This window comes from Hevea brasiliensis, chromosome 1 (genome assembly GCF_030052815.1).
Source record: "Hevea brasiliensis isolate MT/VB/25A 57/8 chromosome 1, ASM3005281v1, whole genome shotgun sequence".
Lineage (NCBI taxonomy): Eukaryota > Viridiplantae > Streptophyta > Magnoliopsida > Malpighiales > Euphorbiaceae > Hevea > Hevea brasiliensis.
In genome coordinates this window covers 81,780,215-81,852,303 of record NC_079493.1, presented here as the reverse complement: position 1 = coordinate 81,852,303, position 72,089 = coordinate 81,780,215, and the positions used below count along the sequence as shown (strand labels likewise).

The window sequence follows — 72,089 nt, the reverse complement described above, 5'->3', positions numbered from 1 at the left end:
AGTAGAGAGAAACTGCTGACTCAATGGAAGGAAGTACTGCAAGTTCTATCGTGAACTTCTTTATCCAAACAGCTTCTTTTGCAGCATCTGATGCAGCAATATACTCAAACTCTGTAGTGGAATCAACAGTCGTACTCTATTTGGAACTCTTCCAACTGACTGTACCTCTATTACAAATGAACACAAACCCAGACGTAGAGTTTTTATCATCGATATCTGATTGAAAATTAGAATTAGTATAACCATCCAATTGCAAGTCACCACCTCCATAAATCAAGAATAAATCCTTAGTTCTTCTCAAGTACTTAAGGATATTCTTGACAGCTATCCAGTGTTCTAAACCTGGATTGGATTGAAACCTGCTAGTCAAACTAACAGCATGTGCGATATCGAGCCTGGTACACATCATTGCATACATCAAACTTCCAATAGCAGAAACATTTGGAATCCTGGCCATTTTATCTCTTTCTTTAGGTTTCTTTGGAGACATCTCTTTAGAAAGGTGGATACCATGTCTCACTGGTAATAATCCTCTATTAGAATCAAGCATGTTAAACCTTTTTAACACCTTTTCTAAGTATAGAGTTTGGGATAAACCAATTTTTCTTTTCGCTCTATCTCTATAGATGTAAATTCTAAGAATATAGGTTGTCTCCCCTAAGTCTTTCATGGAGAATGTATTTGACAACCATACCTTTACAGCTGTCAACATACCTATGTCATTACCTATCAACAGAATATCATCCACATATAAGACAAGGAAAGTGATAGCACTATCACTAACCTTCTTATATACACATGGTTCATCCATATTTGTGATAAAACCAAATGACTTAATGGCTTCATCAAAACAGATGTTTCAACTCCTCGAAGCTTGTTTTAACCCATAAATGGATCGCTTTAGCTTGCATACCTTAGAACCATCTTGGGATTCAAAACCCCTAGGTTGTTCCATGAAAATGTTTTCTTCAATGTATCCATTGAGAAAAGCTATTTTGACATCCATTTGCCAAATCTCATAATCATAGTATGCAGCTATTGCTAATAGAATCCTAATTGATTTAAGCATGGTAACAGGCGAGAAAGTCTCCTCATAGTCGATTCCTTACCTTTGGTGAAACCCTTTCGCTACTAGCCTGGCTTTGTAGGTCTCTACCTTTCCATCAAAACCAATTTTCTTCTTGAAAACCCATTTATTTCCTATAGGTATAATACCTTCAGGTGGATCAATAAGATCTTAAACTTGATTCTTATACATGGAATCAGTTTCGAATTTCAAAGCTTCAATCCATTTTGAAGAGTTTATATCTGATATAGCTTCTTCATAGGTAAATGGATCATCTCCATGATCTACTTCTTCATTATTAAACAACTCTTGTTCATCTTCATGAAGAAAACCATATTTCACTGGTGGGTGAGATATCCTGGTTGATTTACGAGGAATTACTGTAGATGTTTCATCAATAGGTGTAGGTTGACTAGATGAATCTATATCCATTTGATCTGTTAGTAGGTTAGAATTCTCCAATTCTAACTCTATTTGCCTTCCTTTGCCTACTTCTTGAATAAACTGTTGTTCAAGAAATATGGCATCTCTACTTACCATAACCTTTTGTGATGTAGGCAAATAAAAATAATATCCAAAACTTTCTTTTGGATATCCAACAAATCGACCATTTTCTGATCTGGTTTCCAATTTATCAGTGTTCAGCTTTTTAACATAAGTTGGATAACCCCAAATCTTAACATGCTTAAGACTTGGTTTTCTTCCATGCCATATCTCATAAGGTGTGGAAGAAACTATTTTTGATGGAATCCTATTCAGAATATGCAAAGCTGATTGTAATGCAAATCACCAAAAGGAGATTGGCATATTAGTATAGCTCATCATACTACGTATCATATCTAATAGGGTACAATTTCTCCTTTCACATATACCATTCAACTGTAGTGTTCCTAAAGGAGTCAGGTGGGAAACAATGCCATGCTCTTTCAAGTATTCATCAAATTCAGTACTTAAGTATTCACCTCCATGATCTGATCGAAGAGTTTTAATAGCTTTTCCTGTTTGATTTTCTGCTTCAGATTTAAATTCTTTGAACTTTTCAAAGGATTCATGTTTGTATTTCATCAAATATAAATACCCAATCCTTGATTTATTATCAGTAAAGGTAATAAAGTAATGAAAACTGCCTCTAGCCATTTCCTTAAATGGACCATATACATCACTATGTATTAGCTCTAAAATATTTCTAGCTCTTAGTCCTTGTCCAACAAAGGGTGATCTAATCATTTTACCCTAACGATAGGATTCACAAGTTGGAGTAGGTTCAGAACCCAATGAGGATAAAATCCCCATTTTCTCCAGTTTTGCAATCCTATCTTCTGTAACATGACCTAATCTTAAGTGCCGAAGATATTTTGATCTTGAGTTGATTTTCATCATAGCATTGCATTCTTTTAGATTGCTTACATTCAATTTGTGTTTATCATTATTATCTAAATAATAAAGACCATCATGCATATAACCCGAGCCAACATATTTATTTCCAAAATAAATATTACAAGCATAATTTGTGAACTAAAATTCATAACCATTTTTAGTCAAACTAGATATAGAAATGATGTTCTTAAAAGCATCAGGCACATACAAAATATTATTCAAACACAAAACATGTCCACACATGTAAAAAGATTTAGATCCTATGGCTAAAGCTTCAATAATTGAGCCATCGCCAATCCGGAGTCTAACATCTCGAATATGTAAGCTGCTACTGTTTGTTAGTTCCTGCATATCATAAGAAATGTGAGAACTGACACTAGTATCTAAAACCCAAGCTATAGATGAACTATGAGCATCATCAGCATCTAAATAACAAGATATAGACATACTTTCTAAAAGTGTATCCTTCTTGTTCTTCAAAGATGTAAGATACTCTGGGCAGTTCCTTTTCCAGTGCCCATCCTTCTGGCAGTGGAAACACTTTCCTTTGCCTCCATTAGCTTTGGTCTTCCCTTTCTGTTTGGCTATCTTCTTGGAAGGTCCTGGAACTTGAGGTTTCTTTTTCTTATTGCCCTTCTTCTTATTGGACTTTCCAGCAAAAGAAGATGCAATCAAAGCTACCTCTTTTGCTTTATTGCCCGGCATATTCTTTTGGGCAATAACAAGCATGTTAAGTAAACTAGCCAAGGTGTATTCTTGCTTAGTAAATTGGAAATTTGTCACAAAATTCCCAAATTACTTAGGTAGGGACTGAAGGAATAAATCCGTCTGCAGTTGGAAATCCATGTTAAAGTCAAGATGTTCCAGCTGCTCTATAAGCTGAATGATCTTGTGGACATGATCCCCAATATTCTGTCCCTCAGACATCCTCATTCGAAATAGCTGCCTAGATATCTCATGCCTAGCATTCCTACTATGCTCACCATACAACTCTTGTAGGTGAAGGAGGATCTCATTAGCACTTTGCATATTTTCATGCTGCTTCTGTAACTTATTACTCATAGAAGCAAGCATGTAACATTTGCCTCTCATATCATGCTCCTTCCACTTGTCCAAAGTGTCATGTTCCTCTTGAGTGGCCTTTGGAGGTAAGGGACTAGGAACATTTGAGTATAGAACATATCCAATGCATTCTAGGTTCAAGATAAGTTTTAAATTTCTTAGCCAATCAGAAAGATTAGGTCCTGTCAACCTATTGTGATAAAGTATGCTCGCAAGGATATTGGATGGTGGTGGTTGTTGTGTGCTCATTATTATCAGAAGAATAACTGCAGAAAATAACTAGATTAATTAGTAAATGTATCAAGTAATTGACCAAAATGATTATGGTCTTTTAATCAAATTGGTCCTCCCACTAATTTGGCAAATACTACACTTCCAAAGTAGGAAACGAAAATTCTAGTTGGATGGATTTCTAGTGGGTGATTGAATTCTTATAGTCTTATTGATCATCCTCAGGCACATCCATTATTGGAATTACAATAAACTATAAGTGAGCAACTCCTTGCCCATCACATCTCATGTGAGGTTCAATCCTTTATCTAGCCCCTAATGCTCAAAATCTCAGGCACATCCATTATTGATTTATCTTGCATTAGTTAAGTTGATCCCATTGAGCCAGTAAATATGCAAAAAATTTTAATATCCTCAGGCACATCCATTATTGGCCATCAACTTATTTATATATTTACAACATCTCATGCTTAACAATTATTTTTAAGAAAATCTCTTAAATTAAATGCATCACATGCAAGTATTTAAAATTTCTTAAAATAATTGCCTCAACAGAGGGCCCATGATATAATTACTTTAATTATTCCATTTTCAATTTAATCATTTGTTTGGAAGATTCAGTAGTCGGCTTAATTACTATTATGGTCTCACTTTGCACTTTATCCAATTAGCATGCATATATCATATACTTGCATACATTCTCATACATCTCATGCATACATGGATAAACAATTAATATGTTATGATCATGGACTTTCTAAGGGATTCAATTCTAAGCCACCAAGAATTGAATTAGGGCAATCCTAGGTGCATTTCATTCATTCATTTTACAAGAATTGCTGAAGGAGTACATAATCAACACTTGATCTTGAATTCCTCTCACTGGTCCCACCAATGCTCTTGACCTCCTTGATCTTTTTACAATCCATTTACATTGTAATCCTTGGCATACCAAGGCAAATTTACAAGAATATAGACTTTAAAGTCCTCAAATAAATGAAATTACAATCAAAATTATTACAACACTTATAATACATGCCACCAAAAATAAAATTAATTATTTTATAACCCAAAGAAAAATAAAAGAAATAAATCCAATCACATTAGTCTTTTGTTGTTCATGATCATCCATCATGCATATTACCATTTAATAATTAAATAAAACATACATACTAAAATTAAATTGAATATCTCATATTCAACTAAAAAATTCAGATTTGAATCTCATTCAAATGAATTTAAAAATTCAAATTTGAATCTCATTCAAACAAATTTAAAAATTCAGATTTGTATCTCATTCAAACAAATTTAAAAATTCAGATTTGAATCTCATTCAAACAATTGAATCAAAATTTAATTGTGTGATTAAAATTCTTAATTAAACAATTTAATTAAGCATGGGCCTAATTATGGGCCTTAAAAACCAAGCCCATACATCAAACCTAAAACCATGAGCATGGTTGGTGTACACAACCATGCAAGCCGCCACACATGAGGACCTCAACATGCATGCAGCCACCATTGGTTAATCCAAACAGCTTTAGATCAATTCAATCACAAAATTAAATCTCAATAATCAATCTAAATGGCAAATATAGTGGCTCTGATACCAATTGATGGAGCCGAAGCATGTTGATGAGTTGATCAGAGCATTGAATTTTAAAAATTTTCTTCTAGGGTTACATGCATCCTATCATATCTCTTATGTGCCTAATTAATTTCAATGCTCAATTGCATATTAAAACACTTTTAATATGTATTAGGATCTATGTTTTCCATTCAAGATTGTGAATTAACAAATTAATTCATTTAAACCCTAGTTTACAAGAGAAGTTAGAGCACTAACCTCTTTGATGCATAATGAATGTAATTGGCACCTTTAGGAAGCACCTAGGACCCCAAGTGTTATCCCTCTAGCTTGTCCACACCAAGATCACCAATGGGCAGCCCCCAATTTGCTTCTCAAGCCTTTGCCAACCAATTATAAATTTGATTTTTGCCTTCAGAGAGATAGTATGTATGTATAGGATACTAGAAACAATTTCTAGCAATTTTAATTCAAAGGATTTTGGGCAATTCTCTTTGAATTGATGAGACAAGATGAAGAGGAGAGGGAGAGAGGTGTGCTGCCACCTTGAGGAAGAGAATAAAAGTGTTATGTTTCTTCTTTTCTTTTGCCTTTTATATAATTAGGTCATTAAGTCACTTAAACCCTATGCCACATGTCACCACCTCATTGCATCTTATTTTTAATTGACTCAATCACATTAAGTCAAGTGTCAAAGCTAGACTTAATCTTGACTTTGATCATCTTACATGATAGGAAGATAAATGGGAAGCTTATATGATGCCATGTGTCACCATCTCATGGTGCCACATGTCACTATGTGAAATGACTAAATTACCCTTATGTTATAATTTTGAGTTCTCAACCCAAAATCATTATTTCTCCTCTACACATCAATTTATATAAAATATTAATGAATTAATCTCTATAAATTAATTTCTCACAATTAAATTCATATTTAAACACTTTAAATATAAATTTAACTTATGCTATACATCTAATAACCCAGATTTGGTTTCAAGTCATGCTAGGGACTTTGCAATCTTATTGCAAACCAAACCTATTTAATTAATCAATTAAACTCTTTAATTAATCAATTAAATCACATTTTACTTGGTGATTATCTTGTGTATGTGTGTGACTCACTAGGCTCATCACTAATTGGCAATGAGATATGATATTAACTTTTAATATCATCAGAACTCTTTCTTACCATAAATGATTTCTCTTAATCATTTCAGGCATCTCATAGACCATGATTGATACCTAGCATAGTGTGCCATGGCCACCCAATCAGTAACAAGGAATACCTTAAATGAACCTTTAATCATATGTTACCATGCACTAGAATTTCTCTATTACAAAATCCCAATTCGAGTTGGAGTCATGGTTTATGTCAAACCCCATTTGCTATAAATATTATGTTCTCTTTTAATTCCAGTTCTTGATTAATTAGATTTTCTTTTCAAAAACTCTTTTTTGACTAAATTTGTCTATCCTAGCCAGGAACTTGAAACATCAAGAATAATTAAATGAACATAGGATTTTATCCCTATTTACTTAGGGTAACAGATTCCATCTTGATCAACACCTATCTCCATATATAACTAGTAGGAGCCAACACATGCCCATATACCCATACACAGTACAAGTATGAAAGCAGTATCAAACTCAAACCACTTATATATATGATAATTGTGTTATCTCAGGTCTAAAGATTATATGCACTGATATGATATATGACAATACATTGAGAAGAGTAAACTCCGTGTGCTTGTCATATGCGTTACTAGTTCAGCCTACTTATCATGTGTAAGTGCTTATCATGTTTGTTATATGGCATGAGACTAACCATTTTATCTTATTTATATCTCTTATAAATATCTTGGGAACAAACGTGAATACAATCTTTCTGGATAAGTCATGTCCTGTGTGAAGTATCCTCGATTGTGAACCTATTTATGACACTTTGGGGTGGAAATACTCACTCATATTCTTAACAACTTAAGAATAGAATTTCTAACAAAATATCAAAGGACCTTTTCTATTACATATAAATATATTATGTAAATAGAAAAGTGAAATTACCTTTTATTAATAAAATATATACAAGATACATACTAAATTATATGCTCTAGGGCATACTACTAATAGTAATATGACCTTTTAGAAATGAAATGAAGTTTTATTTATTCAAAATTGATGGTTTATTTTATTTTATTTTATTATTACATTATTTTTCGATCTCTTATAACTGTATCCAATCTGATCTCACAACTCACACTCATCGACCGATCTCTCCTGATCGCTCTGTAAATATTCAATCTCCCTACCACATTTTCGGAATTCGCCTTTAATGAGTCATCAAAACAGTCCAATCCCATTAATCGATGCGTCTCTTGGGGCTTCGTGAGCATTTAATGCTCGAGAAGGTATAAATAGGGAAGAGTATTGGCCATTTGCCTACTTACGCCATTTTAGGATCCTCTAAGCAACTATGACATTCTTTCCTACCTTCTGAAGTTTTTCGACACCGTTTTACACTCTGGAAAGAGCTTTAATCTTTTTTTGATCAATTTCATCTTTATCTTCGAAAATGAGTGGTACCGAAGGTCAGAGAGGTACCAGTCCTCCTTCTGTTCACATTTCGTAGACATATGATGAAGGTGAAGTGGCTAGACCGAGTGAGCTACTAGTCCATGGTCGAACGACCAAGTCAAAACAAGCATCATCTTCATGGAAAGAGAACTTACCCATGGACGAGTTGCCATCAGTCCTCAAGGAGATCGATTTTCAATCCATTAGCCAAGAGTACAACCTTCTGACTGACTCCTTTGAACTTATCAGATGTCACAGCAATCTTTGAGCCAATCATTTCTTTGAAGAAACCGACCTGATCATGGTGTATGAAGAATAATTAAAAGCCGGGCTTTGGTTTCCCCTTAACAAATTCTATAGAGCTATTCTGAAGTTCCATCATGTCTGTGTAGCTCAGGTACATTCGAACTCCTGGCAGACTCTGGTTGTCACACCCTACTCTGTAAGATGTAACATGATCCCGTAGTACACCTAATGAATTACCGTACTTCGCCTACCAATAACCCATTAGATATACTACAAGGGATTTTAAAACAATTTTCATGAAATTTAAATCATCGATTAAAATCTGGTGCTATAAAAAATTTTCAAAATTTCGGCAGAGTGCCGGCTGTATTTTGAGAAAATAGTTCTTCAAAACCTGCAAAGAAACACACTCCCAATATGTTTTCTCAAATACAACTCCAATAACTTCATTTCAACTCACAATTCAAATCTCAATAATCAAATCAATTCATTTTCAAACTAATCTCATCATAAAGAAACATTTCATTGATTATAAGGCTCAAAATTAATATTACAAAACTATTCAAGTAAATGAAATCTCAAATTTACATTTACAATAATTTAAATTTAATTACATACCAAAATATTTTACAAGAGTTTTTATATAACTGCTCAAATAATTTACATACATATTATTACATGCATACATCAAAACCTGTGTACATGGGTAAACCTGGAGCTGATATGAATGTCTCTTAAAAGAAGCTTACTCAATTGCTCTATGCTCTTTTCACCTGCGACAGCATACAAAGCTATCGCTGAGTGGTGAACTCAGTGGTGCACAACTATAATTTAAAACATAATACAATATACTTTAACAAAATTACAGCAAATAATTTGAAAATCTGGATACTCATCAAATTCCAAAACTCAAAATATTCATTGCTAATAATATAAATCATTTGTATAAAATGACATTGATCACAAAATTCAATTTATCAAATCATAACTAACCATTTAAGGTAATTCCAAAAAAATCAATTATACATAAATCATAATTGAAATCATAATTCTTTATCTCAAAAACCATTCTTGATCTCAAAAGCCATTCTTTATCTCAAAAACCATTCTGTATCTCAAAAACCATTCTTTATCTCAAAAGCCATTCTTTATCTCACTAACTATGCAAGACTAATCCGAAAGGGCCATCTTCGGGGTAATTCTAACTCCCTATGATCAGGGAGGTTGAATCGGATTCTAACTCCCTATGGTCGGGGAGGTCGAATCATCGTGCACAGTACACATCAAAATAATGAATCTTCCGAAAGGTCCATAACATAAAACTTAGATCTAACCTCTAATAAGAGGAGAATCTAAGCCTGTGCACGTACCATGGTAATCAAAACACAACTAACTCCATTGTCTTCTAAACAAATGAGAGAGACGAGTAATAACCTAGTCAAGCATCTATAGTGAGATATAAAACAATATCACAATCCTTTTAGTGAGCATAAATCACAATACAATTCGATTCAAAGTCAATTCCAATATCCAATAATTTTTATGCTTATCACAATTCAAATCATAAATCTGCATTTTTCCATGCAAATTGCCCATCACAATTCAAAATATGTTCTATCACAATTTTCCAAAACATAATTTATTCAATTCACAACAATGCTTAATACTTGTGGAAATACCATTTCATAAAGCTAAATTCATACATATTATAACAATTTCAATAATTATTGAATTAAATCCAATGCTTGTTAAACATAATACATAAGAAAAATATGTTATTTAATCATATGAAATATTCATAACAAAATCAGTTAAAAACTAGTTGTGCACAAATCTTTGATAACTATCTCTTGGCCCTGACTCAGTGTTTCCTTCCCTTTCCCTGAGTCTTTGCTAACTGAGAAACACAATTTGAAGTGTTTCAGTACTCATTTAAACCGTTTCTAATAATAAGGCTTAATACTTAATTTATTGAATTCTATTATTTCCTTTAGTCAACCTAAAAGGTTGACTCTCGATGCACTCTAGGTGAATTAGGTTTTAATGTTACCAAAATGTCACATTTTATGGCCATTTAGTGTTGGTACATGTTACCCAATTCATTTTCATGTATAGTGCATTTTATTGCAATTTGTCGGATTCCTGTATACTAATTTGACCTAGCCGGACGACCTAGTTTCCTCGATTTTCGGGTTTCGGTCCAAACTACAAACTTGTAGGTCTATGTCTTATTGCACACGGGGCAAAATTTCAGCTCATTCTGAGTTTTTTAGACCAAGTAATGGTCAATCTACCAATACTGGACAGAATGTATCAAAATGGTAGCTTTAGGTCATTTTTAGGTCACTTTTGGTTCGGCCAGTTTTTGGACCCGAATTTGTACAAGCTATTTGACTTGCTTATGGTCATTTCTGGGTGTTGATGTCTTCATAAGAGTTGTAGATATATGTCTTAACTATTCATGGTAAAAATTTTAGGTTAATTGGACCTGTTTTGAGTAAGTTATGGCCAAAATACTAACTGCTGCCCAAATGATCAATTTTCAGGCTTTCAATTCACTAATCCGGATTTGGTCATTTTTCAAGTCATCTTCCAAGCAGAATTTTGGTAAGTTTCCTTCATGAAAGTTGGCACATTTTGTGCCTAGTTTTACCTCCAATTGGTCTCATACCAATTGGAGTCACAAACTTAAGGTTTCTAGCCAAAACATACACTGCCCTATACACACTCTTCATCACATACCAAAGGACACATTCAACACTTACCAAGTTATTTCCTTCATGCCATTTCTATTTTGTACCATAACATAAACAAATTTAGCAACTCATTTTTGGTCATTTTGGCAGCTTATAACCACACTCAATATGCACATTATATAGTCCAGAATTTTCCAAGTCTAATTACAAACAATTTAATCACATGACAAGCTCATTTACATGTTCAAACTCAAACCTTTATACACATATACAAGCTGCCATAACAAATACCATAATTCAACAATATAATTCCATAAACCAAACCATGAAATAACATATTTTGGTTCACACTTCAAGTTTGCCGAATTGTACATCCCTTTCAATTAACTTCCAAGCTTCCAAAATCAAGTATACTATCACATACATCTAGTATACATCATCAAATTTATTCCCACACACATAAATACTTACATCAGCACTTTAATCTACCATTTACATGCAAGGATAAACTGCTCTCATTAAAGTTCCATGGTTGCCAAAAATTTACCTCTCCCTTAACTCATCAAACTTCAAAAATCCTTCCACAATTTAACTACCCATAACATCCCTTCAAGGTTTAATAAAACAATAATAAAAAATACATACTTACCACTTTTAAAACTCTTCAAAACCTCACTAAAACTTGATTTTCTTGCTGCCTATCTACTGCCCAAGTTGTGTAGAACAACTTTAGTGAAGGAAAGTGTAAGGAAATTGGCTTGGAGATGAAGGATTGAAGCTTGCATGAAGCTTGTGAAGTGCGGCCATGGAGGTTTCCTTTCAAGAGCATTTCGGCTGGCTTTGGAAAGGTTGAAGAAGGTGAGTAATCTGTCCAAAATATGCTGATTACATGTCCACTTAAGTGGAGTTAGTGGACCACTAACTTAGATTAAGTATTTAATATTCTAAAGTTTTCATATTCCCACATTTAACTCCTATCTTTTGCCATTTAAATTAGGTACCACCAATTTAATTTTTCATGACATTCTCCAAATGTAACATCATTTATTTTTAACGGACATTTAGGTCAAAAGACAACTCGGGGTGTCAAATGACCACAATACCCTTGTTCGGGTTGCATTCTCGATTTTTCGGTAACACCGAGTTTTGTCATTTTCTTGATTTCTCGTTTTTCTTTGTACTAATTAATTAATTTTTTTTTTTGATATTTCTAATGACATTTATACTTCAATAGATGTTCATTTAAGTCTTAAAAATATTTTCCAGGGTTCCCCGCGGTCCAGGGCTAGTCAACGGTCCACGCTGCAACTTCCCGGTGCAGTCACCCATCGCTAGGGTTCTCGGCTCGTTTAACTTGGTTACATTTCATTGCTATTATTTTTCCTTTATTTTTCTTATTTTTTTTCTTGTATTTCATTATTTTATGTCTCCTCACCCATATCTAAGTGTAGTTCTAGGCATCCTAGCTGTCTGGACAGACACTGTCACCGAAACAGTAGAACGCACTACCGAACATAGGGGTGTTACATTGGTGGCCTTTAGAGGTTTATGCCGAGCTTAAAAGCTCGAGCCCACAGTGAAGGTTTTTTCCAAGTTGCATAGGCTCGCTCGTCACTCGGCGAAAAGACGATGAGTTTTGGTTTTTCCAAGCCAAGCCAAACTGCGGGCTCTTCACCAATCTCCCTTCCTCGTTAAAGAACTGGAAAAATTATTTTTTCATACTTAGGAGCAAGGACCCAAATGGCTTTGAGGGTATTCCATGTAGTTGGTAGTATTTGGTTCTTTCAGTTCCAAAAAAGATCGCCCTAAATAAGGACGAGGATGCTGTCACACCCTACCTCTCAGTAAGATGTAACATGATCCCGTAGTACATCTAATGAATTACCGTACTTCGCCTACCGATAACCCATTAAATATACTACAAGGGATTTTAAAATAATTTTTTTTTACTTTTCGAAGGTGGCGAGCACTTTTGGTTGGAATTAAAAAGTTTTATTTAAAGTTTAAAGACTAGTTAAAATTTTTGTTCATTTTTATTTTTATGCAAATTTTGGAAAATTTTCGGCAGAGTGCCGTCGATATTTGGGAAAAACAGTTCTTCAAACACCTGTAAAAACACTTCCAATAATTTATTTCATCAAAATCAACCACTACCACAACACAAATCAACATCATTTCTCCCAACTCCATAATTTAAAACAATTTTCAATTCAATTGTCTTCAAAAATAATATTAAATGACTTCATTCATATTCCACTAAAGAAAAATTAATTTACATTCATTACAAAACTCAAAGATAAGTTTGATTATTACAATAATTTGCATTTCATTACATACCAAAATAATGTTACAAGAGTTTTTGTACAATTGCTTAAATAATTTACAAACATATATTTACATGCATAATCGAAATCTAATATACAAGGACATATCTATAATATACCCGAGGCTAGTCACAAGCAGCCTTCAAGGTACAGCTGCAGGAATCTCACTCAACTGCTCTATCTCTACTCTCACCTGCGACAGCATACAAAGCTATCGCTGATTGGTGAACTCAGTGGTGCACAACTATAATTTAAAATGTAATACAATATACATTGATAATAATTATATAAAAAATTTTGGAATCTCGAAATTTAACCAATACTATTTCCAAATGTCAAAATTTTCATTGCCAATAATAATGGTTACTTGTTAAAATAACCTTGATCAAAATTTCAATTTGTCAAATCACAATTTAACATTAAAAATAAATCCTGCAATTATGGAAATAAATAATTATTTTAATAAAATCATTTGTGCACAATCTCATTTAAAATTACAATTTCTTATCAATCAAAACCTATTCTTTATCTCACTAACTATGCAAGACTAATCCAAAAAGGCCATCTTCGGGGTGATTCTAACTCCCTATGGTCGGGAAGGTTGAATCGGGATTCTAACTCCCTATGGTTGGGGAGGTCGAATCATCGTGCACAGTATACAACATAATAATGAAACTTTTGACGGGACAATAATAATTACTTAGATCTAACCTCTAATAAGAGGAGGATCTAAGCCTGTGCACATACCATGGTATTCAAAACAAAACAAAGCTAACTCCATTGTCTCTTCAACAAATGAGAGAGACAGGTAATAATCTAGTCAAACATCTATAGTGAGATATAAAACTATATCATACATTTCTTTGTCCTTTTTGTGAGCATAAATCACAACACAATATTAATTCAAGATCAATTCTAATATTTCATAATTTTTTTATGCTCATCACAATCCAAAACAAAATTTTGTATTTTATTCATGCAAATTGCCATCACAATTCAAAATATAATTTATCCAGTCCAAAACAATATCCAATAATTGTTGAAATAATATTTCACAAAATTAAACTCATGCTTGCTATACCAATTTTAATAATCATTGAAATGAATCCCATAATTGATAAACATAGTGCATAAGGAAGAATAAAATCATTTAATTACGTAAAATATTCAAAACAAATTCAATAAAAAACTAGTTGTGCACAAACCTCTTTTGTCAACTCAATTTACTCAAACTTTCGTTTCTCTTTCGAAGATCCATTTCCAACTGAAACACATAAATTTAAAGTGCTTCAGTATCCATTTCTAGTACTTAAATTTCAATAATTTCTCTGCAGACTTATCCTACCTATTACGGTTTATAAATTTCGGATCTTTCATATTTTTGTGTATGGTGACACTATTCATTGCACTATTCAAGTCAAAATGTTGACTTTTCTATACTTAATAAGTTTATTAGTTCCAATTGCACCTATATTTCATATTTTGGGTGTCAATTTTGTTGGCATTAATTGCCAATTTAATTCCTAAGTCTCCTAAGAGAAATTATAATTTTTCAGTTTTGGTCCCTTGTTTTTTACTGTTTCATTGGTCTGGTTACTATGAGAATTTGTAACACCCCTATTTGCATAGCCTAGTATATTTCACTATTCCGGTGACCGGAGTCGGTCCGGACAATTAAAGGGATTAGAACCATACTTAAGACAACTAAATAAGCCCTGAATACAAATAATTAGTAATTGTCAATTAGTTAAGTATAAATAAGAAAAAGAGAACATAAGAAGTTAAATGAGCCGAGAGTCACAGCAATGGGTGACTTTCTCGGGAAGGATTGCGAAGTCGATTTAAACTCAGATTTCGAATCAGAAATGTGACGCCATGTCCTTAGGACTATTACGAACACAGTGGAAAAGAGAAAATCACGAAAAAGAATTGTTAAGCCAGTCAAATAATTAGGTCAGGGAGCCGGAAGAAATATTGAATTATTTGCAAATCGGGTTGAACCGGTGAGGGGCAATTTGGTCAATTGACCCCGAGAGCTGACTCCTGACCTAACTGTCAAATAAAATTAGAGAAAAGAAAATTTCGGGATCAAAAATTAAATTAAATAACTAAGGAAAAATAAATTAAAAAAATAAAAGAAAAAAAAGTTAATTACATCACTTTTATGACATCAAAATGATGTCAAAATTAATTTTTAATTTCCCATAATTTTTGACCCTTTCAAATACATAAAGTAAGACCTAAAATACATTAAATTAAAACCAAAAAAAATTTCATTTTCTACTCTAACCAGTTCGGCAACCTCACCTTGTTCCCACCTCCATTTTCAAAACTTCCATGAAAGCATGGGCAAAGCTTGAGTTCATCCACCTAAACCCTAAATTCCCCAAAAATTCTCCACAACAACTTGTTATCCTCACTTGAGGAGACATTAGAAGAAGGAAATAAAGAGGAAAAAGAAAAGAAGTGTAGAATTGAAAGTCAAGTGGAGGTATATAATTTAACTTGAAAATTTTAGCTTAATTATCGTGTTTATGGCTTAATGAACCAAGAAAGTTACTTAAAATGAAAAGAAAACAATTGATGAGGGACTATATATGAATTCAGCCAACAGTAGGTTAGGGATGAAATGGGTGTTTTTGATGCAAATTATGAATTAGTTAAGTATGAATGAGAGTATAAATATCAAATATGCATTTAGAATACAACAAATGAATTAAACATGGAAGTTAGGGTTTTGGACCTAGGGTTTAGGAGGCAAAAATGTGAGAATAGGACAAATGGTGTGTTTTGTAACACCCTCCCCGTAGCAACTCCGTACAGTCTATTATTCCGGTGACCGGTGTCGGTCCGGACAGCTAGAACGTCCGGAAAAATATTTAAACTAAAGCGAGAAATCATAAATAACTCAAATATTGACAAGAAAAATTTAGTAAAAATTTTAGAAATAAAATACAACTAAGTCACACGAGCCTGGCACTAAGCGATGGTAACCCAGAGGAAGTTGCTCGCAACGAGGAGCCCTAGACAGGGAAAAATTCATAAAATAATTTTTGGGACTCCAGAGAAGGGTCATTGAGGTTCCTATGGCATTAGAATGCCAAGAAAATATTTAGAAAAATTTTTCAATCCAGACAGATAATTTTGACCCGTTAAGCCAAACGGAGGGCATTTTTGTCATTTCGCCTTCAGAGGTGATTTTTGGCCGACTTGTCCAGTTAAGTAAATAATTAATATGATATAAAATATGAATAAACATTACTAAAAATGAAATTGGAAATGAGTAGTGGATAAAAGAAAAGGAAAATGAAATAAAAAGCAATTTATGACATCTTGATGATGTCATTTAAAAGCCATAACCAATCATAATTAAGTAACCATTTGACTAATTAATAAAAGAGATAAATAAAGACCAAGGAGGACCAAAAACAAGCAGCCATCTTCTTCTTCAAAACGTGATCCTCTCCTCCATAACCCTCCATGGAAGTTTTCTTTAATTACTTTAATTTTCCCATGAATTTGCACTATAAAACCCTAAGTCCCTTCACTAAAAGCTTGTCTCTACCTCTTGGGAAGTGTTTGGCAGCCTAGAAAGTGAAGGAAAGTGAAGTTTTAGCTTGGAGAAATCTGCCCTACAAGAGGTTAAAGTGAGGTTAGTGCCTATTATGCATACATCTTTCTCTTTCCATGATTAGAGACCTAAAATAAGCAAGAATTTGTGAATTAAATGAATGGAATTTATGTGTATGTATACAATGAATTTTGGTAGCCCTAGGAAGGAACAAGATTAAGTGTTTTTGATGGACTTAGAGTGGACTAAAGATGATGTTTAAGGTATATATATATATGTATGATGAATTGGTGTGCTAACTAAGGTAATTGGTGTAATCCTTGAAAATGAGCTAGGGTTTGGGAGTGAAACTTGGATTTAGCTTGAGAAATTGTTAGAGAACATTTTAATGGTCAATTAGTGACCATTTTAGGTATGTTGACCATAATTAGGAGTGAATTATTGCATGGCAAAGTGGAATGGGCAGGCTGCCCCATGAGTACAGCAGGGTGACTGAAATTTCAGTCCACTTGGACTGCCATATCTTTGGCTGTGTTGGTCCAATTGGTGTTTGGCCAATTGGACATGAAACTAGGCTTATAATGGCACATTTTTGCTGAAGAAACCATGCCCAAAAGACCAAAGCAAGAGGACTAAAATTTGGCCCCAATCCGGATACCCTGCAACCAGCACCTGCAGAAATGACCAAATGAACAGTAACTGTTCATTTGGCCATAACTCACTGTAGAATGGTCAAATTGACCTGAAATTTTTACAGCAAAAAGATAGGATATAGACAAACAACTTTCATGAAGAACATTACCCCAAATTATGCCATTAACCCATTCAAATTATTAGGCAAAGTTAAGTTATCAAACCTGCAACTCTGCAGATTTTCACTTGAGCAGTAATGTTTGGATGGCTATAACTCTCTCTAGAAAACTCGGATTTAGGCGATTCTTAAACCGATGGAAACCTAAGGTATGGTAGAACATTTCATAAGAAGATAGTTAGATCAAATTATGAACTTAACTTAATCAAATTACTGACCAAAGTTGGACCAAAAATCTGCCAGACCCAAAATCTCAGCATGAACAGTGCACGTGAACAGTAAACTTATTTTGGCCATAACTTGAGCTACAAAACTCCAAATGGAGTGATTCAAAAAAAGAAATTCAACTAGACAAAATAAGGAACATTTTCTATGAAGGAAGTTTTGTCAAATTCCAACAGTAAATCGACCAATGAAACAGTGCAACTTCGGAGCACCAAAACCGAAAATTGGCAATTTTGCCAAAATGACCTAAGCTTTGAGAAAGTGACCAAAACCAACAAGTTTTAAATGAAAAATGTAGTATGTTGGAAGTGCCAAAGTCAATGTACATATTTTCTATGCAAAAGTCAACATTTTAGTTGACTAATGAAGTGAATAGTGACATGAAAACTTGAAATAAGCTTAGAAATGGATTTGGTAATTGATTCCAACAAGTTTTAAATGCAAAATGTGGTACATCAGGAGTGTTAAAACCAATGTACCTATTGTCTATACAAAAGTCAACATTTTTGTTGACCAATGGGGTGAATAGTGACACCAAAACTTGAAATTCAAAATTTGAAATTAGAAATGCATCTAGGGGACTTTAAATTGCAATTGGCAATTAATACTAGTAAATGTAAAACTCAAAATGTGGGATCTTGGTGTAATTAGAATTAATATATCCATTAAGTATAAAAAGGTCAACATTTTGGTTGACTAGTATGGTGAATAGTAATCAAAATGATTAGTGAATTAAGATGAAGACCTAGAACCAATTCTAAGCTTAAATGCTTAGAATTGTATGACAAATATGGACTATGCATCCTAGTCAAAATTGTTAAAAAGAAATTTAGGCCATAAATTTAAAATCCATGAAATATTCATGGATTACTTGAAACATGAAAAATAAGTCACCTAATTGATGTGAATAGATAGTTAGGGCATATATGCCCATCACAAATGGAATTCATAAAATATTAGTAACTCAACTTGAAATATAAAATTTGTAATTACATAAGTAGACTATTGAATGTATAAATGAGAAAGGAAAAATGTTTTGAATACAATGGTACATGTGAACCATTGTTAGAATTGGGATCAATATGAATAACATAATGAATGGATAAATAAACCATATTAATGTATGAATGAGACATTAGTTCTCATTATTGTAAAGAGGAGAAGTATTTTGAGTACAATGATATAAAAGGATAATTGATGTGAATTGTGATCATATAAATGATCAAATGAATGTATGAATTATGATTGAAATTTATCATGAAATAATGAAGTCATAAAGCACAATATATTAATATTTTAAAGTATCAAATGCCCTAGTATACCTAACAAGATTGGTTTGGATAGTTTGGCATGCCAATAGGGTATTGTTTTAGCAGTACTGCGAAAGGCTTTATGCCTGTATTCATGGCTTTATGCCCGTATTCATGGCTTTTATGCCCGTATGCATGGCTTTTATGCCCGATTATGTGATATCATGGCTTTTTAGCCATACTGACTGCATACATGATTAACGTTCTGCGTCCCATGGTATGACGGCCCGAGGCACCGCGGTGTCAAAGTGCAACGACGATTATCCAAATTACTGCCTAGTATAGGTTACTTGGGCGATCAATTAAAGTATTATTCAATTCAGGCAGCTAAGTTAAGTTAAGTATAATGAAAATCAAGTACAATTAAATTAAGTATTGAATGAATAAGCAAAAGATATTAGTAAAAGAAACATAACAAAAATATAAATTGCAGAACTGCATGCACTTGAAATACAATACAGATAGAATAAATTATACACCTGCTAGTATTACTGAAAAGTTATAAACTAAGCACTTCTAAAGAGGAACAAACTAGTATATAAGATCGTTGATACTAGAAATACCATACCAAATTAAATTGATTCTTGAGTATCTGAATTATCATTTATTTCTTTCTTTACTTGTATATATTATTTGTGGTTATATTATTGCACCACTAAGCAGAAATGCTTAGCGCGATGGAATTGCTTCCTCGCAGTATCAAGGTAAAACCAGACTGTCGATCGAGATTTTTGGAGTCCAGATCTGTAAGTGTCGAAGAGTTCAAGATTGTCACCCTCAAAGAATGCATGTAGATAGGGCTCATTTTATACATGTTATGTATATTGTTCATTCCTAGCACATTGTAAATTATTTGTATATCTTGTACAAAACAAACTCATGTAATTAACCCATGAATTATGGAAGCTATTCAAAGTAAGTATTTTAGTATGTGAATTGAATTTGAGTTATAATGAGATTATACTTGTGAATATTGAGATATTGAAAATCTAATGAGATTTCTGAGAAATCTGGATACTGCATTGAGATACATTATGTTTGAAAATTTTTGAGACTATTAAGTTTGAGAAATTGAGTATATATTGAAATTGTCTTTGGTAGGTTCAGAAGAACTGTTAGTCCAAATTACAGCCGACACTTTGTCGGATTATCGTTAAAATTTTTGAAATTTCCAACTTAGTTAGATTTTGATAAAAGTAAAAATAGCCTAAATCTTCAATAAAATTTTTGAATAAATAAATCAAGGACTGTAATGAAATCAGATAAAATAGAGTGCTCCGGCACACTGAGTGGCATAACTTGCTCGGCTACACTGTAGTCGGGTAAGGGGTGTCACATGTTTGACCTTGTTTGAGATAAAAAATGGTCATTTGTGACCAATTGAGATGTGTTGGAAGTGTTAGAAGTGAGTTTAAATTGATCGAATGGCCATGTCAGCAGCAGGACCAAGGTCACTTTGAGGGACCAAAACTGAAAATTTACAAGTCCAATTGGTGTGAGGACAATTTGGAATGAAAATAGACACAAAATGGAACATTTTTCATTTAGGAATCATACTCAAAATGTGACCAAAACCTAGTGAACAAATTGACCAAATCCGGATTTATGCAGTCTGACCTGTACAAAAATGACTAAATGACCATAACTTGGGCTAGGCAGGTGTAAATGACCTGAAATTTTACCAGTGGACAGCTGAGATATAGACCTAAAACTTTTATGAAGAACACAAACTCAAATTATTCCCTTAACCAAGTCATTTGGCCACCTAAATTTGATGACCTAAACCGCGTAACCGGTTTGGTACTGTAAATCAAGTTAAGTCCAATCTGACCATGATTCAAATGGCTATAACTTGAGTTACAAAACTCCAATTGGAGTGATTCAAAAAGGAGAATAAATTTAAGACAATAGGGAACATTTTCTATGAAGAAAGTTTTACCAAATTCTAACAGAAAAATGACCAGTGGAATAGTGCATCTTAAGACACCAAAACTGAAAATTTGCAAATTTGCTTAAAAGACTTAGAATTTGAGTAAACAACCAAAACCAACAAATTTAGTGACCAAAATATGGTATGTGGGTGAAGTTGGAATTCCTATACCTATTAAGCCTTAGAAAGTCAACAAATTGACTTGAATAGTGTCGTGAATTGTAACCTCGAAACACAAATTTTAAAGAACGTCAAGTTTAGCACATTAGAGCTAGGAAGTGAATTTAAATTTTTTTTTGGATTTATGCTAAGTTATGGTAATGAAACACTGTGAAACTGTGTGTTTCAGTGGAAAGGAACACCGGGAAAGAACCCGAGGAATTGAGTCACGGCCATGAGGCGACTCACTTAAGGTTTGTGCACAACGTATAATTTCTGTAAATTATCTTCTACATATTGTTTTGAATAATTTGAAATATTGAATTGTGACATCATCATCATGAAATGTTTATTATGCTTTTGATTTAAATTATTGAAAGTTATTTGTGTATATTTGAGATGGCATAAATGTTTAGTAAATTGTTAAGATAAGTTTTGAAACCACAGTGTCATGACCATATATTTGAACACCTCACTAGCATGACTAGTGGGGGTAATCAGTTTCGAATTTTGATTCCTTCTCTGGCTGAAGTGTTGAGGTGTGTGCCAATAGAAGAAGAAATTGAATGGATATTGTAACACCCTCCCGGTAACCACTCTGTACATCCTACTGTTCCGATGACCGGTGTCGGTCCGGACAGCTAGAACTTCTGGAAAAATAATTAAACTTAAGAGAGGGACCATAATTAACTCAAATATTAATAAGAAACACTTAGTAAAAATTTTAGAAATAAAATACAACCAAGTCAAACGAGCCGGTGCCCAAGCGATGGGTAACCGGAGGGAAGTTGCGGTTCTCGCAACGAGGAGCCCTAGACCCGGGGGAAAAATTATAAAATAATTTTTGGGACTCCAGAGAAGGGTCATTGAGGTTTCTATGGCATTAGAATGCCAAGAAAATACCTAGAAAAAATTTTCAATCGGTACAGACAATTTTGACCGGTTAAGCCAAACGGAGGGCATTTTGGTCATTTCGCCTTCAGAGGTGATTTTTGGCCGACTTGTCCAGTTGATTAAATAATTAATATGACATAAAATATGAAGAAAAATTACTAAAAATGAAATTGGAAATGAGTAGTGAAAGAAAAGAAAAGAAAATGCAAAATAATGCAAATAATGACATCAATGTGATGTCATTTAAAATTTCCAACCAATCACAATTAAGCCCTTATTTGACTAACTAATAAAGAGACAAATTGAAGACTAAATTCATCAAAGAACCAGCAGCCATCCTTCTCTCCTCAAGTGCAGCCGAAATCCATCTCCCTCCCTCCATTGATTTTTTTTCAATCAAGCTCAATTTCTCCCTTGTTTCCACCATTAAACCCTAAACCCCTTCATTAAAACTTAACCACACCTCTTGGGGAAGTGTTTGGCAGCCTAGAAAGTGAAGGAAAGTGAAGTTTTGAGTGGGAAAAATCTGCCCTAATCAAGGTTAGTGCATTAGATACTTAAAACTCCTTATTTTCATGATTTGCAACTTGAATTGAGTAAGAATTGTAACTAAAATGAACAAGAATTATGTGTACACATACTATGAATTTTTGGCAGCCTTGTGAAGGAATTATTTTGATTGTTTTGATGGACTTAAAGTGGGCTATAGATCAAGTTTAAACCATGTGTGTATGTGATTATTGAAGGAGCTAGTAATTAAGGTGTTGTGAAAACCTATAATGGAACTAGGGTTTTGAAGAGTGAAAAATTGGCTTGGCTTGGGAAATTGTTAGAGCACATTTTAATGGTCAATTAGTGACCATTTTAGGTAAGTTGACCATAATTAGAACTGAAAAATAGTATGGTAAATTGAAGGTGAAATCTGCCCTAGGGACAGCAGCAATGGACTGAGATTTCAGTCCAATTACACAGCCATAACTTTGGCTGTGTTAGTCCAATTGGTGTTTGGCCAATTGGACATGAAACTAGGCTTATAATGGCACATTTTTGCTGAAGAAACCATGCCCAAAAGACCAAAGCAAGAGGACCAAAACTTGGCCCCAATCCGGACACCCTGCACTGATTCTGCAGAATTGACAACTCACTGTAGATTTGGTCAATTGACCTGAAATTTTTACAGCAACAAGTTAAGACATAGACAAACAACTTTCATGAAGGAACCTACCCCAAATTATGGCCAGAACCCATCCAAACAAGTGGTTCTAGTCACTGTTCATGCACTGTAGATATGGTAATTTCTGCAGAATGGAAAATCCGGCCAGCTGTGGTTTTTGGACCATATATAGAGCTACATAACTCCAAATGGAGTGATTCAAAAAAAGAAATTCAACTAGACAAAATAAGGAACAACTTTCATGTTTTACATTTCTTCAAATTCTCATAGTAACAGTGTCCAATGGAACAGTGAAGTTGACTCATCAAAACTGAAAATTCTGCTTGTGTTGGTTTAAACTTGAAATGGTATTAACACTTAATGCCAACAAGTTTTAAACACAAAATGTGGTATGTTGGGAGTGCCAAAGTCAATGTACATATTTTCTATCCAAAAGTCAACATTTTTATTGACCAATGAGGTGAATAGTAACACCAAAACATGAAATTCACAAATTGAAGAATTTAAAAGTTTCAAATGCCCTAGTATACCTAACAAGATTGGTTTGGATAGTTTGGCATGCCAATAGGGTTCGATTAGCGATCGCATATGGCAATATGCCATTCTGTGATTTCATGGCTTTTAGCCATTCTGACTTTGTATTGAGACTTGGCCTTGTGCCTGAGATTATTTACAGCTTGGTAGCTGTTCTGTTGCACACCGGGTGATTCATATGCGACCGATGGTGTGACGGCCCGAGGTATTAGATACCCAGTGCGGTTTGCCGTTATCCAAATCGTCTAGTGTAGGTTACTTGGGGCAACCAAATGAATAAAAGTGGACAAAGTAAATAATATACAAATACCAAGCAAATGAAACATATACATTCACTACACATTTAAATTCTTGCTATTTTCTTTTGTTATATTATTGCACCACTAAGCATTATTGCTTAGCGCGTTACTTTTGCCACGCGTAGGTACTGGAGATACAGATTGTGAGCCCAGTAGACCACAGATTGGGTGAGTCCATCCTGCAGTTCTGCTCAGTGTCCGTGTCACCTCAACTTCTGCTGTGCATTGGTAGGACACTAGGTGTCATTCTGACATTTTGTAACTTAATTTTGTTTTCTCATATGTAATTAAACTTGTGTAATGTATATTGATGTTTATGTAAATTATGAAAATTGTGCTTGTGAATGGAAATGTAAATGTTTACTTGTGATTTATATGTGATCATCACATGTGATGGATGATTGAGAACTGGAATTGAAATGTTGTTGAGATCTTAATGTTGAGAATTTGTTGATAAATTGAGGTTGGGATTGTTTGGAAATTATTTGGAGGTGTTTTTAAACAGGTTCCGAAGAACTGTTTTCTCCATTTTTAGCTGGTACTCCGCCGGATTTCCTTTAAAATTTTCGGAACCCCAAATAAATAATAATTTCGATAAATGGCTTAAATAAATCATATTTCATAAATTAGCTTCAAAAGCATGACACAAATTAAGTAAGGTATATTAGAGTGTGCCAGTACACCATGTGGCATTACTTACTCGGGTATACTATACACGGGTAAGGGTTGTCACAGATATCCATATATTTGAGCTAGCTAGCCTTGTGATGTGACTTCTCCTTAGCCTCTGACTATTGAGATTATATTTGTTTCGAATGGCATGATATAACTGTAGGTTTTATAAAATTGGTTTTGATACTTCGAAATGATATTGTTTGGATTAAAATCTCATAATTCCTGTTTTGTATTTAATTCTCATGTTCAATCCAATTTTTGAATAAATATGATTTAAACTCTGCATAGAGATTATTTTAGCATGTTGTGCACCACTGAGTCCTAGTACTCAGCGATGGCTGTTATTGCTATCGCAGATATAGAGACTAGAAAAGCAGCAAAGTGAGCTGCTGAGGACAGAAGAGCTACCTGCTTTGAAGCTATCGGGTATAATTTATACCCTAACTGTAAAAAATTTATTTTGATGTATGTAATGCGCATAAATGTATGGACATTTAAAATTGGTCTTGAGCAGCTTGTATAAAGTTTGTAATAAATTTTAGTTTGAATTTCTTTTAATGTAAATTTTTGTAATGATGTGTATAAATTGTTTTATCTTTAATGAAATATGAATGAAAGTATTTTGTTTTAAATTGAATGAAATTGATAAATGGTAGTTTGATGATTGTTGAATATTAGAAATTGTGGATTTGAATTTTTGGAGATTGATAAATGATGTTGAAATTGATTGTGAATTTGAAAAAGTGGTTGAAATAAATAATTGGAAGTGCTTTTTACAGGAATTTGAAGAACTGTTTTCTCAAAATATAGACGGCACTCTGCCAAAATTTCTATAAAATTTACGGAAAAATAAAATGGGACAAAAATTTTTACTGGTTTTAGATCTTTGAATAAATGATTTTAATACCTATTAGAAAATGCTCACCACTTATAAAAGTAAGAAAATTGTTTTAAAATCCCTTGTAGGGTACTTAATGAGTTATTGGTAGGTGAAGTTTGGTAGTTCATTAGGTATTCTACGGGATCATGTTATGCCTTACAGAGGGGTAAGGTGTGGCATGTTTTAGTGGTATCAGAGCAAAATTTTTGAAGTATGTTTTAACTTATGAATTTGTGTCTTTTCTTTGCTAAGTACAACTGCTTAATGTCCTTATTTGTTACATACAGTGCATTACATCATAAATATGAACTAACAGAGGGAAATCTCCTTGTGTTATTTATTCAGGAGATACCCTAACTTCATACTGAAATGGAAGAAGGGGATCACTCAGTCGAGCAATCTATTGAAGCTGAGGCACAAGGAGAAGCCCCAGCTCTATAGAATGTCAGTGGATCAGTAGCACTAGCCCCACAAATGCCACAGTTTCCTGCACAGTTTGCACAGCAGATGGCTGCGATGTTTCAACAAATGGCTGGGGGTATGCTTGTTCAAGATACCTGTGGTACAACCAAAATCTCCAGTTAGACAGTATGACAAATTGTTGAAGTATGGGGCTACAGAATTTAAGGGTAAAATAAACTCGCTTGAGGCAGAGCAATGGCTTGAAAGAATGGACAGAGTGTTCAAGAAGCTGCACTGCCAAGATGAATTGAAGTTTGAATACTCTGTGTCACTACTACAAGGGGATGCATATGATTGGTGGAAGACCATCCCCCACAGCTTGGTTGAACTACCAGTACTGACTTGGGATGACTTCATTAGAGAATTCAAACAAAAATACGTCCGAAACGCATATGTGGATCAAAAGTTACAAGAATTTATGAGCTTGAAACAAGGGAATAGATTAGTGGCAGAGTATGAGAGGGAGTTCTCCCGTTTAAGCTACTATGCTGGGAGTCTCCCTTCTACCAGCAAGGAAAGGTGCAAGAGATTTTAGACTAGTTTGAAGCCCAGTTTGAGAATGCAAGTAGTGGGATTCAGACACAGCAATTTTTCAGAACTCATGTCTCAAGCACTTGAGCTGGAGAGAATTGAAATAGAAGCGACACCTGTAAAAGAAAAATCAGAGAGGACTGAGAAAACAGAGAAAGATAAAGGTGAAAAGTCAGTAGAGCCAAGTTCTGGTGGTACTTCTGGGAAGAGAAAGAAATTTAGTGGACCTAGCAGCGGTTGAGGTGGAAGATTTGGAAGGAGCCGATTCTCTGAACAGAGACCCCCTAGGTCTGGTCAGTAGTCGAGTAAGGGTTCATATCCTGCCCGCCCCTGTAAGACTTATGGCAAGATTCATGGGGGAGAATGCTATTGGGCTACGGGAGCCTGCTTTAACTGTGGAGGCAAGGGCCATTTAGCTAAAGACTGCACTAGTGCTTCTAAGTATGATCTAGCTCCTATGACTGCAGAAGTATCTATTCAGAGTCCTACTCCCAGAAGTTCACAATTAGTTGGCAGAGGAAGAGGCAGAGGTAGAGGCACTGCTTCAGGCAGTAAGGGTACTATTGGTTAGTCAGCACAAGGAAGTGCTTCAGCCAAAGTTTACACGATGAGACAGCGAGAAGAGGCTGAGACTTCCGATGTGGTAGCTGGTACATTCTCTATCTCTGATCAAGAATTATTTGTGTTGTTTGATCCGGGTTCAACCCACTCATATATTAGTGCTAGCATAGTCAGTTCACTTGCTGTTCCATGTGTCTAAATGGGTTTTAAAGTGCTAGTAACTAGTCCGTTAGGACAAGAGGTTCGGGTCAACAGAATCTATAGAGACTGTCCTTTGGTGATCCAAGGACATGTTTTTCTGTCAGATTTGATTAAAATGCCCTTCAGAGATTATGATATCATTTTGGGCATGGATTGGTTAGCCAGGCATCACACCATGATTTACTGTAAACTAAAGACAGTCAATTTTGGTCTCCCTCTGTACAGTGATGTGGTAATACATGGGGAGAGGCATTTACTGCCATCAGACATCATTTCGGCTGTACTAGCCAGAAGGATGATCAAAAAGGGGTGTGAAGTATATTTGGCACATGAAATAGACACCCAAGTGGGGAGTCTGACACTAAGGGACATTCCTACTGTATGTGACTTTCCGGATGTGTTTCCTAATGAATTTCCAGAATTATCTTCAGAAAGAGAGTGCAGTTTGAGATTGATTTTATGCCTGGTGTGGACCTAATCTCCATAACGCCCTATAGAATGGCACCAGCAGAATTGAAAGAGTTGAAAGTGCAGTTGCAAGAGTTGTTTGACAAGGGCTTTATTCGCCCTAGTGTGTCACCTTGGGGAGTGCTGGTGTTGTTTGTTAAGAAGAAAGATGGCACTCTCTGCTTATGTATTGATTATTGGCAGTTGAATAAGGTGACAATAAAGAATTGATATCCATTGCCCCGCATTGATGACTTATTTGATCAGTTGAGGGGTGCAGCTGTGTTCTCCAAGATTGACTTGAAATCAGGTTATTATCAGCTGAAAGTACAAGAGCAGAGTATTTCTAAAACTGCATTTAGAACCCACTATGGCCATTATGAGTTCTTGGTTATGCCATTCGGGTTAACTAATGCTCCGGCTGCTTTTATGGATCTGATGAACACTATCTTCAGACCATAGCTCGACCAGTTTATTGTGGTATTCATAGATGATATATTGGTCTATTCGAGGAGTGCAGAAGAGCATGATAGACATCTGCGGATTGTACTACAGACTTTGAGGGAGAAACAGCTATATATCAAATTGTCGAAGTGTGAATTTTGGCTGAAAGAAATATCTTTCTTGGGGCATGTAATATCAATAGAGGGCATTAAGGTAGACCCAAGTAAGATAGAAGTTGTCCTTAATTAGAGGTCACCCAGAAATATCACGGAGATTCACAGTTTTCTGGGTTTAGCTGGATACTACCGTAGATTTGTGAAGGGATTTTTTCCATGTTGACATCTCCATTGACCAAGCTGCTTAGAAAAGATGTGAAATTTCAGTGGACGGATAAATGCCAATAGAGTTTTGATGAATTGAAGAAATGTTTAACTGAAGCTCCAGTCCTGACTTTACCTACTCCGGGTAAAGAATATACAGTTTCTAGTGATGCTTCTCACAATGGGTTAGGCTGTGTATTGATGCAAGATCGAAATGTCATTGCCTATGCATCACGCCAGCTAAAACCGCATGAGAGGAACTATCCGACACATAACTTGGAGCTTGCAGCTATTGTGTTTGCTCTTAAGATCTGGAGGCACTGTTTGTATAGGGAGAAATGCTACATCTACACAGATCATAAAAGTTTGAAGTATTTGGGCACCCAGAAAGAGTTGAATTTGAGACAGAGGAGATGGTTAGAGTTGATAAAAGACTATGATTGTCTAATAGACTATCAGCCAGGGAAAGCTAATGTTGTGGCTGATGCCTTAAGTCGCAAGACTATGGTAAGCCTACGGGTTACTCCTTTGTCTATGGTACATGAGTTAAGATCATTACATGCCAGCTTAGAGATTAATGATGAGGGGCAGACAGCAGTTGCATGGCATATACAACCAGTGTTGATTGATCTGATCAGAATGGCTGCTCAGAATGATGAAAGGTATCAGAAGCTATTGGAAGAAGTCAGGCAGGGTAAGAAACCAGAATTCTCAATAAGAGATGATGGTATACTACCACACCAGGGCAGAATGTGTGTTTCTAATAATGTTGATTTGAGGAAGATCATTTTGAAGGAAGCACATGAGTCTCCTTTTGCCATGCACCCTAGTGGCATAAAAATGTATAGAGGGCTAAAGGAGCATTACTGGTGGATGGTATGAAAAGAGATGTGGCAAAGTTTGTTTCTAAATGCCTAACTTGTCAGCAAGTAAAGGCAGAACATCAAGTATCAGCTGTGTTGTTACATCCACTACCAGTACTAGAATGGAAATGGGAGAGAATAATGATGGATTTTGTGATGGGACTTCCGAGGACACAGAAGAGTCATGATGCAGTATGGGTCATTGTTAACAGACTGACCAAATCTGCTGATTTTCTGCCAGTCCGGATGGACTACAGTTTAGAAAGACTGGACAAGTTGTACATTGATGAGATAGTAAGACTGCATTGAGTGCCAGTATCCATCGTATCTGACAGAGATCCTAGGTTCACTTCTAGTTTCTGGGGTAGTCTTCAGAAAGCCCTAGGAACTAGATTGAACTTCAGCACAACATTCCACCCACAGACCGATGGCCAGTCTGAGAGAGTAATTTAGATCTTGGAGGACATGCTACGGGCTTGTGTGATTGAATTTGAGGGCAGTTGGGATACACACTTGCCTTTGATTAAGTTTGCTTACAATAACAGCTACCAATCAAGCATTGGGATACCTCCATATGAAGCTTTGTATGGCAGAAAATGTAGAACCCCGTTGTATTGGGATGACGTGGGTGAAAGAAAGATGATTGGACCCGAAATTGTTCAGCAAACTGAAGAGAAAATCAGGGTGATCAGAGATCAACTTAAGACTGCATCAGACCATCAGAAGTCCTACATTGATTTAAAGAGAAGGGATATTGAATATGCAGTGGGTGAGAAAGTATTCCTCAAGGTTTCTCCTTAGAAGAGAATTATGAGATTTGGCAGAAAGGAGAAACTGAGTCCTCGTTTCATTGGGCCATATGAGATTCTAGAAAGAGTGGGTCCTTTGGCATATCAATTGGCGCTACCTCCAAAGTTGGAGAAGATACATAATGTCTACCATTTGTTTATGTTGAGGAGGTATCGATCAGACCAATCTCATGTACTACTAGTAGAAGAAATTGAAGTGAATCCAGACCTCACATATGAAGAAGAACCCATAGAGATTCTGGCTTATGAGGTGAAGCAGCTACGGAACAAGCAGATCCCGTTAGTAAAAGTGCTGTGGAACCATCATTCGGGCCAGGAGGCTACTTAGGAACGAGAGGAGGACATAAGGAGATAGCACCCATAGCTATTCAGAGATTGATACCAGGTAAACTTTCGAGACGAAATTTATTTTAACTGGGGGAGAATTGTAACACCCCTATTTGCATAGCCTAGTATATTTCACTACTCCGGTGACCGGAGTCAGTCTGGAAAATTAAGGGGATTAGAACCATACTTAAGACAACTAAATAAGCCCTGAACACAAATAATTAGTAATTGTCAATTAGTTAAGTATAAATAAGAAAAACAGAACATAAGAAGTTAAATGAGCCGAGAGTCACAGCGATGGGCGACCTTCTCAAGAAGGATTGCGAAGTCAATTTAAACTCAGATTTCGAACTGTAAAATGTGACGCCGCGGTCCTTAGGACTATTATGAACATAGTGGAAAAGAGAAAATCACGAAAAAGAATTGTTAAGCCAGTCAAATAATTAGGTCAGGGAGCCGGAAGAAATATTGAATTATTTGCAAATTGGGTGGAACCGTCGAGGGGGAATTTGGTCAATTGACCCTGAGAGCTGACTCCTGACCTAACTGTTAAATAAAATCAGAGAAAAGAAAATTTCGGGATCAAAAATTAAATTAAAGAACTAAGGAAAAATAAATGAAAAAAAGAAAAGAAAAAAAAAAGTTAATTACATCACTTTTATGACATCAAAATGATGTCAAAATTAATTTTTAATTTCCCACAATTTTTGACCCATTCAAATACATAAAGTAAGACCTAAAATACATAAAATTAAAACCAAAAAAATTTCATTTCTTGCTCCAACCAGTTCGGCAACCTCACCTTGTTCCCACCTCCATTTTCAAAACTTCCATGAAAGCTTGGGCAAAGCTTGAGTTCATCCACCTAAACCCTAAATTCCCCAAAAATTCTCTACAACAACTTGTTATCCTCACTTGAGGAGACATTAGAAGAAGGAAATAAAGAAGAAAAAGAAAAGAAGTGAAGAATTGAAAGTCAAGTGGAGGTATGTAATTTAACTTGAAAATTTTAGCTTAATTGTTGTGTTTATGGCTTAATGAACCAAGAAAGTTACTTGAAATGAAAAGAAAACAATTGATGAGGGACTATATATGAATTCAGCCAGCAGTAGGTTAGGGATGAAATGGGTGTTTTTGATGCAAATTATGAATTAGTTAAGTATGAATGAGAGTATAAATATCAAATATGCATTTAGAATACAACAAATGAATTAAACATGGAAGTTAGGGTTTTGGACCTAGGGTTTGGGAGGCAAAAATGTGAAAATAGGTCAAATGGTGTGTTTGACCTTGTTTGAAATGAAAATGGTCATTTGTGACCAATTGAGATGTGTTGGAAGTGTTAGAAGTGAGTTTAATTTCGGACTGAAAATGGCCATGCTACAGGCAGCAGGACCAAGGTCACTTTGAGGGACTAAAACTAAAAATTTACAAGTCCAATTGGTGTGAGGCCAATTGAGAATGAAAATAGACACAAAATGGAACATTTTTCATCGAGGAATCATGCCCAAAATGTGACCAAAACCTAGTGAACAAATTGACCAAATCCGGATTTATGCAGTCTGACCTGTACAAAAAGGACTAAATGAACAGTATTTGTTCATTTGGCCATAACTTGGGCTAGGCAGGTCTAAATGACCTGAAATTTTACCAGCGGGCAGCTGAGATATAAACCTAAAACTTTCATGAAGAACACAAGCCCAAATTATTCCCTTAACCAAGTCATTTGGCCACCCAAATTTGGTGACCTAAAACTGCCAGAAGCAGTTTGGTACCCAGAAATCTGGGTTAAGTCCAATCTGGCAGCCATGATTCAAATGGCTATAACTTGAGCTACAAAACTCCAATTGGAGTGATTCAAAAAGGAGAATAAAGTTAAGACAATAGGGAACATTTTCTATGAAGAAAGTTTTGCCAAATTCTAACAGAAAAATAACCAATGGAACAGTGCAACTTAAGACACCAAAACTAAAAATTTGCAAATTTGCTTAAAAGACTTAAAATTTGAGTAAACAACCAAAACTAACAAATTTAGTGACCAAAATGTGGTATGTGGGTGAAGTTGGAATTTCTATACCTATTAAGCTTAGAAAGTCAACAAATTGACTTGAATAGTATTGTGAATAGTAACCCCGAAACACAAATTTTAAAGAACGTCAAGTTTAGCACATTAGAGCTAAGTAAAAGTGAATTTAAATTTATTTTTGGATTTATGCTAAGTTATGGTACTAAAACACTGTGAAACTGTGTGTTTCAGTGGAAAGGAACACCGGGAAAGAACCCGAGGAATCGAGTCACGGCCAAGAGGCGACTCACTTAAGGTTTGTGCACAACGTATAATTTCTGTAAATTATCTTTTACATATTGTTTTGAATAATTTGAAATATTGAATTGTGACATCATCGTGATGAAATGTTTATTATGCTTTTGATTTAAATTATTGAAAGTTATTTGTGTATATTTGAGATGGCATAAATGTTTAGTAAATTGTTAAGATAAGTTTTAAAACCACAGTGTCATGACCATATATTTAAACACCTCACTAGCATGACTAGTGGGGGTAATCAGTTTCGAATTTTGATTCCTTCTCTGGCTGAAGTGTTGAGGTGTGTGCCAGTAGAAGAAGAAATTGAATGGATATCCATATATTTGAGCTAGTTAGCCTTGTGATGTGACTTCTCCTTAGCCTCTAGCTATTGAGATTATATTTGTTTCGAATGGGATGATATAACTGTGGGTTTTATAAAATTGGTTTTGATACTTCGAAATGAAATTGTTTGGATTAAAATCTCATAATTCTTGTTTTGTATTTAATTCTCATGTTCAGTCCAATTTTTGAATAAATATGATTTAAACTCTGCATAAAGATTATTTTAGTATGTTGTGCACCACCGAGTCCTAGTACTCAGCGATAGCTGTTATTGCTATCGCAGATATAGAGACTAGAAGAGCAGTAGAGTGAGCTGCTGAGGACAGAGGAGCTACCTGCTTTGAAGTTATCGGGTATAATTTATACCCTGACTGTAAAAATTTATTTTGATGTATGTAATGCATGTAAATGTATGGACATGTAAAATTGGTCTTGAGCAGCTTGTATAAAGTTTGTAATAAATTTTAGTTTGAATTTCTTTTAATGCAAATTTTTTTAATGATGTATATAAATTATTTTATCTTTAATGAAATATGGATGAAAATATTTTTTTTTAAATTGAATGAAATTGATAAATGGTAGTTTGATGATTGTTGAATATTGGAAATTGTGGATTTGAATTTTTGGAGATTGATAAATGATGTTGAAATTGATTGTGAATTTGAAGAAGTGGTTGAAATAAATAATTGGAAGTGCTTTTTACAGGAATTTGAAGAATTGTTTTCTCAAAATATAGACGGTACTCTACCAAAATTTCTATAAAATTTACGGAAAAATAAAATGGGACAAAAATTTTTACTAGTTTTAAATCTTCGAATAAATGATTTTAATACCTATTAGAAAATGCTCACCACTTATAGAAGTAAGAAAATTATTTTAAAATCCCTTGTAGGGTACTTAATGAGTTATCGGTAGGTGAAGTTCGGTTGTTCATTAGGTATTCTATGGGATCACGTTATGCCTTACAGAGGGGATCACTTTTTGAATCACTCCATTTGGAGTTTTGTAGCCCAACATATACCTATTTTCCTAAGGCTGGCCGGATTGATCCAAACCCAGAATTCTGGGCATTTTGTGGATACTGGCAGTTTTTGTGGGTTGACTGCAGGTGACTTTTCGAATAGGTTATGGTTAGAATTTCAGTTTGTTTTCTTCATGAAAGTTGTAGGGATATGTCTCAGCTTTCTATTGGTATAAGATTCAGGTCATTTGGACCTTCCTAGACCAAGTTATGGCCATTTAAGTAACTACTGTTCATTTAGTCATTTTTGTACAGGGCAGTGTGCCCTAATCCAGATTTGGCCTAATTGTTCACTAAGTTATGGTCATTTTCTGGGCATGATTCCTGAATGAAAAATGGTCTATTTTGTGTCTAGTTTCATTCCCAATTGGTCTCACACCAATTGGGTTGGTAAATTTTCAGTTTTGGTCCCTGAAAGGGACATAGGTCAAGCTGTCTATATACTGGCCCTAACCAATCCGAATTGAAACTTGGTTCTAACAATTCACACATACCACAAATGGTCACAATTGACCATTTCTCAACTCAAGTAATGTCAAGAACATCAATTGACCAATTCTCAACTTTTTCTCTAATTTTTCAAAATGCTAAAAACCCTAGTTACACATTTGTGTAATTCAATGAAATCAAAGTGTACATCTAATGTCTATATACTTCATTCAACCTAAACAACCAATCAAACGCCTCAAAATCATTCATTTCAAACCCTAACATAAGCTAGCCAAAATTTCCTTTTTGGTCCCCCAACAATTGTTTTCTTTTGATTTAAGTTAACTTCTAAGTTACTTACATTAAAAACATAAGTATTAAGCATAAATTTTCAATTCAAACCACTAACCTTTTACTTTGAAGTTCAATCTTCACTTTTTTCCTTTTTTTATTTTCTTTCCTTCTTCTAAAGCTTCCTCAAGTTGATCTTAAAAGTTTTTATGAATTAGTTTGAGGACAAAGTAGGTTTAAGTTATTGAAATCAAGCTTAGAGCATGCTTTAATGGAGGTTTTTAGTGAGAGAAAAATGGGATAGAGAGAGCTACAGAAATTTGGAGAAGAAGAAGAAAAAAATTTATCTTTTTAATTTTGTTTTTATCTTCATTTATGCCATAATTGACTTAGTCAAAAATTTGGGTAAAATAATTTTAATTTTGACATATTCATGATGTCACCTAATGATGTAAGCATGATGTAAATACAGTTTTCCTTTCTTTTTCTTTTGCATTTATTTTTCCATTAGTTCTTTAATTTAATTCCCAATTCTAAAATTTTCTTTTCTCCGATTTTATTGGACAGTTAGGTCAGGAGTCAGCTCTAGGGGTGAATTGACCAAATTGCCACTCGCCGGTCTGATCTAGTTTGCAAGTTATTCGATATTTCTTCCAGATCCCTGACCTAATTATTTTACCTACTTAAAAATTCTTTTTTATGATTTTCTCTTTTTCACTGTGTTCGCAATAGTCCTAAGGACCACGGTGTTACATTTTTCGATTCAGAATTTCGGTTACGATCGACCTCACAATCATTTCCCGGGAAGGTCACCCATCGCTGTGACTCCTGGCTCATTTAACTTTTTATGCTTTTTTTTTCTTCTTTATACTTAACTATTTGGAAATTACTAATTATTTGCATTCAGGGCTTATCTATTTGTCTTAGATGTGATTCTAATCCCCTTAATTGTCCAGACCGAAACTAGTCACCGGAACAATAAAATATACCAGGCTATGCAAATAAGGGTGTTACAAACGCCATGGTAGAGGAGTTGAAGGATCAGGCGGCCACTCATAAGTACTCATGTTTGGATGCGGTTATGGCCGAGCTGAAATGGTGGTTGATGTAAGTGATCGGCCCTGAGGAATATGAGCTGCAACTCTTTGACCTTAGCCCCAGGATCTATATAATCTAGATCTTCAGTCTCTTAACTTTGGTGATCTCACTAACTTGTTCTTTGTGCAGGTATGGAGGGAGGCAAGAGTGCAAAGGAGAGCCGTAAGCAAAAAAGGGAGCTCGCCCAGAAAGTGCGGGAAATGAAAGTTGCTGCTGCTGCTACTCAGACGCCAAGGCGGGACTTGGTAGAAGTATTGAGCTCTTCGTTTCGACCTATAGAGCAGCTAGCCTCAGAGGTAGAGATCATTCCTTCTCCACCTCGATAAGTCGAACTTCCACCTCCACTAGTCTCTTCAAGCGTAGAAGGGGGGCCTTCCCGACCAGTCGTAAGGACACTCTCTCGAGGTGCTCAGGTCCTTTTCCATTCTCTGGAAAGGAATCGTTCAGTTCAGGATAATCCTAATTTAGCCAAGGTCCTGGGTGCCACCATCTGTTTTCAAGAAGATCAGAATAGATTGGCTCAGGATAGCATTGACGATCTCTAGGCTCAGACAATGAGCTTGGGTTTGGAGAATATTGCGAACCAGCATATGATCAGGGAAAAGGCCCATCTCTTAAGACAGGAGATTCTGAAGGAGGTCCAGGACGCAGTGATACACTTGAATTGTATAGATGTTTTTAAGCACATTTGTATACTATCTCAAAGCATTTAGGTAAGTAATCTCATACATAGTAGTTGATTTCATTAGTTTTTGTAATTTCTATTGTCAAGTCCTTAATTCCATGTTTTTTGCATTATTTCAGGTGTTTGGGTGAAGCCCTAGAGTATAGGAGTGCAAAAGAAAGCTTGGAGAGGGCAAGAGACTGAGAATTGCTGCTGATACAAAGTACATGGGTCGTGTAAGCAAAGCCATAGACCTGTGTAACTCTCTGCCAAAAGAAAGCCAAGAGAATCAATGGAGAAACACAAGTAAACGAGTCATGTCATTGGACTCGTGTAATCTGCAGGGACCCGTGTAAGTCTCTGCCAGGTACAAGCTTGAAGAACTTTCTGAGAACAAAAGTACACAACCCATGTAACTAGGCCCGTGTAGCCAGTGCAGACCCGTGTAAGTCTCTGTGCCAATGTAAGGCTCTGCAATTCCACTCCAGTAAGTTACACGGCCCAGGTCCGTATAGTGACACACGGGCCATGTACCATGCGACAGCCAGTTTTTAAACCCGAGTTCACACTCTTGTTTACACATTCAAATCAGCCTCCTAAGGCTTTTTGGACTCAAAATGACCTAGTCCTAGAACAACTATTATAAATAGAAGCAGAAAACATCAAATTAGGGGATCGATCCTTTGACAGCACTTTTTAGGAGTTTTAAAGAGACTCACATTCTGTACTCTCACTAGCCGTCTTAAGGAGAAAATTATTAGTATCAAGAGGAGTTTTCCAGCTGAAGTTACAAGATCAAAGCTACAAACTCTCTTCGGTTCCTTCATTCCATCTCCTTAAATGGATTTTTATTATTTTATTTCTTCTATATGATTTCTTTTTACTGTCTTTACCTTTTTATCATGATGTTTGCTGAACTCATGAGTGAGTAGTTTTCATATTCTAGAATTGGGAGAGTAATGCTTGTAATCATTGTTATGGATAAACATTAAGTTTTATTTATTAGATTTGAGATTTGTTCCTTGATTTAATTTCTTGTGATCTTAATGCATGCTATGTGCCGGTACCCACTTAGTATTGATTGTAGATATTAATTGAAGGAGTGAAAGGCGAAGATTAATATTAGAAAATCAAGATCTTGAACCTAGGAATTCTGACCTAGACATAGGCTGATACCTTTATGGAATTTCAAAATTGGTCAAAGACCTTAAGGGATTTTAATTAATTTGATCGCCACGAAAGTTGGGTTTAAGTTAATTAGAATACACCCTAGGTGCCTTGAGAGAGGACTTAGGATACCTTAGGACTAATTTCCATCAAGGCAAATGATTCTCAATCCAGTAAATAAACAAGATAACATCCATAGTAAGATTCAAGTGTAAAATCTTAATTCCGGAATTATTTCAAAATTGATTACTTCATATTAAGTTTATCATTTTAGTGTTTTAAAATAAACAACTTTCATTACCTCATTGTTTGATAGCCTATGCAGTCAAAATTACTTGTAGATTGGTACTTACTAATCAAATTCCTCGTGGAAATGATACTTTACTAATCACTTTATTACTTGTTAGCGATCCATGCACTTGTGGGGTTAAAACCAGTGAAACAAGTTTTTGGCGTTATTACTGGGGATTTTGGCTTTAGTAATATCAAGCGATAGGCAATTTAGCTGATTTAGGCAATTATATTTATTATCTAATTTGATTTGATTTGTTTTATTTCTTTTCTTTTTCTCTCAAGTGCCCAATCTGGTATTTGACCAGAACAAGGCCAGAAGAAGAAATTTTAGACTGTGATCCAGAGATAGACAGAACTCTGAGAGCCATCAGGGGGGAAAGGAAACATAAAGAGCATGATTAAGAAGATCCTGAAATTCCAACCATGGCCGATAATAATGACAGACCAAGACTCTTGAGAGACTATGGAGCTCCATCTGTCCAAGGATTTCAGCCCAGTGTCACCAGACCCATAGTGGAAGCCAACAACTTTGAGTTAAAACCAGCGTGGCTTCAAATGATTCAACAAACCCAGTTTGGAGGTTCACCAACAGAAGATCCACACTATCACCTCCAGTGCTTTCTTGCCCTATGTGACACATTCAAGATGAATGGAGTTTCTGATCAAGCCATAAGACTCAGAGCATTCCCATTCTCCCTTCGAGACAGAGCAAGGAAGTGGTTACTTTCTCAACCAGCTGAAACATTCACCACTTGGGAAAACCTCACACAAGCTTTTCTAGCAAGGTATTTCCTACCTGCAAAGACTGTAAGACTAAGACTTGAGCTCAACACCTTCAGAAAAAAGGAAGATGAATCACTCTATGATGCATGGGAAAGATATAAAGACCTGCAGAGGGAATGTCCACACCATGGGATAAAGGATTGGCTACTAGTGCAAAATTTTTATAATGGGTTACTACCCTCTACAAGGAGCACAATTGATTCAGCTGCAGAAGGTGACCTAATGGAGAAAACAGTGACACAAGCACTTGAACTTCTAGAGAGGGTTGCATACCATAATTATGAATGGTCAAATGAAAGAGGAACCGCAAGGAGAACAGTAGGGGTCCTGAAAGTGGATGCCCTAAGCATGATAAATGCTCAATTTGATCAGCTCACAAAGAGACTCGATAGAATGCAAGCCAACATAGTTGGTACAAACAGTCAACATGAGGATAGCTATGGAGGAGGATACATGAGTTCAGAATATAACAATTTCAATGAACCTCCCACAGAACAGATGAACTATGTGAATAATGGAGGAAACTTCAACAAGAGATAGCCCAACAATCCATATTCAAATACTTACAACCCTGGATGGAGGAACCACCCAAATTTCTCATGGTCCAATAAGCAGAATCAACCAATAAACAAGCAATAGGGGTACAAACCACCAGCACCCCTTGGATTTCAGAACAGAGGCCAAAACTTTGCACAACCACCACTACCTCCTCAACCTCAGTAACTTGAACCGAAGATGACCATGGAATCCATGATGGAAAGGTTCCTAGCAGCTCAACAACAACAGAATGAATTGATTAAATAGCTGACTTCCAGAATGGACCAACTTGCTATCCATAACAAGATTCTAGAAAATCAAATTGCTCAGCAAGTAAGTTCTTCAAGTAAGGCTACTAGTAAACTGCCTATTCAACCAGAGATGAACCTAAGGAAGCATTGTAAGGCAGTTACATTGAGGAGTGGGAGAACTCTAGTACAACCAGAGGAAGAACCAACAGAGGAAACCTTAGAAAAATCTGAAAGCCAAGCAGAGAAAAAGGAGAAAAAAGCCAAGAAAGATTAGGAAGAGGAAGCAGGGAAGAAAAAGAAGTTACCAGAGCCATACCAGCCTCCCCTACCTTTTCCTTAGAGATTTCAAAAAGCCAAATTGGACAAGCAGTTTGGGAAGTTTTTAGAAGTTTTACAGAAACTTTATATCAACATTCCCTTCACTGAAACACTCTCTCAGATGCCATCCTATGCCAAATTTCTTAAGGAAATTCTGTCAAAAAAAGAAAGCTGGAAAACTATGGGACAGTAGCTCTAACAGAGGAATGCAGTGCCATAATGCAAAACAAATTGCCTCTAAAATTGAAAGATCCAAGAAGCTTCTCCATACCCTGCCTCATTGGCAATAAGAAAATAGACAAGGCCCACTGCGATCTTGGGGCAAGCGTGAGTTTAATGCCTCTATCAATATGTAAAAAGCTGGAGATTGGAGAATTGAGGCTCACGACAATCTCATTGCAATTGGCTTATCGATCTGTTAAATATCCTGTGGGCATACTTAAGAACATCCCCATCAAAGTGGGCAAATTCTTCATTCCAATAGACTTTGTTATCCTTGAGATGGAAGAAGATGTTCAAATCCCTATCATCTTGGGAAGACAATTCTTGGCAATCGCCAGAGCCATCATAGACGTCAAAAACGGGTGACTAACCCTCAAGGTAAGAGAAGAAGAAGTGGAATTCAACTTGTTCGACACAATGAAACACAAATTCGAACCTGATGAATGCTTCAAGGTTGACATAATTGATAAACAAGTTAAAGAGAAATTTCATAAGATACATCCTAAAGATTCTCTTGAAGCATGTATTGTGCACAGCCACATAACGATGATGAAAACACAGAAATAGCAGCCTGTGCACAATAGTTAGCAGCTCATCCACCCCTGCCCTTAGCTAAGGCTTCTGAGATGGAGAAGTTGAAGAAAGAACAAACCAAGGGTAAGCTCCAGGAAAATGCCAAACAGGTAGAGCTTAAACCTCTTCCATCCTCACTAAGGTACGCATTCCGGACTTAAACTCCAAATATCCTATCATAATCAATGCTAGCCTATCTAAGATTGTCGCAAGGGATTTTGCGGTCGCCTGGACGATCACTCACTGAAGTGGGAAAGAGTGAAGAGTCGCCACCTTAGTTTTAAGGGAAACTAAAGAAAACCATTTGTGAAAATAAATTGAAATGAAACCACCTCAAGGCAGAGATTCTAGGTTCGGGGTCCGTAAACGGGTGGGGAAGGTGTTAGGCACCCCACCTCGTCCCTTAATAAGGGTAAGTAGATTTAATTTTGCATTGGTTAGGAGGGCTTGAAAGGACATGTTGATCCTTTTGACTAAAGGAGCATTTGATTTTTCACTAAATTTGGATCACCCAGATACATAAGTAAATGAGACAACCCTAGTGAGTTACTGTTGCGTGTTAATCTTATCCAAAAGAACTATTTTATAAAAATTTAATTTAAGAATTGTATAAGAATTCTTCTCCAAACTCTTTAATATTTATTAAAATTTTGAGTTTAGATCGGATGAGAACCCCCCTCCGATCTCTATTAAATCATTAAAAATTTGAGTTGAGACCGGATAAGAACTCTCCTCCAATCTTTACTTAATGCTTATTAAAATTTTGAGTTGAGACTGGATAAGAACTCTCCTCCGATCTCTATTAAGTATTTATTAAAAATTTTGATTTGAGACCGGATAAGAACTCTCCTCCGATCTCTATTAAGTATTTATTTAAAATTTTGATTTGAGACCGGATAAGAACTCTCCTCCGATCTCTATTAAGTATTTATTTAAAATTTTGATTTGAGACCGGATAAGAACTCTCCTCCGATCTCTATTTAATTAAAGTTTTGAGTTGAGAATCGGATAAGAACCCTCTTCCGGTCTCTTTTTAAATTAACAAGAACCTTAATGGGATCTTTCCGATCTCCCAAATTTTAATTTCAGCTACATGTCATAAGCTCCTAAAGCTAAAGATTCTGATGTTCTAAGGTGTTGGGGGGGGGGGGGGGGGTAAGGCTTCTAATTGATATTTTGTGACTAAATAAAAAAGGGCTGGACTAAATTTTGCTGACTTCCCCTAAGGTCACTTTACCAGTATCTATTAATGTCCGATCTATTCTGTTTCGTTTACTTTGGTTTTATCCCACTTCATGGCATCTTGCCGAATCGCCGTTTACGTCAGCCTAATATTGTGGCTATTTTCCTAACGTGTTATTCAGGCTCTCTCTCTTAAAAGAGACCCGTAAGTTGCAGTTATCTACATTTTATCCAACCACTTACACGCTACTAGGAACTAGAAAATTTGCATTCAGAAACGACGAAGGTTAATAAAACGATAGACTGATCACTAAAGAAATAAACTCGAGAGTAATATTCTTTAAGGTTCTTTGGCACTAAATGAACTTGGAGAAAATCACATGCATAAAAAGGCAAAGAAAATGCGAAAAGTAAACGTAAACACTTAACAAAACGGCAATATGAGCTCTTACCTGTAAGGAGCTAAATCTATTGAAATGACTACGGGGTGACAAATAGTAATAAGACACAGATCGATTAGCTTGAGGGTCGACGTCATAGAATCAAGGGTGCTTAGCTAAAATGCAATCAGATTAAGATAAAAACCGAGTGAAACGAAATTGAGCTTGGATAATGGGAATGAAGACAGAGATGATAAAGTGCTGAAAGTGAGAGTGTGACCAGATAATGAACAAACTGAAAATGTAGAGTTCCAGTATTCAGAATCCTTTTCAAGAAAACACTTCAGAAAACTAGTTTCAAAAGTCTTTCTAATCAAAACTTCAAAGTAGCAGAGTAACAAACTGAATCAAGTTTCAGAGTTCTTCCGCTATAATAACTACCTCTCTTTTTTTGCCCGTCCCTTGAACAGTTTTTCATGCAGGTATTTATAGGAATCGGGTGCTCCCCATGAAGGGTCAGGATTTATTTTGAGGGAGATGGAGGGTCAAGATTTCGAAGGACATGATCGGATGTTCAGGAATTAAAGAGAATCAAAATGAATGGCTGAGATCACTCTTCAGAATTTTTGTCCTTTTCTTCTTTCAATCTGACGGTCCCAAATCTTCTCGTCCGAACGACCGAGGGCTAAGAGCGAAAGACGCTGGTATTGTCGTCTTCTCTCTTGATCCAAGGGTTCCGGGTTTGTCCTTACCAGTGGAGATCAACGGTGGGGATTGGGATGTACAGGATCACATGACATACCGCACTGTCAAGATTGCGGGCGATTCTTAGGCATGCGGTGGAGATCTCGTCTGCAACGCTTTAACTACCTCGGCTCTGATTCTGACGACGGTTATTGGGATTTTTCTTATTCTTTTTGCCTTCCGATCTTCCCTCTTTCTGATCTCTTTTACATGCTCTTTTCTGATCTTTCATGCTGGTCTCCCATCTTCCGATCTATTATTCCGATCTTTCCCTTTCTCTAGTCCGGTCTGGTCAAAGCATTAATTTCCCCTCGATTCCCGAGGCGTTCGCTTCGTTTTCTACTCAGCAATAAATGCCCATTTTCCCCTATATATACCCCTGATGACAGAGACATTTCCTTCATCTGATTTTTCTCTCTTCCTTCTTTCTTTTCCATTCTAATGCTCGTGATCGTTCCGACCATGATTGTGGTTTTTGATCCCTCTCCGATGGACTTCCTTATTCCTCGACTGAAAATTTACGACCCCGGTGATCGCATAACCTTGTCTGATGCTCCGCTGACCCTTGGCGGTTGCTTCCTCAAGTTCATTCGGCTTCTCACCACATTGAGTGTTCCGACAGCGGATTAAGCTCCGGTCGGCGACACCCTTGGGATCAGTTATAAACCTGGGACTCTTTAGATAGGATGTTCCATCGATCTCTAGAGATCGCCCAAATGATGTAATCCTTCAATGTAATCAGATCTCTAGAGATCGCCCAAATGATGTAGTTAGACCTTCATTGTAATCCGATCCTTAGAGATCGCCCAAATGATGTAATCCGATCTTTTGGAAATAAAAATCTTGTTTCTCCAATTATTATCTTATTGATTATTTTCCGATCTCTGATATATTTGTTCGATCTGGTTCCTAACAAAACGACTCTTAACTAATCCTTCATTCAAAATATTCAACTTATTATGCCGATCTCCATTTAACCGATCTCCTTGGAATGTTCGAATGTTTGAGAGAAGTGTCAGAGCAGCTGGCGAGTCCCACCAATTGATGCGTTGCCTAAAACCTCCTGAGCGTTAAATGCTCGGACTAGTATAAATAGGGGTGGGGGGGTTAGCCAGTTGTTCTCTCATTCCATTTTCAGTCCCCTGCTCACAACTTTGAAGTTCTCTCGTTTTCTCAAGTTCTTCCGACGCCGATCAGACTCCGGTAAGGGCTTTGATCTTCTTTTTAGTTTAAGTTCTTTATTTCTTTTGAAAATGAGCGGTGCCGAAGGTCAAAGAGCGGCGAGTGCTCCTTCCATTTAGTTCTCGTGGTCGTCTGACGAAGAAGAAGTGGTCGGGCCAAGCGCGCAAACAGAACCTCCTAGGGCCTCTGTTCCAGCTCGGGGGCAGATCGGACCATCAAGGCACGTACCTTCTTCAGGGAGGGAGAATCTCCCTATGGACAAGCTACCATCGATCTTACAAGAGTCTGATCTACAATCGTTTAGCCAGGAGTACAATATTCGCCCTGATTCGTACGAACTTATCCGGTGCCACGGCGATCACCGAGCCGATCACTTCTTTGAAGAGAATGACCTGGTTATGGTATACGAGGAACAGTTAAAGGCCGGTCTTCGGTTCCCTCTGGATGACTTCTTCAAGGAGGTCCTAAAACTTCACCGGGTGTGCATTGCTCAAGTTCATCCTAACTCGTGGCGGACTTAGTAGCCTTCCGAGGTCTGTGCCGAGCTAAGGGAATTAGACCTACGGCTAAGGTGTTCGCCGAACTGCACAGGCTAACTCGCCCAAAGGACGACGAGCACTGGTTTTTTCAGGTGAAGCCTCATTGCGGGCTCTTCACCGATCTGCCCTCCTCCCTTAAAAATTGGAAGAACCGCTTCTTCATTCTGAGGAGCAAAAATCCGACCTGCTTTGAGGACTTCCCCCGTAGCTGGTGGCACCAGGGGCCCCTGCTTCCGAAGCGCATTAACCTGAACCAGGAGGAAAGCTTAATAGTGATGGATCTGAAGAATCAGGCTGCCACTCAAAAGTATTCCTGTTTAGATGCGGTGACCGCCGAGCTGCACCATTGGACCATACAGCTGCTCACCGGCCAAGATCGCGAACTTCCGCTCTCTGACCTCGGCACTGGTATTTTCTACATCTCAGATCTCAGGACCTTAGCGATCTCACTGACCTCTTCTTTGTGCAGGTATGGCGGGTGATGAGGGTTCTAGGAAGCGGAAGAAAGAAAGAGAGATCTCCCGGAAAGTAAAGGAGATGAAGCGTTCGGAAATGCTTCGAACTCCCGGCCATGAACCAGGGGAGACGCAAGGAGGCCCGTCCCGACCTTCGGTCCACGATCATCAAGTCGGTCTCCTCCTCAACAGGAAGAGCCGGCTCCACCCCCTCCAGTTGCTCCAAGCACAGAAAGGGGTCCTTCTCAATCTTCTGTGAGATCCTCTTCTCGTGGCGCTCAAACGTTGATGGAGTCCCTGAAGAATAATCGGACTGTTTGGGAGAACCCCGGTTTTGCCAAAGTCTTGGGGTCTTCCATCTGCCTTCGGGAGGATCGGGACAGGCTATCCCCGGACAGCCTTGACGATATCTTAACTCGCTCCATGAGCCTGAACGTGGAGTGCCTAGTGAACCAGACCATAGTTCGGGAAAAGGCTCTTCGCCTGGGCAAGGAGGTCGAGAAGAAGAATCAGGAAATGGCTTCCCTCCGATCCCAACTCGCATCCGCTCAGGATTACATATCTCAAGTTGAGGGGCGGGCGAAGTTCTATGAAGACAGAGTGGCCGAACAGAATCATGTTCTGGCTGAAAGGGATCGTGCTCTCAGGGAAGTCGAGGCGCTCCGGGCCAACGAAGCTTCTCAGGTCGCCCAACTTATCGAGGAGCTTAAGGTGAAAGACGAAGAAATGGTGACAGGGATAGCTGGTGCCTATGTGAATGCTCACAAGGACCTCTTGGCTGAACTCCAGAAGCGTTACCCAGAAGAGGACTTCTCTTGGATGGCCGACCTGGCTCCCGGGGGCGAGGGTGAGGATAGTGAAGAGGAAGGAGAGGATGAGCAAAATGTAGATCAGGCTGGGGGTGATCCCCCAGCCGAATAACTTGTACAAATTTTACAATGAAATGAAATAGAATGCCTTTTTGTTTGGTGAATGGTTGTGATCGGAAAATTTCTAAACACTTTATTGTCTCAGTATATTGAAACAACTGAAAACTATTATTATCCTAAGTGTGAGAGATCGGAAAATACAATATGCATGAGATTGGTAAAGAACCAACATTAAACAGAACTTAATTGAAAATTTGGCTTGAACATCTAAGATCGGGATCTTCATTAAACTGGATTAGAACCTTAGCTTGATTATTCCTAAACTTTTTAAAAGAGGGGTCGATCATAAATATTGGCGGCAAGGTTCTAGTGTTAGTTCAATCTTGTCTGACAAGAGAGATCGGGAATACAATTAACTGGTCAGGATATTCGACAATTGGCTTGAGAGATCGGTGAATGATTTGAGAGACCGGTAAGGCTTTAACGGATACGAGAGCTTAGCATTGACTCAACTCTCTGTGAAGAGAGATCGGAACTGTGATTAGATGGCAAGAAGAGACTTAGTGCTAGGGATCGGTTTCGAAGTTTATTGATTCTGGGGATCGGCCAAAATATGGTGTCGACAGCTGCCCCTCTTTACATAATTTTTATCAAAGGGAAAGGAATTTCCCGTGTAAGAATTATGTAAAGATTCAGACCCATATTTTGGACGATTAAGTGCTCGAAGTTAGGGAACTAAAACATACCTAAACCAGTGACCTAGAGATAGGCAACAGAAGTTAAAAAGACTAGAAAATTAAAATCAACTTGGATCAAGGAACCAGAGGTTGATAACAGGAAATTTAAATGCAGGAAATTAAAATCAACTTAGATCAAGGAATCAGAGGTTGATAACGGAAAATTTAAATTGCAGGAAATTAAAATCAACTTAGATCAAGGAACCAGAGGTTGATAACAGGAAATTTAAATGCAGGAAAATTAAAATCAACTTAGATCAAGGAACCAGAGGTTGATAACAGGAAATTTAAATGCAGGAAATTAAAATCAACTTAGATCAAGGAACCAGAGGTTGATAACAGGAAATTTAAATGCAGGAAATTAAAATCAACTTAGATCAAGGAACCAGAGGTTGATAACAGGAAATTTAAATTGCAGGAAATTAAAATCAACTTAGATCAAGGAACCAGAGGTTGATAACAGGAAATTTAAATGCAGGAAAATTAAAATCAACTTAGATCAAGGAACCAGAGGTTGATAACAGGAAATTTAAATTGCGGGAAATTAAAATCAACTTAGATCAAGGAACCAGAGGTTGATAACAGGAAATTTAAATTGCAGGAAATTAAAATCAACTTAGATCAAGGAACCAGAGGTTGATAACAGGAAATTTAAATGGCAGGAAATTAAAATCAACTTAGATCAAGGAACCAGAGGTTGATAACAGGAAATTTAAATGGCAGGAAAATTAAAATCAACTTAGATCAAGGAACCAGAGGTTGATAACAGGAAATTTAAATGCAGGAAATTAAAATCAACTTAGATCAAGGAACCAGAGGTTGATAACAGAAAATTTAAATTGCAAGAAATTAAAATCAACTTAGATCAAGGAGCCAGAGGTTGATAACAGGAAATTTAAATGGCAGGAAAATTAAAATCAACTTAGATCAAGGAGCCAGAGGTTGATAACAGGAAATTTAAATGGCAGGAAATTAAAATCAACTTAGATCAAGGAACCAGAGGTTGATAACAGGAAATTTAAATTGCAGGAAATTAAAATCAACTTAGATCAAGGAACCAGAGGTTGATAACAGGAAATTAAAATCAACTTAGATCAAGGAACCAGAGGTCGATAACAGGAAATTTAAAAGCAGGAAAATTAAAATCAGCAGGAAATTTAAATTGCACTCACCAGGCAAGCATGATCCGGACACAAGAAGTTCTTCCCCAATGAAGTGTACTTAACAGAATCCCTAAGACCAATGACGAATGGAGGACGAGTTGCAAGACTTGACCTATGGCCTTGTTTCTTGAAATGCCCCATTTTGTTTTTCAGAGTTTCCCCCGAAAAGCACCCTCGCGGGTTTTTACTTCCCCTTCGTCTATAGGGCTAGAAGTGCCTTTCCAGGTTTTCACCTCTAGTTTTTTTTTTTTTTTTTTTTTTTGGATTCCCTGCAAATCTCATAGTAAAGTACGTGAGGTTATCAATTGTCAAATCTTAATCTTATGGCAAAAATTTTAACTGATTTAAATAGCGCATTAAATAACGAGATTGCAGAAAGATAAATATAAGAGAAAGATAGAAACATGGGGAATGAAGTGTGATTTTATTATGGTTTAATGTAAATAAAGAAGAAGTTTCAAAGAAGAAGGGTACAAGGATAGCTCTCACATATTCCCTGTGGCTGATTTTTGAAATCCCTTAACTGCCATTATTCCGAGTTCTCTGAAGCCTTATGCCGTGACAGTTTCCTCTTCATCCCGATTTCATGCCCCCCATTCCTTATTTCTCCCTTTTGTTCTCGGGATGCCCTTTCGGGTTTTCACCCCTAGGTTTTTTCTTCTCCTTTTTTTTTTTTTTTTTTTTTTTAGAACTTACTTTTTCAGGATGCCCTTTCGGGTTTTCATCCTTCACTCATTTTGCAGAAGGCGCCCTCCCGGGTTTTCACCCTCTTTTACACATTTTGCTAGGAGTGCCCTTTCGGGTTTTCGCTCCTACCCCTTTTTTTTTTTTTTTTTTTAGGCATAGTATTTCCTGACGGTGTCAGCATTTACAGGTCTCGGAAACTCTTCACCGTCCATGTGGGTCAAGATCAAGGCTCCTCCGGAAAATGCCTTTTTAACCACATGAGGTCCCTCGTAGGTTGGTGACCATTTGCCCCGGGGATCGTTTTGATTCGACAGCACTTTCTTCAGAACTAGGTCCCCGGGTTGGAATTTGCGCGGGCGAACATTTTTGTCAAATGCTATAGCCATTCTCATCTGGTATAACTGCCCATGACATGCTGCTGCTAACCTTTTCTCATCAAGCAAGTTTAACTGATCCAACCTTGACTGGATCCATTCTGACTCATCAATTCCTGACTCCTTCAGAATCCTTAGGGAAGGAATTTCAACTTCAATAGGCAATACTGCTTCCATGCCGTAAACCAGCGAGTATGGAGTTGCCCCGGTTGAGGTTCTCACGGAAGTTCGGTATGCGTGAAGAGCGTAGGGAAGCATATCATGCCAATCCCTACATGTGACCGTCATTTTCGGGATTATCCTCTTGAGGTTTTTGTTTGCAGCTTCCACCACTCCATTCATCTGGGGACGGTATGGGGAGGAATTGAGGTGTCGGATTTTGTATTGATCACACAATTTCTGAATCTTTGGGCCATTCAGATTCTTGGCGTTGTCAGTGACGATTTCATTAGGGAGGCCATGTCGGTAAATAATATTGCTTCTGAGAAATCTGAGAAACGTATTCTGTGTGATATGCGCATAGGATATCGCCTCGACCCACTTGGAGAAATAGTCGATGGCCACAGGGATGAATCTGTGCCCATTGGATACCTTGGGATTTATGGGACCAATCACATCGATGCCCCACATTGCGAAAGGCCATGGTGAGACGAGGTTGAACAACTTGTGAGGTGGCACATTTATCGGATCGGCATAGATTTGACACTTATGGCATTTTCGGAAATACTCGACGCAATCCTTTTCCATTGTGGTCCAAAAATACCCACGTCGCATGATTTGCTTAGCCATCATGTGCCCATTGGCATGGGTTGCACAATTTCCCTCATGAGTCTCAAAAAGGATTTTCTTTGCTTCTTTTGCATCCACACATCTCAACAGTTCACCGTTGGACCCTCTCTTGTATAGGGTTTCACCACTGGGGAAGTATCCCAATGCTAATCTCCGAAGCATCCTCTTTTCGTTTCGCCCCGAGGAATTCTGCAGTTCTGCAGAGACCAGATGTCATGATACCAAGGTTTACCGTCGGGTTCTTCCTCAATCATGAAGCAATATCTCGCTCACTTCTTGCTTTAATCTTCAATGTGAATCATCGACCCTCTTCGATTTGAGCCATAACGGCTAGAGTAGCTAAGGCATCAAGAAATTGATTCTTGTCCCTACTAAGGTGAGTGAAAGAGATTTCTTGAATTTCTTGATCACCCAATAAGTACTTCGACACGGATTAGCTTGGGATCCTTGGTTTGCCATTCTCCCTTGACTTGATAAATAATCAGGGCTGAGTCTCCGTATACCTCCAGCTTCTTGATTTTCATTTCGATGGCGGCCTGTAGACCTATCACACAAGCTTCGTATTTCGCGACGTTGTTGGTGCAGTCAAATCTCAACTTAACGGCTATCGGAAAGTGTTTTCCATCCGGGGATATCAATACAGCTCCAATTCCATTACCGGACAAATTGACTCATCGTAAATACATTTCCCATACATCGGCTGGCCCCTCTTCTTCGCAATCCACTTCATTAATATGCTCATCAGGGAACTCAAAATCTAGAGCTTCATAATCTTGGATAGGATTTTCTGCTAGGAGGTCAGCGATCACGCTACCTTTCACCGCTTTCCGGGTCATATAGACTATGTCATATTGGGAGAGTATAACCTACCACTTGGCTATCCTACCTGGCATGAATGGGCTTTCGAATACATATTTGATAGGATCCATCCTGGAGATGAGCCATGTCTTGTGATTCAACATGTAGTGCTTGAGGCGATTCGCTGTCTAAGCTAACGCGCTGCAAGTCTTTTCTAAGAAAGAGTACCTTGACTCACAATCATTGAACTTCTTGCTCAGGTAATAAATGGCCCTCTCTTTTCGGCCGGTATCATCATGTTGTCCCAAAACACATCCCATCGAATTCTGTTGGACTGCCATGTACAGGATAAGAGGCCTCCCTGCCACGGGGGGGACCAATACTGGTGGTCTTGACAAGTATTGCTTGATCTTCTCAAAAGCCTCCTCATCACCTGATAAGAGATCTAGCTCCGAATATGCATTTTGCAGGGTTCAATTTCAGCTGATATTTCCTGAGCCTTTCGAATACCCTCCTCATCACCTGTACGTGGCTTTCTTTTCCTCTGGATTTAATGATCATATCATCCACATACACTTCCACCTCTTTATGCATCATATCGTGGAATAATGTGACCATTGCACGCTGGTAGGTAGCACCAGCATTCTTCAACCCAAAAGGCATGACCCGATAGCAAAATACTCCCCATTGAGTGATGAATGCAGTCTTATCCTTGTCTTCCTCATCCATCGGGATCTGATTGTACCCTGATGCCCCATCAATACACGAACACCTGCCCAATCCCGCAGCATTGTCAACTTACACATCAATGTGAGGGAGAGGGGAATCGTCTTTCAAGCTTGCTTTATTAAGATCTCTGTAGTCAACGCACACTCTGACTCTCCCGTCCTTCTTCATTACCGGGACGACGTTAGCCACCCATTGGGGATATTTGACCACTTCCAGGAACCCAGCGTCATACTGCTTCTTGACTTCATCCCGAACTTTAAGCAGTGTATCGGGATTCATTCTTCTTAACTTTTGCTTTACAGGGATTGTCCCCGGGATTGGGGGAATTTTGTGCGTCACTATCTGGGGGTCCAAACCAACCATATCATCATAGCTCCAGGAAAACACGTCGAGGAATTCTTTAAGCAGACTAATCATATCTCCCAATTCTTCACTCTCCACTACCTTAAGTTCCCTTTTTACTTCTTCTGTGCCTAAGTTTATGGTGTGCGTTTCGTCTCCACAAGGCACTAGGGAGGGCTCATCCTTTTCATTGCTTTCTTCTGTAGGGTCTTCCTCAGAATCACTTGAAGTAATGGCAGTTATGGGGATTTCAAAATTAACCAGAGGAATTTCTGAGTCTATTAGATTATTGGATGTTATTTGATGAATGGTCCTGAATGAATAAAAAAATGTATTATAAGGATGGAATTCAAAAGGAAAGAAAGAGAAGATTGGATTTTAAAATGCGCTATCAATCCATTAATATTTATGCCATAAGAAAAGGTCCATTTACAGTATTACACTTGTCACCATGGACAAAATGATCAAGTGTAGATAACCAAAGGTACTTTACTCGAAATTGAGTACAGGGATGTCCTCTGTTGTCCAGTTGTCCAGTTCTTGCCCCTTAGCTATTGGAGAGACCAGAGCCTCATACAGGGAATCCATGGATGGTTTTTCAGGGGACTCTTTCCTTTCATTCCCAAATTCTATCATGTTCACACCATTGCCTGCATTATGGTTGGGCAATGGGTTTGAGGTAACATTGGGGAGGGAACCATTTCCCTCAATTTTCAGCCACCCGTTTCGGATTAAAGCGTGCACTCTCCCTCTGAGTGCCCCGCAGTTGTCGGTTGAGTGCCCTTGTGCCCCTCCATGATACTCACAACGGGCAGTGGCATCATACCACCTGGGGTATGGAGGCTGGATCGGGTCCAGGGGAACTGGTACAATTTGGTTGATACCGACAAGGTATCGGTATATTTCACTGAGCAGGAGGGGAAGAGGTGGATCAGGGTTTCTTGGGGGTCTTGGGTTGTTTAGTGGTGGTCTTGATTGAGCGGGAGGAAGAGATGGTCTTGGTTGGTAATTTGTAGGTGGAGGGTATTGTGGGCATGGGTGTGGATAATTAGGGAAAGGAGGTGGAATATTGGTGACTGTTTGGCCATGAGGGGGAGGATATGGCTGATAATTGATTTGAGGTAGTGGGGAGTAATTATTCTGCCGGGTGACTGAATGGACATCACCCTCCTTTTTCTTGCCAAAGTTGGCAGTTTTCTTTGCAGGGTTCTCAGCCAACTCCTGCAATCGTCCCATTCTTAGGTTGGCCTCTATCCTTTCGCCAGCCTGTATGATGTCAGAGAAGCTGTTGGAGGTGTTCCCAATCATCAAGTTGAAGTAAGGGGCCTTCAAAGTTTCGATGAACAGAGAGCATAGCTCATTGTCGGTCACCGGGGGATGCACTTCTGCCGCCTTTTCCCTCCATCTCTGGGCATATTCCTTGAAGCTTTCTCTGTCTTTCTGTACCAGGTTCTGGAGGTCCCTTCTCGTGGGGGCCACATCACAATTAAATTTGTACTGCTTTAAGAAGGCATCAGCTAAATCCTTCCAGGAGCGCAGTTTGCTCCTGTCCAACTGAATGCACCACCTCAAAGCTGCCCCTGAGAGGCTCTCATGAAAGAAGTGGACCAGCAGTCTATCGTCCTCTGTCAGAGCAGACATCTTGGCGATATAGGTGGCCAAGTGAATGCGAGGATCTGAATTCCCTGTGTACTTGTCGAAGTCAGGGACCTTGAACTTGGGTGGCACCACCACATCGGGCACTAATCTTAGTGATGCCACGTCGACCGAACCATACATATTCAGCCCTTCAATTGCTCTCAATCTCTCCTCTAGAGCAGATAGTTTCTCACTTTCTTTTGTCTTATTTTCCCCTCCCACTGCATGATATGCTCCCCTGGCCGGGAGATGAGGGGTGTAGTGAATGGGAGGGATTATATTTGAAGGGTATGGGTCGGTGTTCGGAACGGTTGGGTAATGAGAGTAAGGTAGGTCATTATTTGTGGTAACCGGATTGACAGTGATTGTCGGGTCCGGGATGGGAGACTGAAAGGTAAAAGAAGTTGAAGCTTGGTGAGGATCATTTGTTGGAGGTGGTGGAGGAGGTAATGGCAGGCTAGGCTCTGCTGTGGGTTTATTCTGGGACATTTCCCTCATTAGTCTCATAAGTTCTGAGACCTGATCTTTCAATTCGGAAACTTGCCCCTGTAGGTTCTGTACTTGTTCCTGATCTTCCATTATCTTCTTTGTTCGAGATCTTGTTAAGTACACTCGCTTGGGCTGAACCGTATGCTTGGTCAGACTTGCCTTGTTTGAAGCAATATTGATTTCCTGTAAGGAGTAAAAAAAGAAAATTTTAAATGAACTTTGAATTTTGCAAAGGAATTAAAAGTCCTGGTCTGGACGAAGGATACAGTGGCATTTGAAAGCCAGGTTGAAATCTGTAAAAGGATAATCGCATCAATTTTGTCATGGCATCGTTCGATAGTCTGACTGTGAATGACTGGATTGAATGCGCATTTATGATACCTGTCCATATAGCGCATTCAATTTTTCACATAACCCTAGCGAGGGAATTCCTACGGGAGTCATATTATTCATTCACAAATTTACTAAACAATGGTCCAGAAATCATTTCATTAACTGAATAATTTGTACATCGTATCCTCTACATTGGCCTAGGCTCTGGAAGGTTCTTTATAATGAGATGACATTTTCTGAGATACTCATATAACCTTTCTTCTTGTTTGGCAGGGTCGAATGCTTTCAGAGCGTACTCGGATTCAGGTAATAATTCTTGTTTTCCCCGTGCTATCGTTCTTTCCAGCTGGTCAACATTCTCTTTCAGTCCTTGATAGAGAAGCGACATTTTTCTTTCTCTTTCCTTTCCTTAGCACACTCTTTCAAGATATCGTTGATGAGTAGTGCCTGTTCTTTTAATTCGAGCTTCTTCTTTTTGTTTTCCTGTTTATACTCTTCAACGAGCACCTCTTGGTATTTCATCTTTTCCTGAAGCTTACTATTCTGTACTTTCACTTCTTTTACCTCAGCTTGGAGAGAGTCTTTTTCCTTTTCCCACTGTTCCTCTTGCTCTTCGAACCCTATCCTTACGGCTGTTGCCTCTTCCTTGAGCCTTCTCACTTTTCTTTTAAGTTTCTGCTGTTGGTCCTCCAACTGTTTTATTTGTTCTTGCAGTTGCGAGTTCTCGGTGTTTGCTTTTTGTAGTGAGTCTATCAAATGGCTATCAGCTTCTTCTAATAGGACGTTTTGGCGAGGGTCGCTGTCTTCGAATTCTTCAGTTGAGTGTTCTTGGTCCCTGTCAGCCCTCCATTCAAGATAATCGCGTGTGGCACTTGGACCTTTAGGCAACCTTTCCATCAGAGAGATGTTTTCCCAGGATCTGCGAGCCATTTTCAACCCTTCCTCTTCTTTGAGCTCGTGGTAGAAATGTCCTTGGTGGTATTCTTCACTGTCGATTCTGGTCTGTGTCGAGCCAAATTGCCTCATTACCAATGCCGGAGTGTAACTTGTATATCCGGTTACTCCGATTAGGGATACCGACTGATTACCTCCCGTACCGATCAAAACGGGTTGGCCTGACATCCACAGTTTCCTCCAACAGTAATTATGGCTATTGAAACTCAAAATCCGTTCCCACCACTGCTGTTCATTCTTCGGACTGATTACTAACCGGGTCATCTTTTCGATGGGAGGCTGGTCAAGGCACCAAGTTAATCCCTTTGTCTCCACAGGACACATGTGACTGATAATCCGAGTATATGGCGAGAACAACACTTAATGGACCATTTCCCCTGTTGTCTGCAGTAGGTTAGGGTTAACAAGGTTTCCGCAAGAATTGCCGGTATCGGATTGATCTCCTGCCTTTCTACCGTCCAGAATGCTTCCACCGCGCTGCAAGTTACGATTCCCAATGGTCCCGGGAACAAAATCAGACCATAGATCCCCAAGGCGAGTGCCACTGAAGCTTGATTCCATTTTTTCTCTTGGAGGTACTGATCTAACCACTTCTGGAGATATGTCCAATACCAACCATATGTGTTTCCTTTGACTGTTTCTTTTGACTTTGCCTCCTCTGAAGGAATACCCAGCAAATGTGTTAATCGTTTCTAGGTCTGCCTATGCTCAAGGTGTAGGTAGATCCGATTCTGTGTTGAATAAGGGATCCCTAGTAATGCCTGATATTCTTCCATAGTGGGAACTGTATCAATATCATTGAAAGAGAATACCCCGTACTTAGGGTTCCAAACCGACAACATGGCTTTTAATGCCGGGATTTGGACCTTGACTCGCATTAAGGTTGCAATCCTCCCATACTTTTCTTCAAATCGGGCCTTGACCTGATCGGGAAGCAACCTCCATCCATTAGACAGGCTCTCGAGGCTGTTCATTCTGACTTCAATTCCATTCAGATCTAATGAAGGTAGTAAGCTAGCATGTGCCTTGGAAACATCATTTTGTGGGGGTACTGGAGTATGAATCGATTTGGACCAAAGTTTAGCATTCTGAACTTCTTCTGCCGACTGACTCGAGGATGCCATGATAAATATGATGCCTATCCTTTTACAGACTCTTGGTTTGGTAATGCTTGCGGGAAAATTTGTTAGCAAGATAAATTAGGGTAATTTTGAATTATACTGTTGACAGGATGACACGTACACATTTATCAAAGTAGGAATATGTGTAGGTGTTTTAGTAGAATTCAAGATTACCCCCACAAAAAAAAAGAACAAAAGGAAATTAAAGCAGAAAAAGGATAAGGGTAAGTATGCCCCTTTTGTCCTATAATAGGGAGACTCCTGATATCGGACGAGCGCTACCTATCTGGATAGTTCTACCTTACAAGGTAGCTTACTACGGCTTTCAGCTATCGTGATAGTTTAGCTCAGGATCTAATTTTCTAAAAGCCACAGGTCCCCAAATTGCCCCTACTGTAAACAGTAGAGCCCCATTCTACCCCCATGATATTATCGGGAAAATTCCACGAGTATCACAGTGGATAGAACGAGTTTCAATCTGAGCAGAAGCCTTCACGGATACTAACGGGGTAAAACCCACGGGTACCGCTACATGACCCCCTCCTATTTTCCTAAAAGGGTAAGAAAGCCCGGGTATAGGGCCAAAGTGTGTGAGGACATTGTGTGAGTGTTCAGTGTGTGAAGGGACACCTTTACCTCTTCCCAATTCAGGGGGATTTTATTTTTCCATTTTTCTTTTTTCTTTTTTTTGAAACGAAGAAACCTTTGTAGGAAATAAAACTGTAAAACAAGCAAAATAGTTAGCCGCAATAACAATAATTAACGTATAAAACATCGCCGAATGAGCCCATCTAACTATAATTTGATCGGACAAAATTAAATCTACATTTGGACCACTAGACCGGGGTTAAGTCAGTCTTTGCTACCTCCCCAGTGGAGTCGCCAAGCTGTCGCAAGGGATTTTGCGGTCGCCTGGACGATCACTCACTGAAGTGGGAAAGAGTGAGGAGTCGCCACCTTAGTTTTAAGGGAAACTAAAGAAAACCATTTGTGAAAATAAATTGAAATGAAACCACTTCAAGGCAGAGATTCTAGGTTCGGGGTCCGTAAACGGGTGGGGAAGGTGTTAGGCACCCCACCTCGTCCCTTAATAAGGGTAAGTAGATTTAATTTTGCATTGGTTAGGAGGGCTTGAATGGACATGTTGATCCTTTTGACTAAAGGAGCATTTGATTTTTCACTAAATTTGGATCACCCAGATACATAAGTAAATGAGACAACCTTAGTGAGTTACTGTTGCGTGTTAATCTTATCTAAAAGAACTATTTTATAAAAATTTAATTTAAGAATTGTATAAGAATTCTTCTCCGAACTCTTTAATATTTATTAAAATTTTGAGTTGAGATCGGATGAGAACCCCCCTCCGATCTCTATTAAATCATTAAAAATTTGAGTTGAGACCGGATAAGAACTCTCCTCCGATCTTTACTTAATGCTTATTAAAATTTTGAGTTGAGACCGGATAAGAACTCTCCTCCGATCTCTATTAAGTATTTATTTAAAATTTTGATTTGAGACCGGATAAGAACTCTCCTCCGATCTCTATTAAGTATTTATTTAAAATTTTGATTTGAGACCGGATAAGAACTCTCCTCCGATCTCTATTTAATTAAAGTTTTGAGTTGAGAATCGGATAAGAACCCTCTTCCGGTCTCTTTTTAAATTAACAAGAACCTTAATGGGATCTTTCCGATCTCTCAAATTTTAATTTCAGCTACATGTCATAAGCTCCTAAAGCTAAAGATTCTGACGTTCTAAGGTGTTGGGGGGGGGGGGGTAAGGCTTCTAATTGATATTTTGTGACTAAATAAAAAAGGGTTGGACTAAATTTTGCTAACTTCCCCTAAGGTCACTTTACCAGTATCTATTAATGTCCGATCTATTCTGTTTCGTTTACTTTGGTTTTATCCCACTTCATGGCATCTTGCCGAATCGCCGTTTACGTCAGCCTAATATTGTGGCTATTTTCCTGACGTGTTATTCAGGCTCTCTCTCTTAAAAGAGACCCGTAAGTTGCAGTTATCTACATTTTATCCAACCACTTACACGCTACTAGGAACTAGAAAATTTGCATTCAGAAACGACGAAGGTTAATAAAACGATAGACTGATCACTAAAGAAATAAACTCGAGAGTAACATTCTTTAAGGTTCTTTGGCACTAAATGAACTTGGAGAAAATCACATGCATAAAAAGGCAAAGAAAATGCGAAAAGTAAACGTAAACACTTAACAAAACGGCAATATGAGCTCTTACCTGTAAGGAGCTAAATCTATTGAAATGACTACGGGGTGACAAATAGTAATAAGACAGCAGACTGATTAGCTTGAGGGCTGACGTTCGTTGTGAACTGAAGGGTGCTTAGCTAAAATGCAATCAGATTAAGATAAAAACCGAGTGAAACGAAATTGAGCTTGGATAACGGGAATGAAGACAGAGATGATAAAGGGCTGAAAGTGAGAGTGTGACCAGATAATGAACAAACTGAAAATGTAGAGTTCCAGTATTCAGAATCCTTTTCAAGAAAACACTTCAGAAAACTAGTTTCAAAAGTCTTTCTAATCAAAACTTCAAAGTAGCAGAGTAACAAACTGAATCAAGTTTCAGAGTTCTTCCGCTATAATAACTACCTCTCTTTTTTTGCCCGTCCCTTGAACAGTTTTTCATGCAGGTATTTATAGGAATCGGGTGCTCCCCATGAAGGGTCAGGATTTATTTTGAGGGAGATGGAGGGTCAAGATTTCGAAGGACATGATCAGATGTTCAGGAATTAAAGAGAATCAAAATGAATGGCTGAGATCACTCTTCAGAATTTTTGTCCTTTTCTTCTTTCAATCTGACGGTCCCAAATCTTCTTGTCCGGAACGATCTGAGGGCTAAGAGCGAAAGACGCTGGTATTGTCGTCTTCTCTCTTGATCCAAGGGTTCCGGGTTTGTCCTTACCAGTGAGATCAACGGTGGGGATTGGGATGTACAGGACTGTCATGACATACCGCACTGCAAAGATTGGCGTGCGATTCTTAGGCGTGCGTGGAGATCTCGTCGCAACGCTTTAATCGCTCGGCTCGATTCCGACAGCGGTTATTGGGATTTGTCTTATTCTTTTTGCCTTCCGATCTTCCCTCTTTCTGATCTCTTTTACATGCTCTTTTCCGATCTTTCATGCTGGTCTCCCATCTTCCGATCTATTATTCCGATCTTTCCCTTTCTCTGGTCCGGTCTGGTCAAAGCATTCATTTCCCCTCTATTCCCGAGGCGTTCGCTTCGTTTTCTACTCAGCAATAAATGCCCATTTTCCCCTATATATACCCCTGACGACAGAGACATTTCCTTCATCTGATTTTTCTGTCTTCCTTCTTTCTTTTCCAGTTCTAGCTGCTCCGGCGGTCGTTCCGGCCATGATTGTGGTTTTTGATCCCTCTCCGATGGACTTCCTTATTCCTCGACTGAAAATTTATGACCCCGGTGATTGCATAACCTTGTCTGATGCTCCGCTGACCCTTAGCGGTTGCTTCCTCAAGTTCATTTGGCTTCTCACCACATTGAGTGTTCCGACAGCGGATTAAGCTCCGGTCGGTGACACCCTTGGGATCAGTTATAAACCTGGGACTCTTTAGATAGGATGTTCCATCGGTCTCTAGAGATCGCCCAAATGATGTAATCCTTCAATGTAATCAGATCTCTAGAGATCGCCCAAATGATGTAGTTAGACCTTCATTGTAATCCGATCCTTAGAGATCGCCCAAATGATGTAATCCGATCTTTTGGAAATAAAAATCTTGTTTCTCCAATTATTATCTTATTGATTATTTTTCGATCTCTGATATATTTGTCCGATCTGGTTCCTAACAAAACGACTCTTAACTAATCCTTCATTCAAAATATTCAACTTATTATGCCGATCTCCATTTAACCGATCTCCTTGGAATGTTCGAATGTTTGAGAGAAGTGTCAGAGCAGCTGGCGAGTCCCACCAATCGATGCGTTGCCTAGAACCTCGTGAGCATTAAATGCTCGGACTAGTATAAATAGGGGTGGGGGGGTTAGCCAGTTGTTCTCTCATTCCATTTTCAGTCCCCTGCTCACAACTTCGAAGTTCTCTCGTTTTCTCAAGTTCTTCCGACGCCGATCAGACTCCGGTAAGGGCTTTGATCTTCTTTTTAGTTTAAGTTCTTTATTTCTTTTGAAAATGAGCGGTGCCGAAGGTCAAAGAGCGGCGAGTCCTCCTTCCATTCAGTTCTCGTGGTCGTCTGACGAAGAAGAAGTGGTCGGGCCAAGCGCGCAAACAGAACCTCCTAGGGCCTCTGTTTCAGCTTGGGGGCAGATCGGACCATCAAGGCACGCATTCTTCGTGGAGGGAGAATCTCCTATGGACGAGCCGCCATCGATCTTACAAGAGTCCGATCTACTGCTTTAGCCAGAGTACAATATTCGCTCGATTAAATGCGAACTTATCCGGTGCCACGGCGATCACCGAGCCGATCACTTCTTTGAAGAGAATGACCTGGTTATGGTATACGAGGAACAGTTAAAGGCCGGTCTTCGGTTCCCTCTGGATGACTTCTTCAAGGAGGTCCTAAAACTTCACCGGGTGTGCATTGCTCAAGTTCATCCTAACTCGTGGCGGATCTTAGTAGCCTTCCGAGGTCTGTGCCGAGCTAAGGGAATCAGACCTACGGCTAAGGTGTTCGCCGAATCGCACAGCTAACTCGCGAAAGGACGGCGAGCATCGGTTTTTTCAGCGAAGCCTCATTGCGGCTCTTCACCGACCGCCTCCTCCCTTAAAAATTGGAAGAACCGCTTCATTACGAGGAGCAAAAATCCGACCTGCTTTGAGGACTTCCCCTGTAGCTGGTAGCACCAGGGGCCCCTACTTCCGAAGCGCATTAACCTGAACCAGGAGGAAAGCTTAATAGTGATGGATCTGAAGAATCAGGCTGCCACTCAAAAGTATTCCTGTTTAGATGCGGTGACCGCCGAGCTGCACCATTGGAACATACAGCTGCTCACCGGCCAAGATCGCGAACTTCCGCTCTCGACCTCAAGATCGGTATTTTCTACATCTCAGATCTCAGGACCTTAGCGATCTCACTGACCTCTTCTTTGTGCAGGTATGGCGGGTGATGAGGGTTCTAGGAAGCGGAAGAAAGAAAGAGAGATCTCCCGGAAAGTAAAGGAGATGAAGCGTTCGGAAAAGCTTCGAACTCCCGGCCATGAACCAGGGGAGATGCAAGGAGGCCCGTCCCGACCTTCGGGTCCGCCGATCACTGAAGCTGTCCGGTCTCCTCCTCAACAGGAAGAGCCGGCTCCACCCCCTCCAGTTGCTCCAAGCACAGAAAGGGGTCCTTCTCAATCTTCTGTGAGATCCTCTTCTCGTGGCGCTCAAACGTTGATGGAGTCCCTGAAGAATAATTGGACTGTCGGAGAACCCGGTTTTGCCAAAGTCTTGGGGTCTTCCATCCGCCGGGAGGATCGGGACAGCTATCCTGACAGCCTTGACGATATCTTGACTCGCTCCATGAGCCTGAACGTGGAGTGCCTGGTGAACCAGACCATAGTTCGAGAAAAGGCTCTTCGCCTGGGCAAGGAGGTCGAGAAGAAGAATCAGGAAATGGCTTCCCTCCGATCCCAACTCGCATCCTCTCAGGATTACATATCTCAAGTTGAGGGGCGGGCGAAGTTCTATGAAGATAGAGTGGCCGAACAGAATCATGTTCTGGCTGAAAGGGATCGTGCTCTCAAGGAAGTCGAGGCGATCCGGGCCAACGAAGCTTCTCAGGTCGCCCAACTTATCGAGGAGCTTAAGGCGAAAGACGAAGAAATGGTGACAGGGATAGCTGGTGCCTATGTGAATGCTCACAAGGACCTCTTGGCTGAACTCCAGAAGCGTTACCCAGAAGAGGACTTCTCTTGGATGGCCGACCTGGCTCCCGGGGGCGAGGGTGAGGATAGTGAAGAGGAAGGAGAGGATGAGCAAAATGTAGATCAGGCTGGGGGATCACCCCCAGCCGAATAACTTGTACAAATTTTACAATGAAATGAAATAGAATGCCTTTTTGTTTGGTGAATGGTTGTGATCGGAAAATTTCTAAACACTTGATTGTCTGAGTATATTGAAACAACTGAAAACTATTATTATCCTAAGTGTGAGAGATCGGAAAATACAATATGCATGAGATTGGTAAAGAACCAACATTAAACAGAACTTAATTGAAAATTTGGCTTAAACATCTAAGATCGGGATCTTCATTAAACCGGATTAGAACCTTAGCTTGATTATTCCTAAACTTTTTAAAAGAGGGGTCGATCATAAATATTGGCGGCAAGGTTCTAGTATTAGTTCAATCTTGTCTGACAAGAGAGATCGGGAATACAGTTAACTGGTCAGGATATTCGACAATTGGCTTGAGAGATCGGTGAATGATTTGAGAGACCGGTAAGGCTTTAACTGATACGAGAGCTTAGCATTGACTCAACTCTCTGTGAAGAGAGATCGGAACTGTGATTAGATGGCAAGAAGAGACTTAGTGCTAGGGATCGGTTTCGAAGTTTATTGATTCTGGGGATCGGCCGAAATATGGTGTCGACAAAGATAAAAGAGGAAAAATTGCTAGGAGAACTTAGGACCCATAACAAGGCCATAGGGTTTAAAATAGAAGACCTGAAAAGGATCAACCCCTCGATTTGCATGCATAGGATACCCATGGAAGAAAACAATAAACCCACTATAGAGTAACAAAGAATACTTAACCCAAACATGAAAGAAGTGGTCAAAAAGGATATTTTAAAACTATTAGATGCAGGTATTATATACCCAATTTCTAATAGTAAATGGGTTAGTCCAGTACATGTAGTTCCTAAGAAGGGTGGGACAACTGTTATCTAAAATGGAAACAATGAACTGATCCCTACTAGGGTAGTCACTGGTTGGCAAACGTGCATAGATTACAGGAAATTGAACAGTGCTACCAGAAAAGACCATTTCCCTTTCCCTTTCATTAACCAAATGTTAGAGAGGTTAGCAAAACACTCTTACTTCTGTTATCTAGATGGGTATTTAGGATTCTTCCAAATTCCCATTCACCCAGAAGACTAAGAAAAGACCACATTCACTTGCCCTTATGGAACATTTGCATATAGGAAAATGCCTTCTACTCTTTGTAATGCCCCTGTTACCTTTCAAAGATGCATAATGGCTATTTTTTCTGATTATATTGAAACTATCATGGAAGTTTTTATGGATGATTTTTCTGTCTATGGAACTACTTTTGATGATTGCCTAGCTAATTTATCCAAGGTGTTGCAAAGATGTGAAGAATCAAACCTGGTCCTAAATTGAGAAAAATGCCACTTCATGCTAAGTGAAGGTATAGTTCTGGGACATTTGATATCAGAAAGAGGAATTGAGGTTGATAAAGCAAAAATTGAGATCATTAAAAACATGCCACCACCAACATCAGTCAAGGGAGTGCGAAGCTTTTTGGGACATGTAGGGTTCTACAGAAGATTCATTAAAGACTTTTCCAAAATAGCTAAGCCACTTACCAATCTAGTAAGTCAAGATGTTCCCTTTAATTTTGATAAAAATTGCCTTATCTCCTTTAACAGGATCAAAAAAGCCCTGATATCAGCACCAATAATGCTGCCACCAGATTGGGAGCTACCATTCGAGGTGATGTGCAATGAGAGTGACTTTGCAGTTGGAGTGGTGCTTAAAGAAAAGATAAAAAGCTCCATGCCATTTATTATGCCAGCAAGACACTCGATGACGTGCAAATCAATTATGCTACCACAGAGAAGGAATTCCTAGTAGTGGTGTTTGCAATGGACAAATTCATATCTTACCTAATTGGGTCAAAAGTCATTGTATTCACAAATCTTGCTGCAATCTGGTACCTTTTGAACAAGAAGGAAGCAAAACCAAGGCTGATTTGATGGATTTTACTCCTGCAAGAATTTGACCTTAAAATCAAGGACAAAAGGGGTTTTGAAAATATAATAGCTGACCATTTTTATATGCTGAAATTGGAATACACAGAAGACTTCGAGGATTTGCCAATTGATGACTCATTTCCTAATGAGCAATTATTAGCATTCTCCTAAGCTCCATAGTATGCTGACTTTGTTAATTTTCTTGTATGCAGGGCATTGTCTCCAAACATGACTTATCAGCAAAGGAAGAAATTCCTATATGATATGAGATACTACAAATGGAAGGAACCTCTACTATACAAAAGATGCAATGATGGACTAATAAGAAGATGCTTATCGAAGGAGGATATGGAGAGCATCCTCCAGCACTGCCATTCATCACTATACGGAGGACACTTTGGCACCACAAAAATAGCAGCAAAAATTTTACAAGCTGGATTTTACTGGCCATATTTGTTTAAGGATGTAAGATCCTTTGTGTTAGCTTGTGACCAATGCCAAAGAATAGGTAACACTTCAAGAAGGAATGAAATGCCATTGCATGGTATACTTGAGTAGAATTGTTTGATGTATGCGGGATAGACTTCATGGGCCCATTCCCCTCTTCCAATGGAAATAAGTATATTTTGATTGGTATTGATTATGTGTCAAAATGGGTCGAAGCTGTCACACCTTACCCATCTGTAAGGCATAACATGATCCCGTAGAATACCTAATGAACTGCCGAACTTCACCTACCAATAACTCATTAAGTACACTATAAGGGATTTTAAAAATAATTTTCTTACTTTTTGGAATGGTGAGCATTTTCTAATAGGTATTAAACATTTAATTAAAGTTTATTAATTAGTTAAAATTTTTGTCCCTTTTTATTTTTGCGCAAATTTTAGAAAAATTTCGGCAGAGTGCCGTCTGTATTTTGAGAAAACAGTTCTTCAAAAAATCTGTAAAAACACTTCCAATAATTATTTTCACAACTCCCAACCCAAATCAACTCAAGTCAACACAATTTAATTCAATTCCACAACTCAATCAAAAATTTGTCATCTCAAAATACTTTACAAATTCATTCACATTGCATATAGTACTTAATTTACAAATACATATCTTAATTTATAAAAAGAAAATCCAAAATAACATTATTATAATTTATTATACAACTGCTTAACTTTACATTGATACATAAGATATTACAATATTTATATCAAATAATTACAAGGTATAATTAAATACCCGTACAAAAGATCGGCGAAGGCCTTGCCAATTCAGCAGTTTGCTTTGCTGCTTTGTCCTTACCCTTATCTGCGACAGCAAAATAAGCTATCGCTGAGTATAAAAATACTCAATGGTGCTCAATAAAAATTTGAAATGCAATACATAAAACATTCATTGACAAATCACAATTTAAATATTTCACAATTATCAAACTCATTATAGCACAATTTTGGTCAAATAATTTAATAAACATAGTATTGCCAATTCATACACAACTTAAGCCATGACACAAAATTTCTGATCAATGCCGCATTGTACACCACGACAAAGCGATCTACAACCCCACTAACCAAAATCAATGAAGGAGGTGGCTAGCTAGCTAATGAGTACTCATCCGATCTACAACCTCAACTGGTAAACCAGAGAGGGAGGAAAATAATCGATCTCAGCCCCATAAATGGAGGAGGAATAATATGGCACTGTCATGCAAAGTGTGAATCCCAAATCAATTTAAAATAATTTATTCAAATATTGCATGCAAAAATCAAATCAATTTCCAAAGTCACATTTTTATTCACAAAGTGGCCACACAAAAGTTCTTAAACTCATAATTAACTCGGAAATTTCATAATGCATACTAAATCAAATTTCCAATGAGAAAATGCTTAAGTAAGGTTTATTGTGCACAAACCTGACGTGAGTTGCCTCTAGACCTTAACTCAGTCTTTTAGACCTTCTGGGTCTTTTTCAGATGAAACACAAAATTTATAGTGTCTCAGTATCTTTGCCTCACAATAATTCTAATAATTAATCCCAATATGCTTAAACTTATTTTCTTGACAATTTTCATGTTGAGGTTACTATTCAAGTCAAAATATTAACTTTCTTATACTTAATAGGTGTGAGAAATCCAATTATACCCACATATCACATTTTGGTTACCTAACTTATTGGTTTTGGTCATTTTCTCAAAACTTAAGTCTTTTAGGCAAACTTTCAAATTTTTAGTTTTGGTGACCTATTTTGCACTATTCCATTGGTCATGTTGTTGTTAGAATTTGGTCAAGTTTTCTTCATAGATATTGTTCCTTATTGTCTTAAATTTATTTCCCTTTTTGAATCACTCCATTTTGAGTTTTGTAGCTCAAGTTATAGTTATTTGAACATGGCTAGCCAGATTTGGTTTTACCCAGAATTCTGGGCAATTTCTGGGTTCTGGCAGTTTTGGGTCACTAAATTTGGGTGGCTAAATGACTTGGTTAACAGCATAATTTGGGTTTATGTTCTTCATAAAAGTTGTAGGTCTATATCTCAGCTTTCTACTGGTAAAAGTTTAGGTCACTTGGACCTGCCTAGCCCAAGATATTGCTAAATGTTCTTTTGGTCATTTTTATACAGGGCAGAACACCTAATTCCGGATTTGCCCAATTTGTTCACTATGCTATGGTCACTTTTTTGGGCATGATTCCTAAATGAAAAATGTGTCATTTTGTGTCTAGTTTCATCCCCAATTGGCCTCACACTAATTGGGTTAGTAAATTTTTATTTTTGATCCCTGAAAGGGACCTTGGTTATGCTGCCTGCATAATGACCATATCCAATCCGAATCTCCATTTGATTCCAACACTTCAAACATACCTCAATTGGTCATACATGACCATTTTTCAGTTCAAACTAGTTCAAATACACCATTTGACCAATTCTTAAAATTTTGCCTCCCAAACCCTAGGTCCAAAATCCTAACTCACTTGATTTGTTACATTTTATTAATTCCAAGCATACAAACATAGTTTCTCAACTCATTCAAGCTTTCTAACATGTTTAATTCAATCAAACTCAAGCATTCTCAACTTAATCCCTAGCTGGCCGAATTCACATTTAGTCCTCCAAAGATGTTTTCTTTTCATTTTAAATATATTTCTAGGTTTATTCAACTATAAACACAATAATTCAACTAGAAATTCAAAGTTTAGATTACTAACCTCACTTTGAATTTCAAATCTTCAAATCTTTCACTCTTCTTCTAAACTTTCTTGATCAATCTTCTTTTCTAGTTGCCCAAACAAGGTTTAATCTAAGGAGCTTGCAATTTCTATGGCTAACTTTTAGTTTCTTCAAGCACAAAAATGAGCTTTCATGGAGGATTTTGAGAGGGAGAGGGTGAAAGAGAGTGAGCCGGCAATATGGGTGAGGAAGACAACTTTTGCTTTATTTTTTTTTCTTTTATTTTTTGTGTTTTTAATCTACTTTAATCCACAATTATCCAATGCAATTTTCAAAATTTTAATTATTAAGTTTATTGCATCATGCATGATGTCATGCATGATGTAATAAATTTTTCAGTTTTTCTTTTTTCCTCCTTTTTTTCATTTATTTTTCTTTAGTTCTTTAATTTAATTTCCAATTCTAAAATTTTCTTTTCTCCAATTTTATTTGACAGTCAGGTCAGGAGTCAGCTCCAGGGGTCAATTGACCAAATTGCCCCTCGCCGGTTTAACCCGGTTTGCAAAGAATTCAATATTTCTTTCGGATCCTTGACCTAATTATTTGACCGGCTTAACAATTCTTTTTTGTGATTTTCTCTTTTCCACTGTGTTCACAATAGTCCTAAGGATCGCAGTGTCACATTTTACAGTTCGAAATTCGAGTTTAAATCGACCTCACTATCCTTCCCGAGAAGGTCACCCATCGCTATGACTCTCGGCTCATTTAACTAATTGACAATTACTAATTATTTGTGTTCAGGGCTTATCTAGTTGTCTTGGACATAATCCTAATCCCCTTAATTATTCGGACCGACGCCGATCACCAGAATAGTGAAATATACCACGCTATACAAATAGGGGTGTTACAATTCTCCCCCCCTTAAAATAAATTTCGTCTCGAAATTTTACCTGGCATCAATATCTAAACAGCTGTGGGTGCTGTCTCCTCATGTCCTCCTCTCGTTCCCAAGTAGCCTCCTGGCCCGAATGATGGTTCCACAGCACTTTTACCAATGGTATCTGCTTGTTCCGTAGCTATTTCACCTCATAAGCCAGAATCTCTATGGGTTCTTCTTCATATGTGAGGTCTGGATTCACTTCAATTTCTTCCATTGGTAGTACATGAGATGGGTCTGATCGATACCTCCTCAACATAGACACATGGAAGACATTATGTATCTTCTCTAACTCTAGAGGTAGTGCCAAATGATATGCCAAAGGACCCACTCTTTCCAGAACCTCATATGGCCTGATAAAATGAGGACTTAGTTTCCCCTTTCTACCGAATCTCATAATCTTCTTCCAAGGGGAAACCTTGAGGAATACTTTGTCACCCACTGCATACTCAATATCCCTTCTCTTCAAATCAATATAGGACTTCTGACGGTCTGATGCAGTCTTAAGTGGATCTCTAATCATCCTGATCTTCTCCTTGGTCTGCTGAATAATTTTAGGCCCAATCATTTTCCTTTCACCTACTTCATCCTAGCACAGGGGGGTTCTACATTTTCTACCATACAAAGCTTCATATGGAGGCATCCCAATGCTTGATTGATAGTTGTTGTTGTAAGCAAACTCAATCAAAGGCAAGTGTGTGTCCCAACTGCCCTCAAACTCAATCACACAAGCCCATAGCATGTCCTCCAAGATCTAAATTACCCTCTCAGACTGGCCATCTGTTTGTGGGTAGAATGCCGCACTGAAGTTCAATCTAGTTCCTAGGGCTCTTTGAAGACTACCCCAGAATCTAGAAGTGAACCTAGGATCTCGGTCAGATACGATGGATACTGGTACTCCATGTTGTCTTACTATCTCATCAATGTACAACCTGGCCAATCTTTCTAAACTGTAGTCTATCTGCACTGGCAGAAATGAGCAGACTTGGTCAGTCTGTCAATAATGACCCATACTACATCATGACTCTTTTGTGTCTTCGGAAGTCCCATCACAAAATCCATCATTATTCTCTCCCATTTCCATTCTGGTACTGGTAGTGGATGTAGCAACCCAGCAGGTATTTAATGCTCTACCTTCACTTGTTGATAAGTTAGGCATTTGGAAACAAATTCTGCCACATCTTTTTTCATACCCATCCACCAGTAATGCTCCTTTAGCCCTCTATACATTTTTGTGCCACTAGGGTGCATGGCAAAAGGAGACTCATGTGCTTCCTTCAAAATGATCTGTCTCAAGTCAACGTCATTAGAAATGCACATTCTGCCCTGGTGAAGTAGTAGACCATCATCTCTTACTGAGAATTCTATTTTCTTGCCCATTCTGACTTCTTCTAATAGCTTCTGATGCTTCCAATTATTCTGAGTAGCCATTCTGATCTGATCAATCAACACTGGCTGTACATGCCATGCAACTGCTGTCTGCCCCTCATCATTAATCTCTAAGCTGGCATGTAATGATCTCAACTCATGTACCATAGACAAAGGAGTAACCCGTAGACTTGCCATAGTCTTGCAACTTAAGGCGTTAGCCGCAACATTAGCTTTCCTTGGCTGATAGTCTATCAGACAATCAGTCTTTTATCAACTCTAACCATCTCTTCTGTCTCAAATTCAACTCTTTCTGGGTGCCCAAATACTTCAAACTCTTATGATCTGTGTAGATGTAACACTTCTCCCCATACAAATAGTGTCTCCAAATCTTAAGAGCGAACACAATAGCTGCTAGCTCCAAGTCATGTGTCGGATAATTTCTCTCATGAGGTTTCAGCTGGCGTGATGCATATGCAATGGCATTCCAATCTTGCATTAGTACACAACCTAACCCATTATGAGAAGCATCACTATATATTGTGTATTCTTTACTCGGGGTAGGTAAAGTCAGGACTGGAGCCTCACTCAAACACCTCTTCAATTCATCAAAACTCTGCTGGTATTTATCCGTCCACTGAAATTTCACATCTTTCCTAAGCAGCTTGGTCAATGGAGATGCCAACATGGAGAACCCTTTCACAAAACGGCAGTAGTATCCAGCTAACCCTAGGAAACTACGAATTTCTGTAATATTTCTTGGTGGCTTCCAATTAAGGACAGCTTCTATCTTGCTGGGATCTACCTTAATACCTTCTACTAATACTATGTGCCCCAAAAAGGATATCTCCTTCAGCCAAAACTCACATTTCGACAATTTGGCGTATAGCTGTTTCTCCCTCAAATCTTGCAGTACAATCCACAGATGTCTATCATGCTCTTCTGCACACCTCGAATAAACCAATATATCATCTATAAACACCACTACAAACTGATCGAGGTATGGTCTGAAGATAGTGTTCATCTGATCCATAAAAGCAGCCGGAGCATTAGTTAACCCGAATGGCATAACCAAGAACTCCTAATGGCCATAGCGGGTTCTAAAGGCAGTTTTAGGAATACTCTGCTCTTGTACTTTCAGCTGATAATAACCTGATCTCAAGTCAATTTTGGAGAACACAGCTGCACCCCTCAACTGATCAAACAAATCATCAATACGGGGCAATGGGTATCTATTCTTTATTGTCACCTTATTCAACTACCGATAGTCAATGCATAACCGGAGAGTGCCATCCTTCTTCTTTACAAACAACATTGGCACTCTCCAAGGTAACATCCCCATAGTATGTTAAGCAACTCTTGCAACTGCACTTTCAACTCTTTCAATTTTGTTGGAGCCATTCTATATAGTGTTATGGAGATTGGGTCCACACCAGTATAACATTAATCTGAAACTGCACCTCTCTTTCTGAAGGTAATCCTGGCAATTCATTAGGGAACACATCCGGAAAGTCACATACTATGGGGATGTCCCTCAATGCTGGACTACCCACTTGGGTGTCTATCACATGTGCCAAGTACGTCTCACACCCCTTCCGAATAATTTTTCTGGCCAGTGCAGCTGAAATGATGTTTGACGGCAATAACTGCCTCTCCCCATGTATTACTACATCACCATACTGAGGGAGACCAAAAGTGGCTGTCTTCAGTCTACAGTTAATCATTGCATGATGCCTGGCTAACCAATCCATACCCAAGATAATATCATAATCTCTGAAGGGCATTTCAATCAAATCTGATAGAAAAACATGTCCTTGGATCACCAAAGGACAGTCTCTATAGATTCTATTGACCCAAACCTCCTGACCTAATGGACTAGTTACTAGCACATCATAGCCTATTTATACACACTGGATAGCAGTAGAACACATCACACTAGCACTGACATATGAATGTGTGGAGCCAGGATCAAATAACACATATGCATCTTGGTCAAGGATAGAAAAAATACCAGCTACTATGTCTGATGTTTCAGTCTCCTCTCTCTGTTTCATGGTATAGACTCTAGCCGGTGTACCACTTGGTTCTGGCTGGTTAACAGTGCTCTAACTTCCATGAGTGCTACCCTTACCTCTACCTCTACCTCAACCAGTTGGCTGTAACCCTCTAGGTGCAGAGACTTAGGTTGATCCCTCAGATGTAGCAGAAGGTCCAGATCGGTGTGGACTAGTACAATCCTTAGCAAAATGTCCGCTCCCTCCATAGTTAAAACATGCACCAGTGGCCTTGAAACACAC

At 38.0% G+C, this 72,089-nt stretch overlaps 1 non-coding gene across 1 annotated transcript; it reads right to left on the bottom strand.

Moving 5' to 3' along the window:
- Window positions 1-39,018: 39,018 nt before the first annotated feature.
- Window positions 39,019-39,125, bottom strand: LOC131169991 (small nucleolar RNA R71). Its single transcript, XR_009140940.1, has one exon. It is a non-coding gene; the product is annotated as a small nucleolar RNA R71 (small nucleolar RNA).
- Window positions 39,126-72,089: the final 32,964 nt, after the last annotated feature.